Source organism: Cupressus sempervirens, chromosome 2, assembly GCF_028749045.1.
Source record: "Cupressus sempervirens isolate cs-2001-9-10 chromosome 2, ASM2874904v1, whole genome shotgun sequence".
In the NCBI taxonomy this organism is placed as follows: Eukaryota; Viridiplantae; Streptophyta; class Pinopsida; order Cupressales; family Cupressaceae; genus Cupressus; species Cupressus sempervirens.
In genome coordinates, this window is record NC_143119.1 from 196,668,924 (window position 1) to 196,741,012 (window position 72,089).

The window sequence follows — 72,089 nt, forward strand, 5'->3', positions numbered from 1 at the left end:
TTTACCCCGAGATCCTTGCTAATGAGAGGATAAGAAGTCAAGCTAAATGTAGTCCTTGAAATGATGAATCAATATGTATAGGGTACAACTATGGAATAACCTAGGGATAGAGAGAATGTAAGTTATCTTAGGATAAAAGAGCAACACAATTTGAGGAACTTAAGTAGCAACATCATATGCTCAATAAAAAGCCTCAATTTCCATGGGCAGTTGTATTCACTTGAATAATTCCATGGGTGCACCTCATTTGAGTTTGAAGCAAGTGATTAAAACATATGCACAAGAACATGACATCCATTTTTTCCCTAAAGTGGGATGCACACATAATGATCTTCAAGTTTATGGCATTGTAAATGTCAATATCTATCTAGATTATGTAAAACAAAATGTTCTTTCACAATTTGGAGATAGATGGGTGATTACATCATTGGAGCACCTAGTTGAGATGCATCATAATTGAATTGGAGGAAATCATTGATAAACCAAACATATAATGAAGAGGAAACTTCAAAACTTGAATTCTAAATTGCTGAAATGAAAGCTATTGAGGATAAAACACCAATGCCAAAGTTACAACACAGTGTGATGTTGATTTTAGATATGGTAGAGGTAGATATTTAGAAATTTGATCAAAATTTAAGTCATGAGAGAGAGAGTCTATAGCAATATACCCAAAGGGGAAGGAGCGACTTTTGAAAGAGACAGTATGGTAGAAACAATAGCTAGACAACATAGAGGATATTATGGGAGAACTGGATAGAATCCATGAAATTTTTGTGGTACGTACTATGACCTTGGAATCACTTGCAAGTGTCTTTGAGAATTTATAGTCCAAATATCAAGAGGACTTTGCAGTTGTGAAATTTGTCATGTATCGCATTTGCATTTTCTTTTCCATTGCTTATAAGAGTGTTTCAAGGTTAGGAACCACTTCAACATCCTTTGTATGTTTAGAGGCAGTGTCTTTACAGCAAAGGCTTCTACAAGGGAATGAGCTCATGTTTATGGCATTTATACAGAAGCAGAACTTGTTTCTTCAATTCCTAACACTCAACTCTTCAATGAAGTTATTCTTCTAGTAGTGAGAATAGCTGGTACAAATTCCTAGGAGCCAAGGGACCTCGAACCTATGCTACATTTTTAGAAGACATGGGAGAAGTTACTAATGGATTCAGTACTTCATAACATTCTAGATCATATAGTGATGTCCAAATTAACAACAATAGTAGATACTTGGGATCCTCATAGGGAGACTATGCCAATACATGCATGGTTACATCCTTGGCTTCCATTGTTGGGCTAGCATATGGAGGCCTTATATCCAACAATTTGTTATAAGTTGGGTAATGCACTTCATGCCTAGCATGCAAGTGATGCATCTGCATATACAATTTTATCACCTTGGAAAATTGTATTTGATCCTGCTAGCTAGGAATGGTTGATTGTTCATTTTATTATACCTAATGTGATGACAGTTTTATAGGAATTTGTAATCAACCCAACTAATCAACAACTAAACCAATTTAACTAGATTATGGCTTATTTCTTTCTAAAAACATCTGCTATGATATCAATAAGAATAAGAATAGACTAACCCTTGAGAGAAAGAATGTTATCTAGCTCAAAAAAAATGACATTATGAAATTACATGGATGGTTCTTTTCCAAAATTTGAAGGGTATCTTTGTCTTTTGTTGCATATAAATATATTAAACATTAGAAGGTGTGATCATGAAACAAAAGTAGTGAAGATGAATCGACTCTTTTGGCTACAATATGTTAGTTGCTACACATGGTCTCTTTCTTTTCAAAACCTTGTGCATCTTGGTGATAAAATGATCTTGCTAAAAGCCTCTCCAAAGTAGTGAGTTCAATTGCATCTATGATAAACATAATGAGTACCTCAAGGTTATCGTTACAAAATTCATTCATGAAACTTCAATCATCCCTTCCATTTTGGACAATTTAAGGAACTATTCCTCACTGCCAAGGGTATGTATATTGACTAAACTATCATACAATCAATCCAAAAGAAAAATAATCACATAATTCATATTTTTAATAATTAGTTTAGATGATATTATGAAAAGGAAATAACTTATAAATATATTTTTCTATGATTAATTTTAGAGTCTTTTTACTTTAGAAGGATTAGTTTTTTTCTGTTACTAACTAATGCAAAAGACTATATCAATGCAAGAAAAAAGATGTATTACATTACAATTGACAAAAAGTTGTAGCAATGCAATTTATGATGTTGATTGTCTGCTAAATACTATAGTACTAAAAGCTTAAAAAATTGGTTCCACTCAAAATAAAAATCAAAAAGAAAAAAAGCATGACATTTACCTCACTCCAAAATTTAGATCTTTGCAACAATAATCTAAAACCTTATTTACCACTAATCTTGAGACTTCCATTCAATCTTCTACAAAGCACGACTAGAGAGTGACAATAATATTAATGCAAAGATAAATGCCCCAATACTTATTTTATGAGATTGTGAACAAATTAAAACCCTCCCTAGCAGTAAAGCTTCATCCTAATGTGAAAAATATGTTCATTTTCTTAAATCTAGTAATTGTATGGCACTAATAACTATAAAGGCTATACTTTTTACTTGCAACCAGCTTGAAATGTTGAATAGGAAGTTTTAAATGATTTTTTTAGGGTTTTTAGAATATTGCTTTTCATTATGTTGAAACATTTTAAGATTAACTACACACCATAGTATTTTTGGTATATATAGCTATTCCAAAGAAAATATAAAATAATAGCTCACATTTGTAAATAATCAAAAAAATAAGCTTGAACTAATAATACATTAGAATTAATTGGATCTGGATATTACAATGGAAGTCTCTCCTAATAGAACAATAGATGACTCTTATAAAAATCAATCAATAAAAACCAAAAAAAACTAAGAGAAGAACCCTTTTCTAAGAGATCAATTAAAAAGAATACAATATGCTCAAATTGAGAGGAAGTATGTAAATGTAGCTAATTTGAAAATATCAATGGTCATAAATATTTCCATATTTGGGACTTTTTTCTTCCATTTCCTATACATCTATTGTCTGTACAGAGAAATGAAACAAAGGCATGAAAATGCTTTAAATACATGCATATCATCAACAATGTCAAGCAAGAAATTCATGATGGAAAAACATTTCTTCCATTCACATGTAAATGGAAATCTTACTATGAAACCAAAATGGAAAAAATAATAACTAGTGTAATATGAGATAATATATACCAAAGTCATATTTGATTAGTGTAAAATGTAATTTAGTGTAGTCCAACACCTATATAAGAGAAGGCTAGACTATAGAATCAAAAAAATCATTAATATTGTTGCAAATCTGATCTAGATTAAAAGATCTTATGCTCTCTCACCATGAATTCTCGTAGCAAGATGAATATCCTTTTACATGGTGGTGACCCTATTTACATGGATGTTGGCACACAAGTTTGTATCCTCAAAGAGCCTGACAAGATATGTTTTTGTTGCCTTTTGTAAAGCTAGCATAACATGACCCTAGAAACACAAATTAGTCTGCAAGAAAACAATCCAAAATGTATCAGAAAAATAAGGCACAAAAAAATTAATGCACAGTCTACTTCATAAGAGTCACTACAACTTCCTCACTTCAAGAGCACACACAAAAATGTTGAGATTCACAAATCCACCAAAATATAACCAATTACAATAGTAAAAATGCACCCCAAATATTAATAACAATTAATTTCTCTTGAAAAGGATAAAAACCCTTCAATGCAAAATCAAAAGTAAGTTTTCTATCCTAGTTTTACCAAAAAACTATGTGAAACATGAAAATGAAAAATAAACACCCTTTGAATTATCACAAGAAGAAAATTATAATTAACATTTAACAATTAGAAAATTTTATCAGCACCAAGAAGAAATTAGCAACTTACCATATCAAAGTTGAGAATGAATGAATAAAGTTTAATTATTAGAAATTTCTAATAAGAGTATGTCATGGGTGGTTATAGTAGGTGTCGATGTTTTGAAACTTATTTTCTTTGTATTTGTTTTGAACTTTTTCTTTAATATCTTCATTAAAAAATAACATTATTAAATGATGTTATGTATAAATCATTTAGTAATGTAATTTACAAAATGCAAAAAATGATGAATGTCAAAAGCCTTTTTGTAACACCTTATTACTCTTGATATGATGACTTAAATTTCAAACTAGATATGTGTGTCATTAAGCAAATGGAGATATGCTTTCATTGGTGATGTGACTAGGTAATTGGGGTGGTCATTTGACATGGGAATATAGTATGGGTTTGTTGCATTTTCAAAGGTGGTTGAAGACTCTTTATGGTTAGTTGGAGTATTGCTCAAGTTAGTCTTGATGAGTCACAAGATTACTTATAACTTAATGGAGTTTTGAGTGGGCTTACACTTGATGTTATGAAGTTCTAGGTCCTATTTTAGGGGTTATTTTTCTGTATTCAACCCAGGGTTCTTCAAGGATGTACTTAGTGAGCTTTATTCACTTCTTTTCCTCAATTATGATTAATGGATGTGGAGACTTAATGATTTTGGTGATCCTTTGTCTTATTTCTTGATATTTTGTAACTCAAGTTTTTTAATGGAAGACGAATAAATTGCAAGTCTCATGTTCTATTTTCTAGTCAATTGAATTCTTCTCATTTATTTTTTTTGTCTATGCTAAGTATTTCATGAAGTTGTATGTAATCATTTTCCTTGCAACTTTTATCTCATATTTTTATGCCCTCTTTGTAAGTGGTGTGTTAATATGTAGCTTGTTAACCATGTTATTTAAGTGTATAAGAACCAATTTTGTGAAGATTTATGTTTTTCTTTCTAGTGATTATAACTTGTAACTAGCCAATGAAATATTTATGCATGGGTGAATTTCTAGTGGGTTTGTTATTCATTGTCTCCATACTTGAGCTAAGTATTGGTGAAGTATTTATTTTCTGCTTAAGTTGGTAATCACTTTAGTTAGTGCAATTTAAAGCTTTAAGTTTTAGTGTTTTAGTTTTAGTCCTAGTTATAGTCCTTTTATTCTCAGTTTCTTTATTCATTTTCTTGGGAAATCAGTAGTTCAGCATGTTAAGAAACTAGGAGTCAACCTTATCTAGAGATTCACTCCAAACCTTAAGTTGTCCACAACTTAGAAGTGATTCCATGTTACCTTGAAATATTAAGTTTTGTTCAACTTTATAAGGGTTGAATTTCAAGCGATAACAATAATCATGAGATAAAAAATAATATTTCAAAAATTCCCATCAAAATCAATAACACTATATTTTTGAAAGAAAAGTATTACTTTGTTAAAGTGTGTATAATCCTCATGTACAAAGAATTAGTAAACTACTTGAGCATTGTTTTAGATTCATAAAAGGAAACTATTTCATTTTTGACAATGTATATATAATCTATATGTCACATAGGTATTGGTTCAAACATGGTTTTGGTGATAAGAGTTTTTGTCTCAATGCTTGATACATTGATTCCATCTCTTTCTTTGTATAGAAGTTGGATGCCTTTTGATATTGCATATCCATGATCTTTGCTTATTCTTGGGACATTATCAGGCTTTCAATATTCCCAATTTAATTCTTTGAATTTTTCATCAATCAAAGAATTGAGATACTCTAATGCTTCCTCAGTAGATCTAGGATTATCTTTCAAATAACATGTCACACACGATGTTGCTTCTCCACAATTTTCCTCAACCTTCAATAAAACCATTATAGTTTTGTCAAATTTCAAATTAATCACTTTTAAATAAAATTAATTAATTATATGAATGAATAAATGCAATATTTTGAAAATTTTGTTGAATTATCTAAATTTATATGCATACATTGAAAGTATTTGTATCATTTATTAGTTTGAGGGCCAAGCATAAAAGATCACTAAACTTTGATGGATAATCAATTTCTTTTATAATATCATCATAGATGGGCACATCTAATGATAGTATAGGTTGCAAGATTACAACATGAGATCTAGAGCTTACTTTTCCCTTCTCTAAATATTCCTATAAAAATGGTATATACCCTATTGCAAGCCAAGTTGCCTCTTGCATGAAAGAATCTATACAAGCTTCCCACTATACAAAATCAATATTCCAAGTCAACATTAGTAATTTAAAGTAAATAAATTACTAGAAAACTCTATAAAAAAATGTTGCATACAGTAAACAACCACAAAGCCTAATTAATCATGCAACCTAAATATTAATCAAACCATTAAAGTAACTGAAACAAAGTGCATGGAATAGAAAACAAAAAAAAAACTCTCTCAATTGGACTTCAATCATGCACATTTTTTTTTCTTAGGTTGATGGTCTTTTTCTTACATTAAATGACAAAGTAAATCTAGAAATGAAAGAAAAATTTTGACAATAATGAAAACATATTTGAAAATTTGTGGTTTGATAACTAAGAGCAATGGGGAAAATGTTAAAAGTTTTGGAACTCAAAATTAATGGATGAGATCGAAACTCAACCAATTGTCAAGATTGCATGAGGGAACTCAATTTTGGTAAATGGAAAGGCTATAATCATTGGAAGAGTTTCAATTTGGAAAGTCTCATATTGCAATTGTAAATTGTCATATTTATGAGATTTTATGACAAGATTCAATGTATAAAGAGAAATGAAATTTGGAAGGGAGGCTAAACTACTAAGAAAATGGAAAGGGAAGGTGTGGGCTAGAATATAGGAGGTGTAGGTTAATTTAGTAGGTGAAAGAAAATTAGTAGAAGGAGATATTTGGACATTTAAATTTTCAATAATTCTCTCATTTCAAAAAGTGAACAATTAAAATTAATTTTGACATAAATTCAAAGTTGGGTAGAAAATTTATATTTATTTATCATGACATCTGACACATGACTTAGTATAGAGGATAAATTGTTGGTTATTTCCCCTAAAAAGGATGACTAATCAATTAAAAAGATTAAAAGGATCAATGATGAAATTAATATGATTAGACATAGTCAAAAGGTTAAATTGATTAGAATATGATGCAAATTAGCTTAATATTAGTAATATAAGGTTATGACTTAAGAAAATATAAAAAGGTAAACAACAAAATTAAAATACCAAGTAATGGGAAAACCCTCTCCAATCCAATTATATTGTTAATTACATTGAGAATGAGATTTTAATGACTTGAAATAAATTTTCTATTTTATAGATTATTATTATCAATAATAAGTAGAAAATATATGAAATAATTTATTTAAAACACATTTGTGGCATACAATGAAATAAGAGGTTATGTATGAATGTCTATGTGTGTGTGTGTGTGGGGTGTAACACATCTGAGAAAGTGTATTTTATGCATAGATTATATTATAGTTCATTTCTTTTTTAAATAAAATAATTTTATTTTAAATTATTTCACTTTTACTTATTATGGTCGATATGGTAATGAATTATATATGAGATAATTAGTAATGAATGTTCAAATAATACTAAAAAATTTGGATAAATTAATATATTAGTTTAATTAAATACTTTATCCACACTCTCTACACTAATATAATATTAAATATGCATATGGAGAATTAGTTAGTTTCACAAATATACAGCTTTATGTGCATAGTCAAGTGTGTCTCTTCCTTGAGTTTTTTTAGCCTCTCAAACCATGCTCCTTACACCTTCATCAAAGGTGTTGAATGCCACTTTCATATATTCTAGAAGTTCTTCCATGGATGCTAAATCCCACCTTCATTAACCATAAGATAATCTATTATCACAATATGAATATATGGAAAGTGCATAACAAATATGGAAAGATAAAGCAACATATGTCTACTTACTAGTTTTTCTAGTCGTTAATCACTTATTATGTCAACTTAATGTTATTATCAATCTATTAGCTATCACATGGAATCCATGTGTTGTACACAAATAATATTTAAATATTTAGCACATGCATATGTTTCATATCTTCTTGTAAGTTGTGCATACCTCTTGATGGCTTGTGTGAAGAGTTTAAGTTCATCCAAAGTTCCATAAGTGTCATAAATATCATCCAAGCAAGTGAGAAATGTACACATCTTTGCAAACCCAATTCTAAAAGTAGAATAATTTGGATTAGTACACATCGCAGCTGCTATAAAATAAAATTCCACATGGCATTGTCAAACAAACTCTAGTTTAGCTAGACCATACTCTATCTACCATCTATAACATTCACACATTACTAAATAAATATGATTGTCTAGTAATCAAACAATAAAAAAATATTATAAATTTAACTAAATAAGAAAACTAAAATAGTATCTTTCATAGCATGAAATTTTTACCTTGAGAGAATTTGAAGTTCATGTTGTTGAATTGATTGGATCATATTGAAGTCCATCTTTTCTAGTTCCAAAATAATTGAGTTAAAAATACTACAACAATTCCAAATTATAATGTTAGAATATCTTAGAAAATTTTAAGAAAATTAAGAAATAAAAACTTATTTTCTACTAAAATACAAAATTATATTGTGTATTGAAAAAAGAAAATCTTAAGGTTTTGAATTAGAATATCACAAGGTGGAAGCCTCTTCATAGAAATTTCTCTTATGGACTATGATCAAGGCCAAACATTTTTCTTGCATCTCAAGCTAGGGCACCTGTGCCCTAGCTCTACTCTTGTGTCTTCTGAGCAATGCGAAAATGGGAGATTAGTGTTTCAGGGGTTACAGATTGGGTGGTTCTCCCTCACAGGTTTTGGATTGGGCCATGATCTGAAGGTGGAGACCTTTTCTACACGCGAAGAATGCTTTGTGCTTTCCTACTAACTTTCTTTGTTCATGGGAAGTGGACGCTATAGGTGGGTATTTGATATCCAGCAGCCCTAGTTTGTTCTTTGCTATGGTGGATAGGGAGTGGAGGTGGTTGTTTGAAATTGGAAGGTATTGGATAAAGGATGGGGAGGGTATCCCTTTCCCATTTGGTGGTTCTTATCAATGGCTGATGCTAAGGGGGAGACAACAATGAAGAGCCCTCGCATGGATTTTTGGGTGGCTTTAGGCCCTAAATTTTCAAACCAAGGGATGAAGACTTTTGACAATAACCTATTCATTCCAAACTCTAAGACTGTTGATTTGGGGCTATCTAATGGCTCAAGGATTGCAAAGACCAATGGATGTCTTGAGAGGTGCGAGGAGAGGCCAAAACTGGTTGTCCCAACTGAAATGATTGCAGATGATGTTGAATATTATTCGCATCATTCCCTATATTGTAAGTTTTTAGGAATGACGGTTTCCTTGCAATTATTGCAGATTTGGGCTTAGAGGACTTGGGAACTAGAAGGGGAAATGGAGATAATGTTGATGGCAAACAGTTATTTCATGGTTACTTTAAACTGTATTGCTGATCGCAATAGGGTGTTTGAGGGAGGTACTTATTTCAACAATAAGGTTGGGTTGTTTATTAAGCCATGGCATGCTAGCTTCAACCCTACATAGGAGCTACCCAATCGTGTCATAGTATGGATTATCTTATCGAGGTTCTTAGTAGAATGTTGTCAAGAGGATGTGTTACATCTTTTGGCCTCTATGCTTGGAAATCCTATAGGGACTTCATCACAAACCTTGGGAAAAAAGGTAATTAATTTTGCTCACATTTATGTTGAAATTGATCTTAGTAGACCTTTACCAGATGCAATAGAGATGTGTGCAGGTTCTTATTCTTGGGTGCAGTAATTAGATTATGAAACTCTTCCTTTTCATTGTTTCCTTTGTTAAGAATATGGTCATTTTTAGTGAAGATGCCCAAGGAATCAACCTCAGGAATCCCATCCATCACAGCCTGTAAGCAAGCCTCCTGAGATAGATAAAGGGAAGAGCATAGCTCCTGATGAGGCAGGCGCTTCTGATGGTTTTGTTCTAATCAGGGCTTGGAATAGGAATAGGGGTCAAAAGAGGTCTTTCAAAGAAAGGCAGGAGGATACCTTTAACAGGTTTGAGGTTTTGGATGAGCTTAGCCAATAGGAGGTGAACTCGAGTTTGATTAATTTGGATCATGGCCTTGTGGACTTAGCTCAAGAAGATCGTATTATTTATTCTACTATGGATCCCCTAGGGGAGGAGTGTTGACAATTGGATGCTGATTAGCAAAAGGGAACTTCTGAGGTGCAAGAAACCTTGACCATTGTTACCACAGTAAGTATGGATTCTCCAGCTATTGGGCAGCACATTGGTTCAAGTTTGACAATGAAGAATAAGCCTCCTCCCAAACTGGGTATTCTATAGAAAGATATCAAGAAGGGTGGGGGCAGAGAAATTTGTTAAATCTGGCAAAAAAAAATATGTGGAAAAGATTAAATTAGCTAGTGAAAATTTGGTGGATTCAGGGGCAGTTAAGCCTTTGGATTCAATTTGTTCATGCCCTTGAAATGACTGTTCTATCATAGAATGTGCGAGGCTTGAATAGCGGCCCCAAACACAAAGTTTTTCATGAGTTAGTCAGAACACAAGGTCCTAATGTTCTCTTTTTGTAGGAAACTAAGTTATCTATGGAGAGTATGCAAGGTTTGAAGCCTAGGTTGTGGAGAAGTGGGGAATGCCAATGCATTAGGGCCCATGGTGCTTCCAAGGGTTTGGCTTGTTTATGGAATCCTAGAAAAATCTAACCTCTTTGGTGTATTTCCTCTAAATCCTCTCTGTCCATGATTGCTACTTGCCTAGAGACAGGGGGTGTCATATTATTTTCCAATATTTATGCGCCTACTAATCTCTAGGGTAAACATACTTTGTGGTCCCACATCAAGCTGATTCATAGCATGCTACCCTTTCATCCTTGGATTTTGGCTGGAGATTTCAATGCTATTTGTGAGCTGGCTCAGAAGCAAGGTGGTACTAGTAGATTGGAGCCTTTTGCATTACTGCTTCATGACAATATTAATACCTTGAACCTTGTGGACATTAAACCGAACAATGGCCAGTTCACCTAGAACAATTGTTGGACTGGAGAGTTTTGTATTGCAAAAAGGTTAGATCGGTTACTAGTTTCTTGTTACTGAATTGGAGGGATGTGGTCATCTTGATCTAAGATCTTGGATTGGGGAGGATTGGACCATTGGCCTATCAAACTTTTTATAGAATCAACTCAAGTGCTTCAAAAGCCTTCCTTTAGGTTCCAACTTATGTGGCTTTGGGACTCATCTTTGCATGATTTGGTCTCTGATTAGTGGAAGAAAGGTAGACCAACCTATGGCACTTCAATGTATATTTTTGCTAAGCTTCTTCAATATGTTAGATTTGAGGTCAAGCAATGGAATTGTTTACACTATGGGAATATATTTCATGAAAAAGTAGGGGCTCAAGCAGATTTGGATGATATCACAAGAAGGATAAGAGAGGAGGGGGTAATAGATGAATTCCTTCAGGACAAGGCTTGGGCTATGAAATTGATTAAAGAATGGGAACTATGAGAGGAAATGTACTAGAAATAGAAGGTGCAAATTGAGTGGCTTTAGGAAGGGGACAAAAATACAACTTTTTTCTTCAATTTTGTGAAAGCTAGGAGACATGGTAACTCTATCTCAAGATTGGTGAATGATAGGGGAGAGCTTCTTTCTTCCTTTCTAGAAATGTTTAGGGAGGAAGTCTAGTAATTTGAATCTTTCTTTAGAGAGGACTTGCAAGGGGGGGTCTCTTGAGGAAGCCCAAGTTCTTTCATGTATCCCCTCTCTTTTGATCGAAGATACGAATCAATAGCTCATGAAGGATATCTTGCTTGAGGAGCTTGAAGGGGTTATTTTTAATATGAAGAAAGGGAAGGCACCAGGTCTGGATGGCTTCCCTATTAAGTTTTTTCAAGAGTTCATAGATATCATCAATTTTGATCTCCTAGCTGTGGTTCATGAGTCTCAATACAATAAGCAGATGTTAAGGGCTCTAAATGCTACTTTTCTTTCTCTTATCCCCAAGAAGGAGGGGGCTGATAGGTTGACCCAATTCTGGCCCATCTCTTTATCCAATGTTATCTACAAAATTATTTCCAAACTTATTATAGATAGGTTAAAGAAGGGGCTTGCTGATTTAATCTCCGAGGAGCAAAGTGGTTTTGTTGCTGGTAGGCAAATTTTTGATGGGACTGTTATTGCAACTAAGGTCATCCATTTTATGGCCAAATCAAAAGAAAAAGCGATGTTTATCAAATTAGATATGGAAAAGGCATATGACAGAGTAAGATGGTCCTTCCAATGGTGGTTTCTTAGTGTTTTTGGCTTTGTGAAAGATTGGATTCAATGGGTTTGGAGTTGCATTACTTCAGTCTCTTTCTTGGTGCTTATTAATGGGAGCCATTCTAAGCTTTTTGGGGCTTCAAGGGGGCTTTTTTAGGGAGACCCTTTCTCCCCTTATTTGTTTATTCTTTTGGTAGAAGGCTTGGGGAGATGGGTTAAACAGAATGTGGAGTCTGGTTTTATTCAAGGTTGGAGGTGGGGTAGAGCTTTACCCCTGCAGACTCATGTGCAATTTGTAGATGATACAACTTTGATGGGGATGGCTACAATGAGGAAGGCATCTAATCTTTGTAGGGTCTTGGATGTGTACCTAGCTACCTTAGGAAAGTAGATTAATAAGGGAAAATATTCCATCTACTTCTTTAATACTCCAGGCTCTATTCAACATAGGATTGCTCACACTTTGAGGTTTCAAATTGGGAATCTCCCATTGACATATCTTGGCATTCCCATCTCACTAAGTAGGCTTCCCAAGGAGTTTTGGTAGGTTATTTTGGACAAATTTTGGGTGAAAGTTAATCATTGGACTCATCACTAGTTATCCTTTGTTGGTCATGTCCAGTTGATTAAGTCAGTTGTGCAGGCTCTACCCATTTATAGATGCATGCTCCAGGTTGCTCCTATGGGATTTCTTAAGGATCTAGATTCTATGGTGAACCAATTTTATGGGCGGGCTGCTTGGAGGCTTCCAAATGGATTTTGGTTAGATGGGAAGTGGTGTGCAGTTTGAAATATTATGGGGGACTAGGTTTAAGGTAGTCAGCTTTGATAAGAGAGGCGTTGGCTGCTAAAATTTACTGGCGATGGTGTAACATTTGAGCAGGATAAGAGCTAGGCAATGGTTCTTTCTTAGAAGTATCTCCCAGGGATTCCTCATCTTGATATTTCTAGGTATCCACTTGGGGGGAAGGGTTCTATGATTTGGGATACTTTAAAGAAAAGGGCTAAGCTTATTAAGGATGGATTATTCTGGATTTGCAAGTGTGGGGCGGAGGCCCAATTTTGGTTAGACTCTTGGGATGGATATCCCCCAATCATTTCTTAGTTTCCTAACCTAGTATTTCTTTGTCAATAGTTTTTGGAGGTTGTTTGGTCATGGGTGATTGATTTTAAGTCCTTTTTCCCTTATGGTCAAATGGAAATGGCTAAATGGAAGCCCCTAGATGAATGGTCGATCGCTAATTTATAGGAGGGGTGTGCTATGCTACAAAATATCCTCTCTAGTAGAGGATGTTGTTCTCTTCGGGAGGATGATGTGCTTGCCTAGTCTCCCAATTCTAATGGGACATACATGGTTGCCTCTAGATATAGCAAATTGGTGTCTCATAAGATGGTTCTACCTAAAGTGCAGTGGTGGAAGAAGGTCTAGAAAAAGCTATCTTGGCCAAAATGTAACTGTTTTATCTAGATGTTGGTTTGGAATAAGTGTTTGACTTGGGATAATATTTAGAAGAGAGGATTCCATGGCCCTTTTAGCTATGTTATGTGTGGGGCTAATGAGGAGGCCTCTTCTCATTTGTTTTTTTGTTGCTCTTTCGCTCTGCAACTTTGGCATTTCTGGTGGGGAGTTTGGGCAACTCCTTGTGTCTATGCTTCCTCCTTGATTGAGTTTTGGTAGGGGATGGGACAACCCCCTTCTATGGCTCCTTTTCTATAGGAGGTGTGGTTTGTGGGGCCTATCTTCTTATTATGGCAGATTTGGCTAGAGTGCAATCAAAGAATTTTTTCATGGAGAGTAGAGGCTAGTGCAACAAATTTGGCAAAAGTTATTGGGCATGATTCAAGAGAAAGTGGAGGCTGTGTAAAGTGGAATTCTCTTTGGGGAAACCAGATACAGAGTTGCTGGAGAGATTGGGGACTTTGGTGTCTTCTTTGGTCTTAACCAAGGTTAAGAGATGATGTCGTAAGAAGCAAAAAATTGATAGGGTTGGTAAATGGCAACTACCCCCCCCCCCCCAAGGGGGTCTTGAAGATCAATACTGATGGTTCTTCAAGGGGTAATTTGGGTCCAACTAGTATCGGATGGATTGGTAGAGATGCTATGGGATTAGTGATTTTTATCTTTTTGATCTATGATGGGATTCAAACCATTAACCTGGTGGAAGGGTTGGCTATTCTCGTTGCTCTTGAGAAAGCTCATGCTTTAGGGTGGAGAAAAATAGTTTGTGAATTTGACTCCAGGTTTTAATCAACCTGCTTAATGAATAGAAAGTCACTGATGTTAATTGGAAATTGACTAGGATTGTGCAAAAAAAATTCAAATTAGTTCTTTGATGGAAATGGTGATTTTTGCCCATATTCCAAGGGATTGGAATAGGGCAGTTGACTGTTTGGTGAAATGGGCTTCCAAGAATGCTGATGGATGGAGAATTTAGGAATGGGAGTTGGTTCCTCAAGAGCTTTTTTTTGACTTAAGTAGCATTCATGATGAGGATAGGGTGGAGAATGATGATAGATGATTGTGTTGGTTGTATTACCTCTATTTGGGGCTATCTTTTTTGTTTTTTCTCGAGACCTTAGGTCCTTGATCTCTTTGTATTAGTGCTTTATGATATTTAATAAAGTTTTTACCCCTTTATCTCAATTAGAATATCACAAGTATGCTACAAGATATTAGATTTACATGTTCATTTTCTTGGCATCTCCATATATGTCAATATAAGTACTTGCTTCCAATCTAGGCACATTGGTATGCTAACCATACTCTAAATTGAATTTTATCTATGACACCATACAAATTAGAATTTCCATTGCTAAATAGATTGATCTGATTAATATGAAGAAATATATTCAAGTTTATCAATTATATCTCTTTCATAATATTTGTATTATTATTGTTTGGTAGAGTTTGTTTTAAATATGTAGTAGAAAAGAACTCGTGATCATCCAAAATTTTCTCCTTAGGAAATGCAATGAGTGAAGCTCGATATAAATTTAAAATGCTCCTTAACTCCTCATTTGATTGAATATTTGAGCATACAAATTTCCCATCATTATCTCTGAACTACGACAATGTATCTAATATGACATTAAGTTAGAAACAACTCCATCTTTTGTTAATATAAATTGTAATATAGTTAATTTTGCATCTAGTACTTTGAGATTTCAAGTACAATAATTAATAAAATTGGAAGCAAAATTATACTTTATAAATAAGTATAAAAATCTTTCAATTTGAAATGCTAAAAAAAAATTTAAAATTTGCAATTTTACATTTATAATTTAATTATAAGAGTGTCTACTCTATTTTTAAAGTATATTCTACTAAACATTAAAACCAAATTTGATCATTTAAAAATAAATTATTCATTTATTCTATGAATTGGTATGAACATTCTATTAATAAGAAGTATAAGTACACCTATTGCACGAGAAAAATATTGGTAGATACATGATCATAATCTTTTATAATTAAGTCCAAAATAATTCATAAATCATAAAAGGTCATTAAGTCACAAAATCAAAAACAACATAAACAATTGTTTTATGATTCAATAAATTTATGAATATCGCCTGAAGAGACACCATATCTGTGGAGACAAAGAATTTGAAAACCCAAGGTTGTGGTGCTAAGATCTATGCAAGGACTTTCTCTACCACATCGAATACCATTCATATCATTCCAATACCTACTATTCAAACCACATGTTACAACTATTAGGGATGGAGTAAAAGAACAAGTCTTAATGTGGCTACTTTTTAGCAACAATTTGCAATGCTTTTGACCTTTTGATAATTAAACATTGTTGTTTATTTTCTAACATACATCATAAATGGTATTTTAAATGAAATTGTTAGCAATAATTCTTGTAAAAATTTAGAGAAAAAATAATACAAAAAACAAAAGAAAACAATTTTTGGAGCCACGTGTCATTTTTATTATTCATTTCTAGCCTCCACACCTCTCCTTTTGTTGGATGGAGGATTTTATAACATGTACAAGTGTAGCTATCAAATATGGGAGCATGAGCCACAAGTAAAACCTCTTTGACTAAGATCTAACGACAAAGCGATATTCCCTTTGCCAAGTTTTCATCAAGCACGATCCCAACCTCATCTCTTATGATGTTGACACATTGCACTAAAAAACACTTGATCCCTAATAACTTCACCAAATGTCTTTGAACTTATTGACAACCCCCCTTTCTTAGCCAACCTTAAACATCACACATTAAGGAAGAAATCCAACTTGAAAAAATAAGTCAACTTTGACTATTTAACACTTTTAACATAGGAATCAAGCCTTAGTGTGTGATGTTTAAGCAATCCACCCTTTCCTCAAACCTTATTTTAATTTTTTAAAGAATAGCTTTACCATCAAAATAAAAGAATTCATTTTATCTTCTTTCCCAAAATCAAAATTTTGTAAAAGTATATGTTATACTTGAGTATATTTCTGGATTCGATTGTGTGTTTTAGCATCAACATTTTGAACCATACTCAATGGTCCATCATTAGGAAGAGAGTGCAAGAATAGAAAAGAAGAAAGAAGTGATGCTAAAAACACAGAATCAAATCCAGAAATATACTCAATTTACTAATAGATTATAGAAATTTGACAATGTTAATATTTTATATTCTTAATTTACACTCAAACACTTTTATATTATAAAGAAATACATCCTGTAATATAACAGATTAAAGAATATATTGAACGATGTGATTAAAAAACAAATGATTCCAATTGTGTGTGTGTGTATAGTAGAAACTTAGTACCTGTACACATAGTCAAGAGCTTCTTTTATCTCAGTTTGGAAATGGCGTTAGAAATCTCTGAAGATGAAGTGTTTTGAGGAAGAGCATTGAACATGCCCTTTATCTCCTCAATCAGCCTGATAATACCATAAGAGAAAAACAAAGCAACAAGACTGGTAAGTCCCAAAAGATAAGGAGTACAATAACTTAATAACATTGTCCCAAAAGATAAGGAGTAAAAGTTAGGCACAAATTCAGTCATGCCACGTAATGAATAATATTGTCGTTATGCTCTTTAACAAATATGACTATTCTCTGTCAGAAATAAGACGTAATGGATATGTTACATGAATAATATAATGTTACTATCTAACGTCTAAAAGATTCGGGACATCTGAAAGGTGCAAGGATAGAGCTGATAATTATACTACATATTAAATAATTCATTTGTTTTGTATAATATTGTAGTTTTATTATATAATATGTGTAATTATTAAAATATTATGAAAGTTTAATTAAGATCTATGTTAATATTATGATATATATTATATAGTATACATTAAAAATTAAATTGTATATGTTATTTATTATGGTATCTTAATTTTAAACTTCCGAATTTAATAGACATTTCCATTGTGCAATCTAATAAATGGGAAAGGTGACATCGTGATACATTTTGACAACACTATTAAAACATGGTCTAAGATACAATTCTTGATATACTATCTAATTTTGTTTATTTTTTAGTTTTATAATTATTAGCATTTTTGGATACTAATTCTAGTTCAATTCTAAATTATCATTTAATTATAATTATATTTTAAAGAAAGAAATATTTTTTTTAAAATGTTTATTGTAGATGAGCTTAAATTCTAAAGAAGAAAAATCACATTTGTGTGAATACAAATTTAAAGAAGGAAAATTAATTTAAATACAAATTGAAGTGACGATATGTACCTAATTTGTGTGAAAATAAATATATGAATTAAAAAATTAATTAAAAATACTTTAAAAAAGAAATTCAAGTGAAAAACAAAAACTTTGCATCTTTGGATCTCAATACAATTGGATATCTCTCGAATGTCAACTTGGCTACTTCTTGTTTTAGTGTTGAATGGTAGATCCTTATTGCTAGTATCTAATGAATTATTAATTTTGGATGTGCCCTAAGTCCTTCCTCCATTTATATTATTTATTTTTCATTGTCCACTTTTATCAAATAGTTAACTTTTTAAATGACTAAAATTAAGTGAACTTTTTCAATTGAAATAATCCACTTTTCATAAAATCTATTAATTGTAATGAGAAACAACTACAAATCTAAACATAAGATTCTTATAAAACATAAAATGTTTGAAGTTAAACATATTGAATATGTATAAGTATCTACAAATATGGACTTATTCTAATTTTGATCATCTTCATTTTATGGGAATAAATAGGATAAACTTTAGTAACAAAATTGAAATATTGTCTTTATAGGTCCTAGAATCATAAAAAGATGTCTCTTCTATAGATACGCTTATTACAATGGATAAAAGCTTCTAAGATCATCTCCTTTATTAAACTTTCATGTTTATTCTCTTGCTAGAAAAATCTATGAATCCATTCTAATAAAAAAATGTATTGATTTAAAGTGAGGAGGGTAACCTGGTAGGTAGGTTTCTTTCAAAATGATAGAATCTACTTCAAGAAAACCGTAAATACATTGCTAAAATTTATTTACAGAATAAATTATAACATATATAAATAATTCTCATGAGGGAAAAATATATCATATTTAATATAGAAAAGAACGACTCTTGTTAAAAATCTTTTTTCATGCTAGTGGTTTTATCTTTGATCTTAGCAAGATTTAGATTCCCTTGAAATTTTGGAAAATAAATGTGTAGGGTTTGTGTGGGAAAAAGCACAAAGATTCATGAAGTTGCAATAATAAATACCTAACACTAAAAAATACACTACAAAGAGAGAGTAAAGAGCACTCTTAAGACCACACATAACCATTTTCTTTTCAACTGATCTTGTCTTACCATCTTCTTCATTCAAGACCTTGAATGCCTGTGTGCCCCATGTACATGTCATAGTTGCTTAGAAGAAGACCATTCTCTTCGTTATCACTTTTTTCTTCCATTTTACAAACCAATAGAATTCTATAATTGTCTCAAACAAATGAGCAAGTTCTCAATGTAGAACACTGCAATTCAACATAATGAAGGTGGTCAAATTTTGCTAAACAAATGAGAACACAAAGCTGATATGTAGAATAAGATCTATGAGGCTGACATAATGTTATCCCTTAGCTTGTATTTTTTGTGCCTATTTTAATATTCTTTTAAAAAGTTGAAATCTGTTAGTGTAAATAATTAATTATTATTACACTTTACTTAAGTTTACTTAGGTTAAATGCATTATTTTATTATTTATCATATAGGCACCTAGGAGTATGCGTAGTCATATGAGTTATCTTGTTGACAACACAGGAGTTTGCATATTCATCTGAGTTGTCATGTAGACAACATAGTTGTTTGCACTCTAATTGAGCACATGGTGTCTACAAGATCTCTTTATGAGATACACCTATGTAAGCTTATCCTCTCATCATCACACTAAATCATGTGCTCAATGGAGAATAATCTACTATTGGTGGACATGTGCTTAGTTGTGAGTCTTATCACTTCGCTAACTCCTAGTCATTCTAGATGCCTTTATATATAGACACTTCTAGTGTGTATGTACATATGATATGCTCATTATTGTTATTCTAATCATCCATTATTGGTCCATATTGTCTTAGTGTTTGAGCTTCTTGATCTTGGTGTCATTTTTCCTTAAGGAAAATTCTTACATGGTATCAGAGTTGAGGGAGCTTCTTTTTACATAGCCATTGAAGACCATTTTTGCTTCACCTCTTGGAGGACCACGATTTAGATCCAAAGTATCTATAGCTATTGGGAGCATCTAGAGCCAAAGAAAACCTCACCATTGCATCTAGAGCATCAAATTGGTGAATTTTGGCTATAAATTTGCCTACCTTAGGGTATAGTCAAATTTGAAGCAATTTGTTTTTGCAAACTAGAACTTGAATTCTCAATTTACGAAATTGGAAAACTAGGTGGTCAAATCCTAGTGCCCATGGACAGAATATTCCACATAACTAGCTTACTATTCCATCAATGATGGTCTTTACAATTCCACAATGGACTTCACACTTCACAACTAGGTGAAATAACTAGCGGCAGCTTCTTAGCCGATTCAAATCTAGTGGCCCCTTATTTTTAAACAAGCACAACAGACACCACATGGTGAATGTGGGACTAAAGTCTCACACCCATCATCAGCTTCCTCCACACTGGTGACCATGACCTCCTGCCAGTGATCATGACATCCCACCAACAAATCAACTCTAGCGAGCTCCCCACTAGTGTCGTCCTTTTTTCACTAACACCACTTCAAACCCATTGCCAACCTTTGTTAGTTACTGCAATTGAGAAGTCAACACCATGCAATCCGCCACAACTGCACCACATCATCCACCACTTGGCCATACACAAACACCACGTTAGTGCCCCCTCCCAATTCATCGTCCATGTAATCACCACATCAACAAAATGTGAAGGTTGTATGACATGCATGTCAGCATCCATATAGTAAGGATATGCCACATCACTGACTGTATTGCCATGTAAGTCTGGATTATCTTTTTCATTGACGTCACCATTTCACTATCTTCAATTTGACGGCTATTTGACCATCACAAGAAAACCCAATTGCACTGTTGTGATGGCCATTTGGATGTCAAATTCAACCTAGAAATTTCCTCTATAGACCCCTCACCATATGTAGTTTTGATTTGATAGTCCAACTTCAAGAGGCCATATCTCAGTCATTCAAACTCGAAATTAGGTGTATTTCTTTTTGATTTAGGCTTAAAAAAATTGAATTTTTCAATGGTGTTATTGTTTTCTAGCTTTGATGCTTGGATTTGTTAGAAAATTTAGTTTTTGGCAATTGTACCTATCCAATCCTACATTTTGAAACTTCAAATGCTCTGTATAGGCTCATCTAGACAAATTTTTAGGCTCTATATTTTTTTGAAAGTGCTTAATTTTTTGTCTACTTTCCAAATTTGTAATCAAATTATAGGCTTGTGTGGATAGAAATACCACTTTTAGAAATAGGTCCTTTTTTGCATTATATTGCTTTGATCAAACTTCAAAATTGTTGTACATCTGAGCTACATTGCTAAGTACCAAATTTGAACTCCAAGAGGAGGTTGTATACAACAAAATCAGAAGTCCACTTTTGTCCAGTTTGACAACTGGCCTATTGTAAATGCACTACATATAAAGTTCCTAAAGCATTCATTTGCGAAGGGATTCTTTGATTGAGTGAAAAGTGGGGGTCTGTCTTGTGTTCTTGTGTCTCCTTCATATTGCACTCTTTCTTTTGCATTATGGGTTTTTTTCTAAGTTAACACCACATAATTATGCTACTTGGAAAGAAAAGATAAAGGAACCATTAGTTGAAAAAGGTTTATTTTGTTATGTAATTGTTGTAGCAAAGAAACCTGATGATGATGCTAATGGGTCTCGTAAAGAAGACTAGGCATCAAAACATGAAATAGCCCTAGGCACTTTGTTAAAGAATATCTCAAATCTTGTCAAATATCACATGATGAACTTCAACAATCCAATAGAAGTCTGAAATAAAAGTGAAGCATTGTATGGGATAGTAGATAAAGATATGGCCTACACCATTGAGGAAAATCTTCTCAGATTGGATCCTAGGAATTTCGACACCATCAAAGATTATATTACCCAAGTAGACATGTATATGGCACAACTTTAGGATTGTGGTGAACCCATCAAGGATGGAAAGTGGATCAAACATGTGATGACTCATCTTCCTCTGAAATATCCCACTTTTGTTTCCAGTTATAATACTCACAAGTTAACGATAGGTAGTGCCTTCAGTAAGCCTTCATTCAAGTCACTTTTAGGAATATTGGTCTTGGAACATGAAAAGTTAGTTAGTATGGGAATTCTCTAGTCTTCCAAGAAAAAAGCCTTGGTAGCTAATCAAGGTACTCTATGTGGTAAAAATTCCAACAAGAAGCAAAAGTAGTAGAAGGATAAGCTACAAGATTTCTGAGGTACAATTCTTAAGCAATAGTATGACCATTTAGAAAGCCTTGAATCTATTATAAATTCAAGAGGAAGGATTTTTGACAAATATGGTCTCTTATGGAAGCAAAAAATAGAAAAAAGCTTCGCATGCAACTAGTAAGACAATGGCTACAAAGAGCATGTGAACAAACTAACTACAATAAGGGTATAGTCTATGTAGATTTCAAGTTTACAGGAGAAGATTCCATCAAAATCCATTTGTATGGTGAGATAAAGGAGAAACCTAAAAGTGTTTCATTGTAAATTTGAAGGTTGGATCAGAAATTTGCAACCTAATATATGCAAAAAAAATAAAAAAAAGGTAAAAATATTGAATACAAATTCCATATACAATAAGGCCCAAGTCACATTTCCCTTCCTTAATCTTCTTCAAAGCCTCTATCAAAAATTTCAACAAGAAATATATGAAATGAAACCTATAGAAAAATCATTAAGAAATGGAAAAAAGACATAGGAAATGAATGTTATGGGCTCAAGAAGAAGGAAAATATCCCAATAAATAATTTCATGACAAGAAAACAAAAAATATCCTAGGTTTCTACTATTTTCTTTCAAAGATGATGGATAAATCACCCAGCATATCAATAGAGAGAACAAAAATAATTAAATTTTTTTCTCGTCAAGAACTTTTGTGTGAAAATAATGAAAACCAAGCTCTTACAATTGCTCAAGTCTTAAGATCTATCCAAATTTCACCTTTCCAAGCTTTCAATTCAGCTAGGATTTTAACCCTCTCAACTATGTTTTTCCAAAAGCTTCAAATAGATCTGTGTCACCGTTTGTGATACCAAAACCTATTTTGGTCAAATCTCATTTCTCTATCAAAACTCAATTTTTTTCAAAAACTAAAAATACCCTTTTATAGATCTCAGATTCAATATCATCATTATATAAATTTTTGAGTATTTTGATTAGTTATAATATGTTATAATCTCAAAGTATTATAAGTCGATATTTCAACATTTCAGAAGATGCTCCCTCAAAAAAGGAAAAAAAATACTAAATCATATCAAAAAAATTTTAAAATTATATTTATCTCTAGAGGAGAGAATCCTCTTCATGAATATGTAATTTTTTTTCAAGAAGGTATAGATTTCATAGGAAAGCTTTGACAGGAGGAAAAACTTGTTGGATTCTAATAAGGTCAAACTTGAGTACTTATAACAAAGAAAATATACATCAAAAATAATTATTTCTTTTTTTGTACACTAGCTATACATGTCATCTATAAGATATTTTCAAATCAGGACAAAAAAAGATGATTTTCATATACTTGTTTGACAGGAACTACACCCTATATTTTTTACAGTTAAAAAAGGGATTTCAAAATAAAATTAAATAAATAAATTTTTACTCAAAAAAATTATAAAAATTATAGGCATAAAATTCATCCAATTCTACACATTTCATCAGTTTACATCATCTTCATATTTTAAACACAAATACCATTTTTTTTGTGACTAATGTTGAATTGTCACATTCTAATATCACGTTTCTTTATAAAAGGTGACACGGGTTTGTGCTTTTACCCATTGAAAAATGCATGTATTTAGGGTTTTCATCTTCGATATATCCTATTAAGTCCCTTTAAAAAAAAACTTTGAGGTCTTCCTTTATTTTTTAATAGGATATTATTACTCATTTTTTCCTATGCATGCCATGGGTGGTTACAGTAGGTGTTGATAGTTTGACACTTATGTGCTTTGTATTTGTTTTGAACTTATTTTTGCATATCTTCATTAAAAAATAACATTATTAAATGATGTTATGTTTAAATCATTTAAAAATGTAATTTAAAAATGCAAAAAAAGATGAATGTCAAAAGCCTTATTGTTACACCTTATTACTCTTGATATGATGACTTCAAAGTCAAACTAGAGACATAAGCAAATGGAGACAAGCTTTCATTGGTGATTTGACCAAGTAGTTAGGGTGGTGATTTGACATGGGAATATATTATGTGTTAGTTGATTTTTCAAAGGTGGTTGAAGACTCTTTATGGTTAATTGGATTATTGCTTGAGTTATTCTTGATGAGTCACAAGATTACTTATAACTTAGTGGAGTTTCGAGTGGGCTTACACTTGATGTTATGAAGTTCTAGGTCCTATTTTAGGGGCTATTTCTTTGCATTCAACCCAAGGTTCTTAAAGGATGTACTTAGTGAGTTTTATTCACTTCTTTTTCTCAATTATGACTACTGGATTTGGAGACTTGGTGATTTTGGTGATCCTCTGTCTTATTTCTTGATATTTTGTAACTCAAGTTCTTTTTTTATGGAAGACAAATAAATTACAAGCTTCATGTTCTATTTTCTAGTCAAACCAATTCTTCTCATTTTTTTTGTCTATGCTAAGTATTTCATGAAGTTGTATGCGAATCATTTTCCTTGCAACTTTTATCTCATACTTTAACACCCTCTTTGTAAGTGGTTTGTTAATATGTGGGTTGTTAACCATGTTATTTAAGTGCACAAAAACCAATTTTATGAATATTTATATTTTTCTTCCTAGTGATTATAACTTGTAACTAGTTAATGAAATATTTATGAATGGGTGAATTTTTAGTGAGTAGGTTATTCATTGTCTCCATACTTGGGCTAAGTATTGTTGAAAGTATTTATTTTCTACTTAAGTCAGTAATCACTTTAGTTAGTGCAATTTAAAGCTTTAAGTTTTCATGTTTTAGTTTTAGTCCCAGTTACAGTCCTTTTATTCTCAATTTCTTTATTCCTTTTCTTGAGAAATCAATAGTTTAGTGTGTTAAGAAACTAGTAGTCAACCATATCTAGAGATTCACTCCAAACCTTAAGTTGCCCACAACTTAGGAGCACTTCCATGTTACCTTGAAATATCAAGTTTTTTTCAACCTTATAAGGGTGTAAATTTCAAGTGATAATAGTAATCATGGGATAAAAAATAATATTTAAAAAATTTCCATCAAAATCACACACACTATATTTTTGAAAGAAAAGTATTACCTTGTTAAAGTGTGTATAATCCTAATGTAAAAAGAATTAGTAAACTACTTGAGCATTGTTTTAGATTCATAAAAGGAAACTAATTCATTATTGAAAATGTATATATAATCTATTTAAAATGTCACATAGGTATTGGTTCAAACATGGTTTTGGTGATAAGAGTTTTTGTCTCAATGCTTGAGACACTGATTCCATCTCTTTCTTTGTAGAGAAGTTGGATGCCTTTTGATATTGCATATCCATGATCTTTGCTTTTTCTTGGGACATTATCAGGCTTTAAATATTCCCAATTTAATTCTTTGATTTTTTCATCAATCAAAGAATTGAGATACTCTAATGCTTCCTCCTCGGTAGATCTAAGATTATCTTTCAAATAGCATGTCACACACGATGCTGCTTCTCCACAATCTGCCTCAACCTTCAATAAGACCATTATATTTTTGTCAAATTTCAAATTAAGAACTTTTAAATAAAATTAATAAATTATATGAATGAATAAATACAATATTTTGAAAATTTTTTTGAATTTTCTAAATTTATATGCATACCTTAAAAGTATTTGTATCATTTCTTAGTCTGAGGGCCAAGCATAAAAGATCATTGAACTTTGACGGATAATCAATTTCTTTTATAATATCATCATAGATGGGCACATCTAATGATAGTATAGGTTGCAAGGTTACAACACGAGATCCAGAACTTACTTTTCCATTCTCTAAATATTCCTCTAAAGATGGTATATACCCTGTTGCAAGCCAAGTTGCCTCTTGCATGAAAGAATCTATACAAGCTTCCCACTATACAAAAGCAATATTCCAAGTCAACATTAGTAATTTGAAGTAAATAAATTACTAGAAAATTCTATATATAAAAAATTCAACTAGGAAAAGGGAAATAAAAAATGTTGCATATAATAAATCACCATAGAGCCTAATTAATCATGCAACCTAAATATTAATCAAACCATTAAAGCAATTGAGACAAAGTGCATGGAATAGAAAATAAATAAAATAAAAAAATCTCTCAATTAGACTTTAATGCACATTATTTCTTCTCAGATTGGTGGTTTGTTTCTTACATTTTGACAAAGTAAATCTACAAATGAAAGAAAATTTGAAGAATAATGAAACCATATTTGAAATTTTGTGGTTTGATAAATAAGAGCAATGGGGAAATTTTTTTGAAAATGTGGAACTCAAAATTAATGGATGAGGTTGAACTCAATCAATGGCCAAGATTGCATGAGAACTCAATTTTGGTAAATGACAAGGCTATAATAATTGGAAGAGTTTCAATTTGGATAGTCTCATATTACAATTGGAAATTGTCATTTTTATGAGATTTTATGACAAGATTCAATGCATAAAGAGAAACATGATTATCAAGGGAGGCTAAACTACTAAGAAAATGGAAAGGGAAGGTGCGGGATACAATATAGAAGGTGTAGGTTAAATTAGTAGGTGGAGGAAAATTAGTAGGAGGGAATATTTTGACCTTTAAATTTTCAATAATTCTCTCATTTGAAAAAGTGAACAATTAAAATTAATTTTTAAATAATTTCAAAGCGGGGTAGATAAATTATATTTATTTATCATGACATATGACATATGACTTAGTATAGAGGATAAATTATTGGTTATTTACCCTAAAAAGTATGATGAATTAATTCAAAAGATTAAAAGGATCAATGATGAAATTAATATGATTAGAATATGATGCAAATTAGGAATGAATATTAGTAATATAAGGTTATGACTTAAGAAAATATAAAAGGGTAAACAACAAAAATAAAATACCAAGTAATGGGAAAACCCTCTGCAACCCAATATATATTGTTAATTGGGAATGAGATTTTAATGACTTGAAATAAATTTTTTATTTTATAGATTATTATTATCAAAAATAAATAGAAAATATATGAAATAATTTATTTAAAATACATTCATGGCGTACAACAAAATAAGAGGTCGTGTGTGTGTGTGTGTGTGCAACACATCTGAGAAAGTGTATTTTATATATATATATATATATATATATATATATATAATAACTCATTTCCTTTTGAAATAAAATATATATTTTTTTAAATTATTTCACTATTACTTATTATGGCTGATATTGTAATGAATTATATATGAGATAATTAGTAATGAATATTCAAATAATATGAAAAAAATTGGTGAAATTAATATATCAGTTAAACTAAATACTTTATCCACACTCTCTACATTGATGTAATATTAAATACACACATGGAGAATGATTTATTTTCACAAACATACAGCTTTACGTGCATAGTCAAGTGTGTCTCTTCCTTGAGTTTTTTGAGCCTCTTGAGCCATGCTCCTTATGCCCTCATCAAAGGTGTTGAATGCCACTTTCATATATTCTGGAAGCCCTTCCATGGATGCTAAATCCCACCTTCATTAACCATTAGATAATCTATTATCATAATATGTATATATGGAAAGTGAATAGTAAAATGGAAAGATAAAGCAATGCATGTCTACTTACTATTTTTTTTTGTCATTAATCACATATTATGTCTACTTAATGTTATTATCAATCTATTAGTTGTCACATGGAAACCATGTTTCCTATAAATTTATAACTAAATATTCAGTATGCACATGTTTCATATCTTCTTATAAGTTGTACATACCTCTTGATGGCTTGTGTGAAGAGTTTAAGTTCATCCAAAGTTCCATAAGTGTCATAAATATCATCCAAGCAAGTGAGAAATGTACACATCTTTGCAAACCCAATTCTAAAAGTAGAATAATTTGGATCAATACACACTGTAGCTGCTATAAAATAAAATTCCACATGGCGTTGTCGAGCAAACTCCAGTTTAGCTAGACCGGACTCTACCCACCATCTATAACATTCACACATTACTAAATAAATATGATTGTCTAGTAATCAAACAATAAATAACATTATCAATAACTAAATAAGAAAACTAAAATAGTATCTTTCATAGCATGAAATTTTTACCTTGAGAGAATTTGAAGTTCGTGTTGTTGAATAGATTGGATCATATTGAAGTCCATCTTTGCTAGTTCCAAAATAATTGAGTTAAAAATACTACAAAAATTCCAAATTATAGTGTTAGAATATCTTAAACAAATTTAAGAAAATTAAGAAATACAAACTTATTTTCTACTAAAATACAAAATTATATTGTGTCTTTAAAAATAAATAAAAAATCTTAAGGTTTTGGATTAGAATATCATGAGTATGCTACAAGATATTAGATTTACCTGTTCATTGTCTTGGCATCTCCATATATGTCAATATAAGTCCTTGCTTCCAATCTAGGCACATTGGTATGCCAACCATACTCTAAATTGAATTTAATCTATGACACCATACAAATTAGATTTCCCATTAATAAATAGATTAGTATAATTAATATGAAGAAATATATTCAAGTTTATCAATTATACCTCTTTCATAATATTCATATTGTTATTGGTTAGTAGAGCTTGTTTTAAATATGTAGTAGAGAACAACTTGGCATCATCCAAAATTTGCTCCTTAGGAAATGCAATGAGTGAAGCTCGATATAAATTTAAAATGCTCCTTAACTCTTCCTCATTTGATTGAATATTTGAGCATACAAATCTCCCATCATTATCTTTGAACTGTGACAACATATCTGATATGACATCAAGTTAGACACAACTCCATCCTTTGTTAATATAAATTTTAATATAGTTAATATTGATATTGGATACTTTGAGATTTCAATTCTATAATAATTGATAAAATTGGAAGGAAAATTATACTTTATAAATAATTATAAAAATATTTCAATTTGAAAATACAAAAAAAATCACAATTTTACATATATAATTTATTTTTTTAATAGGTAATCAGCCAAAGCCTAGATTATTTATTATTCATTTTATTATTATTGTTAGATTAATTATTATGAGGTGTTAATCTTGGGTAGATTTGAACCCAAGACCTCTTCGATGAGAGGCTCGCAATTTATCAATGCGTTGTAGGCTCTTGCCTTATTTTACATTTATAATTTAATTATAAGAGTGCCTACTCTATTTTAAAAGTATATTTTGCTAAACATTGAATCCAAATTTGATCATTTAAAAATAAATTATTCATTTATTCTACGAATCGATGTGAACATTCTAATAATAGGAAACTTATAAGTACACCTATTGGATGAGAAAAATATTGTTAGATACATTATCATAGCCTTTTATAATTAAGTCCAAAATAATTCATAAATCATAAAAGGCCATTAAGTCACAAGATAAAAAATAACTTAAACAATTGTTTTATGATTCAACAAATTTGTGAATATCACCTGAAGAGACACCATTTCTGTGGAGACGAAGAATTCGAAAACCCAAGGCTGTGGTGTTAAGATCTGTGCAAGGACTTTCTCTACCACACCCAATACCATTGATATCATTCCAATACCTACTATTCAAACCACATGTTACAAATATTAGGAATGGAGTAAAAGAAGAAGTCTTAATGTAGCTACCTTTTAGCAACAATTTGCAATACTCTTGACCTTTTGATAATTAAACTTTGATGTTTATTTTTTAGCATACATCTTAAATGGTGCTTTTAATGAAATTGTTAACAATAATTCTTGTAAAGAATTAGAGGAAAAATTAGAGATAAAACAAAAGAGCATAGTTTTTAGAGCCAATTATTCATTTCTAGCCTCCATACCTCCCCTTTTCTTGGATGGAGGATTTTATAACACGTAGAAGTGTACCTATCAAATATTGGAACACGAGCCACAAGCAAAACCTCTTCGACTAAGAGCTAATGACAAAGGGGTGTTCCCTTTGCCAAGTCTGCATCAAGCACAATTCCAACCTCATCTCTTACGATGTTGACATATTGCACTCAAAAAGACTTGATCCCTTGTAATTTCACCGAACGTTTTTGAACCCATCGACAACCCCTCTTTTCTAGCCAGTGTTAAACATCACATACTAAGGAGGAAATTAAGCTTGAAAAAATTAGTCAACTTTGACTATTTAACACTTTTAGTGTGTGATGTTTAAGCGGTCTGCCTTTCCTCAGATCTTATTTTAATTTTTTATAGCTTCACCATCAAAATAAAAGAATTCATTTTATCTTCTTTCCCAAAATTAAAATTTTGTAGAAGTATATGTTATATTTGAGTATATTTCTGGATTCGGATGTGTGTTTTTATCATCAACATGTCAAATCACACTCAGTGGTTCATCATTAAGAGGAGAGAGTGCAAGAATAGAAAAAGAAAAAAGAAGTGATGCTAAAACCACACAATCGAATCTAGAAATAGATTCATATTTACTAATAGATGTGGAAATTTGATAATGTTAATATTTTATATTCTTAAATTAAAGGAAAATTTGCACTCAAAACAGTTCTATAAAGAAATACACCCTGTAATATAACAGATTAAAGAATATACTGAACGATGTGATTAGAAACCAAATTATTCCAATTGTGTATATATAGTAGAAACTTAATACCTGTACACATAGTCGAGAGCTTCTTTTATCTCAGTTTGGAAATGGCGGTCAATTCCAAGGCGTTCAACATCATCCACCATAGAAAGACGTTTATAGAGATCATCTGAAGATGAAGTGTTTTGAGGAAGAGCATTGAACATGCCCTTTATCTCCTCAATCAGCCCTTCAGCTCGTTCAACATACGAGGGAGCCTGATAATACCATAAAACAAAAACAAAGCAACAAGACTGGTAAGCCCCAAAAGATAAGGAGTGCAATAACATAATAAATAAACAAGATGAAAGTAGTCTTACATGATATGTTTTTGAGAGGGATTGAAGGAAGTCATCATCCCACACGTTGGGGTGATGATTTCTAGTGCGACGTGTGATGCCTTCATGGTCAGTACCAACATAAGCCATTTTGATGATTCTATTTGAAGCTTTAGGAGCTCTAAGGCGTAATGGGTATGTTTTGGTGAAAGGATTTTGATGAATAGAAATAGAACAAGGCCTATGAAATGATATAAGCTTCTGTTCAACCACAGTGGAATATGAAGGCAAAGGAGTAGAACAAGGCAGAGACATGATTTTGGGCCTCTTGAATTATTGTTATTGTTAAAAGCAAGGATAATGTTTCTCTATGTTGTGGTGAAGAATGTCATCCACTCCAATTTATAGCCCTTCCATGGGAAAAAATAAAACCGCGTAAACTGTAGCAATGGGGGGCTGTTGTTTCACGTGGGAAATTTCCTGGTTGTATACTCAAGAGTCAAGACAAATACATCTTTATAATCAAGAGGAAAAACAGGGGGTTCATATTTGTAGGTGTGTTAAATACAGTGGCAGCCAGGTTTTTTTAATTTGTCTGAAATGAAATAGCAACTCCAACTGTGCCACATATGCTCATTTGCATGTATGATGTTGTCAAATGTAACTTTGGAAAAATTAGGCACAAATTCAATCATGCTCGTTTACAAATATGACTATTCTCTGTCAGAAATAAGACGTAATGGATATGTTACATGAATAATATAATGTGATGAAATTTAACTTGGGAAATTAGGTCACGTTATGCTCGTTTACAAATATGACTATTCTTGAGAGTTGAAAATAAGATATCTGAAATTAGGTAAGGGTTCCTTCAAAGTCTGAAAATAAACTACCAATCCCACCCTAGTTTAAGCCGCATTTAACGTGCAGACATGCAATTTCAATGGTTCTGACTGTTTAGATTTTTGCATGTGAAAGATTCCGGTTGTATGGTTGGGATAAGAGAATACAATTGCAATAAATAATGACTCTGTGTCTCTGTGTGCCACGTAACGTATTTCTGCTGGTCCAATAGCAGCTACTATTTGGGTATTCAGAGATGTTAGAAAACAGCAGGTTGAGCTACTTCTTCGAGGAAAAATAGTTGTCCAAGACCGCAAACTTGATCATCAACCCGGAGAAGAAAAGAGTAAATCTTTTCAATTGGGAGTACACATAGTGCCCTTGAAAATACCACCGTAATATTTTTTTTGATCTTTCATTTTACAAAAATAAATACCACTTTTGTTTATTGGAAGAAAGCAAGGTGAGAAAATTAATATAGTTGATGTAATGTGTGGAAGATATTGTGGAGAGATTCTCTTGTACATTTTAGCAATTTCAAAAATTGTTAATTTCAACTTATCACGTAATGTCATTTATAAAATGTTTTTTTTCTTTTTTCATATTGAGATTAACATGTATGTCTATTCAACAATGATAGATACCTATTGATACATGACATTTTTCCACCAATGTGCCCAATTATTATTCTTGATAGTGGACCCCACTCCTCTTTGTCCCTTCTTGCTATAAGTGTAACCCAAATTTAATTTGGTATAGTGGATAATATAATTGTCTTAACATCCACCATAAATCTTGAAATAAAATTGATTTAAGGTCATTATCTGATTCTCTCTTTTAATTAAAATATACTAATATTTTGGGAATAAGTATTCACTCGATAGTTTCTAAAAAGTGTTTATTCAAAGTATTTATGCAATTTAAACTTTATGAGGTCATGCTCTTTATAAAATGTCTTTCTTCTTGTTTAGGGTGAAAATAAAATTTATGATTGTTCAACAATAATAGAAAGTCTTTATTCAAAGTTGATTAAGTCCCTTTTAGTTACAATACACTAGAATCTTTTTTGGGAATAAGTGTAACACCTACCCCTACTTGACTTTTCTATTGAATTGCCATATTCTCTTAGGTCAGTTTTTTTATCGTGTTTTATGATTATCAATACTTAGTTACCAAATTTGATTATATGTCATTTCATACTCAATTGATTTATTTGATGAGCTACTTGAGTTACTCAATTATTTCATATGATCATGATTATTTTGATGATGATATATGTATGTTCATATAATGATTTCAATTATTTCATGATGTTAGTTAGAGGAATGATTTATATGCAGTTCTATGATTACTTACCCCATACTTGCATGTGTATGATGTACGCGTATATTTTCTTTATGTTTGACATTTCTAATGTGGTTAAGGAAGGGAGTCATAATCACCTGCTAGTCGGAATCTACATAATGTACCACTTCCTACCATTGTCTATTTAGTTTAGAATATATGTGTATGTATATGCGTAGATTTAATACAGATTGCAGGTACTAGGTATCGACTTCATTGAATTGTTAGGATGAGTGTACCCTATCATAGTATCTCAATGCTATAAGTGGGGAGATAACTCTTGAGTCCAAATCCTAACCTAAGCCAACTGTCCTAAAAAATAGGACAAGTATCTGAGTTAATTTCACCTTTCTGAATTCGTCAAGTGACATGAATTCATAATTTTGACCTTGGAGTTTGTTTTGATATTCTATACTTTATGATGGGTTTTTGTATTTGGTTTTGGAAGGTTCTATTATGATTTTTTGTTATAATTAAATCAAGTTAAAAGATAATTTAATGATTTAATTTAATGAAAATATTACAAAGAAAATTTAGTATTTAATTATATTTAATTAATTAAGAAATTAATTAAATAAAAGAATTAAATTTAAAAGATTATATTAAAGTTCTATTTTTGACATATTTATATTTATTTAATTTAATGATAATTATTTAGGAATTTATTTTAATAATAAACTCTAAATAATGTTATTAATTAAGTTAATAAATACATCTCGCGAATTTATTTAAATAAAAGACTAAAATTTAAAGATAAAGTTATGGTTATAATTGTAGCGCAGTTATATTTATTTAATTTAATGATAATTATTTAGGAGTTTTATTTTAATAATAAACTCTAAATAATGTTATTAATTAAATTAATAAATATATTATTGAAAATGCTTCAAAAATTAATTAAAGAGATAAAGCTAATTATTTAAATAAAGATATTTGTAATTAAATATCTAAAAGTGTGCATGAAAATGTAAAAGATAATAAAATATTAAAAAATAATTGATCGGCGAGTTCCCTCATGGGATTGCACAATAGAGCCCCAAATTTAGGGGAGAACTTTTTATCAGAGATCTCGAGCTCATTTTATAGGGACTGAGGGATTTTGGAGAAGCAATTTTCAAGGAAGGAAGTGTCTAGAGGAAAAGGATTTTCTCATGTTCTTCATGTGATTGTGTGTTTGTAGGTTAGCATCAGATTCAAATATAATCTAGTGTTTAATTTCACAATAGTTTCAATTTTCCAATCTTATGCACTAGTACATTTGCACCCATTTTTCTACCAAATTTTTTGACAAAAGCAATAAATCCTCTTTATTTTTTGTTTTCATTCCCGCATTGGTCACAAATTATTTTTTTCCCACTTTTGGTCAAAATTTTGACCAACATCAATTTGCCCAACCCAGGTTGGTCGATAACAAAAGTCTGACTAACCAAATTTGGATAGAGTCGATGCAAAAGGTAGAATATTTTTGTGTGCATTTTCTGATGCCCCATCGAAATCCTTATTCCTTTCTACTCAAGGAACTCTTGAAATATAGTAGAATATTTTTGCACACCTTTTTTGATGCCCCCTAAATTATAAAAAATATGAAGCAAATGAATGGTGAGTATTGAGAAATGGAGGGATAGAGAGAGCTTCTACATGCTTTTTGCAATGGATTGCCTAGCCAAATGGAACAAAACAATACAAAACGTTCACCAAATTCAGCAAAGAAGAAGAAAAATGGAAGGTTTTTATAACATTCAGGCGCATATGTCAATGGCGGGTGCACCAGCTCTGTTGAAGCATCTACATCTACACTACATTTCCCCTGTCCTCACTGGTGGAGTAATTGGAACACGCTTTCAAATAAGGCGTCCTTATCCCTGTAAGAGGGTGTGCATTTCCAGGATTCTCACTAGAGGAGGCAAAAGTGGAGGTGTAGGCGGAGACAAAGGAGGCAATAGTGGAGGCGGCGGCGGGGGCAGTGCGAGTGGAGTAAATCCAGTGCGTAAAGAGCCTGAAAGTGGCACACGTCATAATTCTAGATGTTCGAGTAAAATTACTTATTCAAAGATGATCAAGTGAAGAGGACAGTAGCTCTGGTTATCAAACTTTAGAGAAGGAGAGATAAGTTAACCAAAACTTTGCAGCTAGTTTAGTTCCACTCCTGCCTTAGGGGAGTGATCATGTGGGTCCCATAGGCTACTATAGCCTCGTGGACATCATTAAAATCTATCATATCATATCATATCATATCAATCATTATTCCTTTCTACTCCTCCCTTGGGGAACACTTGAAATGGCTCCTACATCGAATCAATCTTTAGATGAATTAAAATAGGCATAACCACTCTCCATGAAGTCCATCATCGTCAGAAATCAAATAAAGAATGTCTTCTGTTAAGGTTCCTAAATTGGATGCATTTGTAGAAACATAGAAAAAAAGCACATGTGCATTGATCTATAGACTTTGAGTGGCTTTGTGGATGTTACAAGGGAGCAATTATATTTGGAACAAGTAGCTAGGGTTTGAAGAAACCTATGGCATTTTCAATGCCCACTAGGATGGCCTTAGAAATCCAATCTTTGCTACCAAATTGAAACCACTTCACCAGTCATTCCAAGGTATTGTCACATTCAATTCAAAATTTAACTTTAGATTACATAAATTTAATGTCATTTGCCAGAAAAGCTCTATTTTGTTTTAATGGTGAATCAATACCATTTTCTCCCTCACTAGAAGCTTTGCACCAAATAATCTATCACCCAATAAGTGGTCTTTGTGTCTCCACGAAACTCTGCGGACTTCCTTGGCACTTTATTAATACAGTTGGAAGGTTTGAAATTTAAAATAAATTATTTATTTCTTGCCATAAAACATCTTCACATTGCATTATTTGTAACCTCCACTCAATGCACATCTCAAATTTTGAAAAGCTAATAAGGCATTCACCAAATTTTAGTACAATATCTCAAAAGTCAAATTCTATGGATTGTTCCATTTATGTGTACTTGTATGAGAAATACTCAATGACTTCTTAGGTATGGATGCTTGTTACAATGTGAAGCCATAATTCTCCAATAATGGTTATACTTTTTGCAGGTCATACCTCTTGGAATGGACTTCAACAATGTTGTTGTACAAGGTGATAGCACAGAGGAAGATTTGGAGGATGATCCTACTCCATTATCTGAGTCCCCTTTGTGGGCTAAGGTAAGAGAGGGAAAAACTTTGTTCCTTGCCTCTATATGAGGTTTGGTATACTTTATAAATTGGTTGCATAAACATGTGCACTCTAATCAGAAACACAAGCATTTTTAGGTCTAATGCATTGTCATGAACTTACCACAAATGATATGGACCTGACACCCATCTTTTAACTTTTAGACCCTGTGATTCTTGAAAAATACTTCAAAGCCAATAATATTGGCTCTTACCTAACCTGGTCCTTAAAAAAAATATCACAACTTTAGTGAAGGCTTTTGGGGAGTGCAACAAACTGAGGAAATTAGCGAATTTGGTATGCCTTTTTTCTGAAATTTTGTCTCCTTTCTATGATATGATGCACTGCTTCTATAGCTAATGATTTTTAGTTTCTATTATGAATTGACAAATTTTGATCATGGGTAATCAAGATGATATTGATCTAATGCCTGCAGTAAGTGCAAATTTGCTTACTACTATTCTAAAGCTAATTGACAAGTATGATCTGTACATAGAAGTGGCATAGCCAAAGCATCACAAACAACTAGATGTCAGTGACATCTACAGAATTGCTGCAAAAACAAAGTTTGATGAAACTTTCTATCTATATATTGGATAAAAACTCTAAACTGCACTGCATTCTCCATGATAAATGAAATGCATGTACCTTTAGAATTATTATGTTACAATGTGCAAGGTGTTTTCATTAATCCATCTTTAGTGGAACCCTTTGGCTTGACTCTCATTGAGGTAGGTTAGCAAAAAAATTATTTTCAATAGTGTTTTTATCTCATAATAAAAATAATAGGTTTTACTGATGTTTAAGAAGAAAATGTACAATTCATGTGAGGAATTTTGAGAGAGAGTGTATGTGTATTATTTCAAAAATAAGGAATGATGAAACAAGTCTCAACACGTGACCAATGCCATCTAAATCATCAAAAAGAAGTTCACATAGTAAAGAATTAATTTTGTGTAGGCAGGTGCACATGGATTAGCTATGGTAGCCACAAAGAAGGGAGGACCAATTGATATTCATCAGGTATAGTCTATATCTAAGAATTTTAGCTCCAAAATTTGTAATAGAGTTTTCATATAATATATTAGTGTTTGATGATTTCAATCACTTCATGTGTAGACATTACAAAACAGGTTATTGATAGATCCCCATGATGACAAGTCTATTACATCTACTCTCTATAGACTAGTAGCTGATAAGAATCTTTGATCTGAGTCTAGACAAAATGGCTTGAGGAACATTCACCTCTATTCTTGGCCTCAACATTGCAAAGTATATTTGTTAAGAATTTCACATTGCAGGATGAGACACCCATAGTGGTAGAGTGATCCTGTTGAAAATGCAAAATTAGAATGGGAGACTAATTCATTTAAGGATGTACAAGATACATCTCTTAGACTTTCTCTGGACCTAGATTATCACTCTAGTTCATTCAATAGTTTAGATAGACTTGTGGAAGATGACAATTCTCATAATGAAGATATTCTTTAGCATATTAGGAAAGTTGTAGAGAGATCTAAGGGAAGATCATCCAACGCACAAGAAAGGCATGATGAGAATGGATGGGAAAAACAAAATCTTAAACATGGTAATAGCTTAAACTCACCAGTAAAATTGCTTCTGAGAAGAAGAAAGCATCTATATGTGATTGCAGTGGATTGTTATGATTCCAATGAAGAATCTTGTGCTTAGAAACTAGTGAATATGATGTAGGACATTATCAATGCAATTTTCTCTATACACACCTCTACATCCTTTGGATTTTTTTTGTCGACTTCATTAACAATTACATAAGCTCTTTCTTTTCTCCGGTATGGTTTAATCAACCTGTCTTCTTTTGATGCCCTAATTTGTAGTAGTGGAAGTGAGCTCTTCTATGTCTCTAGTGATAATGTAGATTCACCCATATTTCCAAATCCAGACTATGATTCTCATATAGAATACCACTGGGAGAATGCAGTAGCACTGAGAAAACATATGTTAAAATTGAGCAGACCAAAGGATTCTCCATTCTTTGAACAAGATGTGTCAACATCTAATTCTAATTTTTTGGCCAAGAACATATCCACTGTGAGTTCCAAATCTATGGTTACCATGACTAAGTTTTTGCAAGGTTATGCTATTTATAGTGTTTAATGTATTCTTGCTTTTCAGAATAATTTTCTAGTATTGTTCCAACTAACAATTTTTGTGTTGATTACCTAACACAAAAATTGAATCTGTCTGATGAAATAGTAGGCACAACTTGTTTTGTTAGAAAGTACTCCAAATTCCCAAGGAAAAACTTGACTATTAAGAGAGTATCTTAGTCTATGACTGACATTAGCTGATTTCTAAGCTTTTTCCTTCAAATTTTTGTAGGCTCCCAGAGCAGACGATTTGTTGAAGCAACTAAGAATAAGAGGTGCATGGTGCCATGTCATTTACTATCAAAATTGTTCTCAATTGTAGATATTGCCTTTGCATGCTTCCAAGTCTAAAGCTTTGAGGTAATCAGGATCAAAAGATTTGCATGCATTTCTTGTCCAATTCAAATAGATTTAATATTCTCAACAAGTATTGATGATATATAAACCTATTATGAATATCGCTTAACATTTCTAGATCTGGTGATGGCAAGTACTTATATGTCAGATGGGGTTTGGATATAGCTAACATGTGTGTGTTAATGGGAGAAAGAGGTGACACAAATTATGAAGAGCTGATTCCAAGTATGCACAAGATGATAATACTAATTAATGTTGTTAAGAGTGGAAGTGAAAGGATGGGGAGGAGTCCTAGCAATTATGGAAGAGAGGATGGTGTTCCTCCAGAAAGCCCAAATATAATGATAGTTACTATAAGTGAAGACTGTGAAGGCTTTAAGAGTGAAGAGTTGCTAGCTTCTATAAAAATATTTGTTTGACACAAGAAAGAAGAAACTGATGGAAAATGTTTTTCATGCCTTGGTAACTTAGAAGGAAAAATTTGCAACTTTATATCAGTCAAAGTAGTACAATAAACCTACTAAATTTGTAACAGCAGAAGATAAATAGTTTGGTGCAAAAATTAGGGGAAAGAGTCCATACATGGCATGGGTGAATTTTGATGAATTAGCTAGATCAAGGGGTGGGGGACTTTTTCCAGCTAATTGTAACACCCCTATTTTAGGGTTACTTCATTGTGAAGCCATAAAGTTGTGTATGAACCCTTAGGAGTGGTTTTTACTTACTTCAAAAATAAGTCATTTTTTGTTTTTGAGAAATGGTAATATTAGGAATTCCTCTCTTTCGAGAAAACATGTCATCTTGGTCTATTTTTTATTGAAGATCTTTGAGGCAAGGTTAAGTTTGAATACTCTTTTTGAACTTAAAAAGCATACACAGTATAACTCAAAAAGAGTGATCTATTTCTATGGGCTGTGGAAAATTAATTCCTTCTAAGGTTAGTCTTATTTAATTTTCATATCACCTTGTTACCCATTCATTTTTTATTTTATTTGTAATATAGCATGGTTCAATTATATTAGTTGCTTTAGCATAATTTTTATTTGTTTTGATGGTTCAATTATATTAGGTTCATTTGCATAATGTTGTATTTTTAGTTGGAAGTGTGTAGTCCATGCTTGGGTCTATTCGACTACACAATATCTTTTTATTAGAGGACAATTTCATTGGTTGGGAAAATGTGGGTTGATCTAGACCCCTTCTAAAAAAAAGATAATGGTGCAGTGATAAAAAAATAAGTTCCAATGTCTAATGATAAGGTTTACCGTCTCTCCATTTGTGAAATAATTCTTCATTTTTTATTGTTACAAGATTAATCTAAGTTAATGTTGTATGTATAAAGAGTGGGTAATTTCCAATAAGGAATTTCTATGCCAATGATTTGTAGCTTTCAATCTCTTAGACTTTTCCTTGCGCGTTCCTGCTAGATAGTCATTACGTTTAGTAGTCACGCTAACTACTTAAACTTTACATTTACATAAATGAATAGGGGAGTAGTGGAATAGTGATCCCATTGAAGTTGAAGCTGAAGCAAATGAAACTGGAGGTGCACCCAATATTTCAAACACTTTCACTATAAATGGACAACTAGGAGACCTCTATTCATGCTCAACATCAAGTACCCATTTTCTTTTTGTTAGAAAAGTCTTTGGATTCAATTGGGTATAGCTTAATAGATCAAAAATAGTTAATGGTTCATATTAAATTATGAAATAGTTAATGGTTCATAATACATTTCATAGTTAATATATTTAAGCCCCAATTCCGTACTTCTCTCCTAATCACTATCCCTAAGGAGGATGGGGAATTACCTATGTTAGGGTAGATGGAAAGCTATTTACAACTAGACTTCTTCACGGCTTCATGAACCTATCCTTATTCCCTTTTAGGATTCAGCTATCTTCCAAGGAATTATTCTACCTCTCCCTAAAAATACCAATCTACCCTCTTAAATAGAAATAGTGAGTGATTAAGGATTAGTCATTCTACACCAAGTCTAAGAGGGATGTCTACCACAACTTTCTCACTTTGCAGCTTGTACCTACTTTTAACATTTGCTTCATCTTCCTAAAAACACACACCATCTTGTTTAGCTGGGAGGAGGTTGTAAGTGGGTTCCTTGGCAATCTAGCATAAAAACCCTTTGGTCCATTCTAGGATTCAAGATGGGATTCAAATAGTTGCACAAATTTACATGATCATCATAATAAGCTATTGAGCTATCCACAATAATAATAATCACATAGTTGAAGCATTAAGAAAGTTATGTATGTTGATATATACAAATTATATTTAATAATCTTGATAAATCATCAACATAAATGCATTGATTAGTTTGTGAAGTTTTGTAGTATAGTCTCTTGTTGAATGTTGTCAATGTCCAGATGTTTCTCTGTGTTGGTGTTGGGGAGTACTAATAGTCTGATCCTTTTAACACTGGTATATACTTATGGTTCATTGTAGATACAATATTGATCTATATTTCTTCTTTCATGCTCTTATTCAATGCTATTATTATGTATATCCTTTCTGCTATTCATGAAATGCAATTGTATGTTCCAAATTGTTGAATATAACTGTTGTTTGTATATGTTTTCCCCCCCTCCTTTTCCATCATAGCCCTTCTTTGTTTATACTTTATTATTCCTTTGACTAGTGGTGTCCCTTGAGAGGAGACATGCTCCTTATAATTTTATTATCTATTTCTATTCACACCCCTTCATTTAGGTTAACAACTATATTATTGTCTATTTTTCTTTAATCACTATTTGCCCTAATTGTTGATTGGTATGGTTTTGATTATTAGTATTGTCTTAGATCTTGATTGTTGTTTGATAACTCTTACTTGTTTGATAGTTTATTTTTATAATGGTACTATTCATTTTCATTCTACTAGAAATTATATAACTAATCATTATTTTTTAACTTGCATATGTCTGCCCATTTTCATTCCACAACAATTAGGATTGCTCACAGAGTTCTGTTGTAAGACTCTACATATGGACCAGTTTCCCAGAAAATCATATCATCTTATTTATTTTGTGATAGTTTTAGGGAAGTACTAGGATAGGGACATGTCAATTCTTATCATTCTAGTTATAGAATTGGATGAAATTGGGGAATGAAATGCCTGGACAAGCACATATTTGGGGATTTCCTTGTTCTAGACTAGAATCTCAAAGTTCATTCATTCTTACTAAATTCTACATACCAGAACTAAATGGATGATCACATCTATAATGTGTGTTAATTTATTCATGAAAAATTTATGTTTTGGTTGACTCTTAGTGCAAGCAATTCACCACATTGAGAATTGGAGTACTTTCCAATTCTTAAGATCTCCTACATGCAAAAATATCTAAATACAACTAGTTCTATTATATCAAATTGTTGTGACAATGTAAATGCTCTGGTTTTAACCAATCTAAAGATTGTGCCTTTATTTTCAATGATGGCTAGTATAATGATCCCAATCCTCATCTTTCAACAGATAAAGCTTCTTAAAAGTAAATTTGAAAATTAAGGGTTTACTTAACTAGTATCATAAAGTGGCAATTTAATTGTATAAGTTACTTTATGTCAATGTAGAAATATTAGAGTGATTTTGACTGAATCTATAGTTCTATCACTTTGACTCATTGAATCATTGGTAGAACATGGTAAAGGTAACTAAGGTAGATTTCACCTCAACTTCTGCTATAACTTGCATGTGCTTAAGGCATTTCTGATTCAAAATTATATTAAAGGAATGTTATGTGATAAAATGCAGTAAAGCATATGGTAGTCTAGAACTGCCATTGATAAGCACACTTGTGTTGCATAGAAGAAGAGTAATGAAGCAATCATCTCAAGTTCTCAAATACTGTAAAACTTACTAGAATCTATTTATAAATGCTATGTTAGAATGACTAAGCAAGGAGAAAGCTTTCTTGTTTGATGACGAGATTTCAAAAATACTCTTATCAATGGAAGATAGGATCTGAGGTATTTGTGATGTATACTTTTGGCATGTTCTACTTTTCTGTTGCTCAGATAAGGTTGTTATAATGTGTTTGCTGAGAAATATCACATAGATTAGGATGTGTCAATAGGATCTAAAATCTGCCTTTATTGTATGTAAAGTTGTTAAATTTGAAAGTTTAGTTGCCATGGAAGTACCAATCGATAAAGATACAATATATGAAAATATTTAGATATTGTATAGCTACTAGTTATAGTTATGCTAGCTATTCTCACTCATTAAATCAAGGTGTGGAGGTTAAGTAATGTACTATGGATATTAATTAAAATTAGTTTCAAGAGATCAATTGAAAGATGCTATGTTGCAAACCTAGTATTATCTTTAAAAAGGATTGAATTAATGCCTTGTAGCAATATCTCTAGTGGAACCTGGCATATTGAGAAATTTTGGGCCTGATTAACCATAGAATAACATTCAACTTCTTTTTAAATGCAAGCGAAGGTTCTAGGATCTTTTGTAGCATAGATGAAAGTTACCCTTGATGTCCTTGTTGGAATATTCAAATATGGAAAGAATACTGATGTGAAGGGGGGGCGGGTGAATCAGAAGTATTACACTTTATCCAATAAAACTTTTATCTCAAAGTAAATTGCATGCATGTAAATACATCATGAAAATATGAAACTAAGACATGCATCAAAAACACATAACACTGGAATTTGGTAACCCAAAAACCCTCCAGAAATAAGAAGGTAAAACTGAGGTTGGGATGATACCCACAAAAATTCACTACAGTAATATTGTTCAACCACTTCTGATGGTCTACCCTGTCAAAGGCTTTACACTGTGTCAACAGTGACCTGGTTAAATGATTTACAAACACTTAACATGAAGTGTCACCTTGTTAAAGGATTTAATCACCTTTTGATAAGGATCTACAAATAGCTATTAAGCCAACCTATCTACATAGGATTTCCCTTCTAATACAATGGTAAGAGAGTATTAGGTATTATAAACCTGATAGTTTGCAATCCTTGATTGCTAAATGCAGGCACTTGTTCTGGTTCTCTCTCTGATTTTGATCCTCTGAGATCCAATTTTTGTTTGTCTCCTTTGATTTGTTCTAATCAACTGAATATTGAATTTCTACTCTTACTCTCTATGTCTTCTTTCATTGAATTCCATTATGTTTTTCCCTTAACACTATTCTCCTTCTCTCATCATCATTATAGTGAATCTTTTGTCTTCCTTAAAAAGACTTCAAAGACTTAGGGTTAGTTATGGATCTACGATCCTCATTGAATCTCAATTTCCCGCTCAATACTTCCCTTTTTGCTGATTGGTTGCATGCCTTTCCAATTTTCCAATTGGCTGCATGCAGATTGCATAGGAAATGTAAAAGATTCATTCTTATCTCTAGATCTTTTGAGATTTACCTTATTTCAGCTACAAAAATGGTTTACATCATAGTTTGTACAATTACAAACTTTTATGCTGATATCCTGAGTTACTCGGCTCCTGAAGCATTACTAATGCTCGGCACATGTTGTTTCCTAGATAGCTCGGCACATAAACAAAACTATATCACTTGGCACCTTCTGTTACTCAACACTTGAATAACTCAGCACTTGATATCACTCAGCACTTGATATCACTCGACACTTGAATAACTCAGCACTTGATATCACTCGGCACTTGATATCACTCAGCACTTGATATTACTCGGCACCTACTCTTTGCTTGGCATGTATAGTAAAAAATGGTTAAGTGTATTGACACTCAGCTATCAAAATTATTCTTTAAACCAACAATCTCCCCCTTTGACATGAGTGGCAAAAACACTTAACTAAGATCCTGTGATCTTGGCATTATTTCATGCATCCTCTTATTTGCTTCAAAAATTTTAGAAACAAATAACAATATACCTTATGACTCCCTGTGAGTTGATTATGCCTTGTACACTCAGTGAATTCTATCCTGTTTCTGCATTCTGACTAATATGTTATATCAATATTTATCAAAAATTCTCTATCTCCCCCTTTCATCATACTTGCCATTTCATTATGTACTTAACTCCCCGATACTTAATCTCTACTTAACACTCACTTCATATTTATTCTCCCCCTTTTTGACACTTATGTCAAGGGTCTTATAAGGAAATGCCATACTTGGCCAAAAATGTACTATTTACTTCAAGGAGTACCTTCAGAGCTACATCCCAATTTGCTAGTGCAACATCCAATGACTTATGTTGGATGGCAATCTCTGCTGCTAGGTGTACAAGTCCATCAGTTGTAGAAAGATTGGGGTCTTTATTAAGGACTATCTTTGCATTCATCTGCTCCTTGTGAAGTATTTCCAAATGAGGAGTAATAAAGGATTGAATTTGCATCAATTTAGCTTTTTTGGTTGCTTCCTCTACTGCTAAGATAGCTAGCTCTCTTTGTGTGTGAAGCGATTGGGCAAAATGCTTCTCACTCTAAGCTAGATTTGTAGGGAGTTGCATGCTAGAAATCTTCAAATTTTTCTCGAAGCTCAGTATCTTCTGGCTAGTGTCCTATGTGAATGCGGAAAAGTCACACAACTTGTTGTACAGGGAAAATATGTTTCCAAGTACAATTTTGATTGTTTCAATTTTCTTAGCCAGCTCTACTTGTGATAGTGCTATATCACCGAATATTTTCTTGTTTACCTTGCCTTGGAATTTTCTTTCTAACCATTCCAGTAGTTTGGTGTTTGTTTCCTGGTCTTCACTAGTGACCTGGTCAACTATATCAGATAGTTGCTCTAGAATTGGCCTTGACTCATCTAGAGACTGTAAGTAGAAAGCTTCTATGAATATGTCTTTGATTTCATTCAAGGTAAGCTTGTGCTTGTGTTCTCTTCTTAGTGCTTCTTGTCTCCTTCTTCTGTCCAATGCACTTTGAATTTCATTGATCTTCTCTTTAGTGAGAGTGCTGGATTCATAATATGGAATATTTATTTCTTCATCAAGCTCAGGAATTCCATAGTGAGGTTTCCTAAGTACCTTTGATGAGCTCGAGCCTAGTGTCCTGATTTGTAATTGTAACCTATCGGTGCTTGGCTACTAAAGAGTCTATGTTGGAGTACCAGATTTGGGTAATGCAACCAATGTTTGTATTGCAGACTCCTCCTTGCTTGTCTCATCTTTTTCTTCAGCTTGTATATCCTTTTGATGACCACTAGGTGGGGTTGAACTTGCTGTATATCCTTTTGATGACCACTAGGTGGGGTTGAACTACACTTGGTGGAGGTGGTGGAGGAAGGAATAGAATACCAGTAGGTTGTATGATCAAAGGTGGTTCTTGTATTTTCACCTTGACTGCCTTTGTTTTGACTACTGGATTTTGCAATTCATCAACATTGACCAATACAGGATTTGAACATAATTTTGCTACTAGTGTTGATTGGTCAAGGATTTCTAAATCCTCTGCAGTTAATGGATTGATGTTTGGACTTGAAGTGTCTGTAACATCCTTGATTTTGATAATCTCTACAGGTGTGATGGTAGCATGAGGAGGACTAGGAGGGGATACCTGTGTGTCTTGCACACTTTGATCTTGTTGCACAACTGTATCTTTCTCACTACTACATCTGAGGCCATTTTTCAACCATCATTGGTCAAAATTTTGACCCACATTTCGACCAAACTTCAACCAACGTCGACCAATGCATTGGTCAGAATTTTTTCGGTCGAAAGTTTGACCAACATTCTGGTTGGTCAAAAATTTGACCAATATGTTGGTCGAAAAACTTCAATAGCCACAGTGCAAGTTTTGCCTAGAATTGGTCAAAATTTCAACCATTGAAGATTTCCATTTCGACCAATAAAAGTAGAAATTTTGACCAATGATGGTAGAAAGTATTGGCCATGAAAGCTAGAAATTTTGACCAATGAACGTAGAAATTTTGACCAATATAGGTAGAAATTTTGACCAATAAAGGTCGAAAAGTTTGACCAACAAAGGTGGAAATGTTGACCAAGAAAGGTAGAAATTTTGACCAATGATGGTCAAAAAGTTTGACCAATGAAGGTAGATAATGTTGACCAAGAAAGGTAGAAATTTTGACCAATGATGGTCAAAAAGTTTGACCATTGAAGGTAGGAAATATTGACCAAGAAGGTAGAACTTTCAACCTATGAAGGTCGACAATTTTGACTACTGAAGGTAGAAATTTTGACCAACGAAGGTAGAAATTTCTACCAATGCTTGGGTGTAAATTTTTTTCAGGCATTCTATAAAATAGTTCACATGCTTTGCCTATGATATGACATTTTGCATGCATCCTGCAGTGTCTCATCCAGCTGATGATGGATTATGGAGAGTGATCTGAAAAAATGACGCTAAAAAACATCACAATCAAATCCAAAATGAACTTACATTACAAATGGATTGTGGAAATCTGATATTGTTGATTTTGCATGCACGTCTACCAGGACAATCACAATATGTTTAAGTTGTGATTGTCCTGGTAGACATGCATGCAAAATCAACAATATCATATTTCCACAGTCCATTTGTAATGCAAGTTCATTTTGGATTTGATTGTGATGTTTTTTAGCGTCATCGTTTCAGATCACTCTCCGTAATCCATCATCAGCCAGATGAGACACTGCAAGATGCATGCAAAATGTCATATCATACAGAAGGCATGTGAACTATTTTATAGAATGCCTAAAAAATATCAACAATAACTAATCAAACTGTCGTAATCACTGACAGTAACTAATATGCTTCTTCATTAATATGTTCGATACAATAACCAAACTTGGCAACTATGCATAGTAACTTATGCGCTAAAAGGAAATCATTTAGGAGATACAAAATTTGAACAACCATATGTTAAGATACTACAATAAAACATCACTTGCCTGAGTCTGACAGTTGAGATTAAGTTCGTCATCCTCCCTACAGTATGTTCTGATGGCCTGCACATCCACAAAAGTTCTAGCATGCATGCAAAATCAACAATATCATATTTCCACAGTCCATTTGTAATGCAAGTTCATTTTGGATTTGATTGTGATGTTTTTTAGCGTCATCATTTTAGATCACTCTCCGTAATCCATCATTAGCCAGATGAGACACTGCAAGATGCATGCAAAATGTCATATCATACAGAAGGCATGTGAACTATTTTATAGAATGCCTAAAAAATATCAACAATAACTAATCAAACTGTCGTAATCACTGACAGTAACTAATATGCTTCTTCATTAATATGTCCGATACAATAACCAAACTTGGAAACTATGCATAGTAACTTATGCGCTAAAAGGAAATCATTTAGGAGATACAAAATTTGAACAACCATATGTTAAGATACTACAATAAAACGTCACTTGCCTGAGTCTGACAGTTGAGATTAAGTTCGTCATCCTCCCTACAGTATGTTCTGATGGCCTGCACATCCACAAAAGTTCTAGCATCTCAAATTTGTAGAATAAGAATTGTTTCATAGAAAATGGACATGATTGACAATAAATCATCATATAAAAAGACTCTCGTGTGAAGCATGAATAGCAAAGGAAATGAATATGGGTGATAGGGAAGAGAATTCAATAATAGAGGCTTTTAACTTTAGTTATTTATAGTCATGATATGGGTAATGCACAACTGCCTCTTGGATTCATGTTCCATCCCACATATGAAGAGCTCATAGCACATTATCTCATTAGAAAAGTGTTAGATAGAAATTTCACAGGAAGGGCCATTACTGAAGTGGACCTCAACAAGTGCGAGCGTCAGGGAGGGTTCAATTCCCTCCTTTATTATTTATTGTGCATATAATCCCACACACCCATTTGATCTCGAATGATATGTAATGAATGCTGAGTGTTTGTGATGAGTGCTAAGTAAGGCTTATCTATTTGGCACAAAATAAAACTTTAAGTCTTGTACCAAGGAAGCAACTGAGCCAATCTCTTTGTCAATAAGGGTGCAGTTTTGCTAGTGTATCCTTCACAATTGTTGTACCTACAAATTTTGAGGAATGATCCTTGATCTTCCTCTTACAATAAGACATACATTTGACATCTACCATAAGAGTGGGGACCAATGTGAAAATCTAAGTCTAAGTTGATGATAATTTCTTATAAATGTTGTTCTATCCAATTTTTGTTAGAGGATATCAAACAATCAACCCTTATTCAAGATTAGATGTGTTTCTTGTTATAATGGAATTTCAAGGCCTTCACCTACTTTGATGCTTTTGATGTATGATTTTGAATAAATATATTAAATAGAACATTAAAATATACTGCCTTAAATGTATGTTTTCCATGGGTGTTTAAATAGTGAAATAATATTCACTTTATATGTTGTATGAGAGGAATTTTTGTTTTTTGTTATTTCAAAGCCTTTCATATGAAATGGTGGTTCCTTGATTGTTTTGCTCACTATCAAGATATTTTCCAAATGGTAAAATTAAACTACCATCTTTGGAACTTATCAATGAACAATTCTTGGAAAGTAAAATGCATAGTAAATATCACTATAAATCCACAATTTACAAAGGTGTTGAAGCTTCCATTGTGTACCCACGAAGCAAGTTAAACAGACTTTTAGTAATAGAGATCAAATACTGCATAACTACCTTTTGTTGTTCAGTCATCTTGATGTAGCACTTCATTTCTGTGATATTTAGTGCTAAGGCTTTTGGTGCCTCTTCTACATCTCCTACTTGTAGTTGCTTCTAGTCTTTTTGATCTTAATAATTTTAGCTATCTAGCTTGTCTTTTTGCTAGTTTTCTGATGGCATGTTTTTCTTGCAAACTTTGGGTTACAATTTCAATTACCTTGAGCTTCTTTATTACTTATAATTTCTACAAACTACAATGTTGGATGTTACTATTTACTAGTTAAGTCTGCCTCGCAGTAATAATAGTATCATGACAAAGTTGATTAAAAGGTGCAGTATGATGATGTGTGGCACAATATGTTCATGTCTATTCATGTATGTTCATATCTTGACATCTCTGTTTCTCAAGCTTCTCTAAGATTCTCATATTACTCCAAAAATCAATGCAGCGGGCCTTCTTAAAATGATGCTTGCCCTCATGAATAATCATAAAGTGATTGTGTGCTTTAGTTAAACCGAACAGTGGACAGACATCCGTTTCTGAAAATTACCCATGCATGGGTAAACTCCAAATTGACAAAGAACAATACAACTTTGAGAAGCAACATTGATTAAAGCTCACACTAATGGTTCCTTAAATTACAATATGATGAGGTCCAGGCAAAGAACTAAACAATGTTATGGATCTTTAGTAGACAATTGTGAAACATGAATGATGTTTTCTCTTCCTAAGTATTTCTACGACAACACCTTAACCAAATCATAATGATTGTAGCTATCAGATCTCAATGACTGATCTATATCACCAATTCTGATGGATCTAATTGGTAGGAGTTACTTTGTGATGGCCTAAAAAGAAGATTCAAATCAAAGGAGAATCTTCTCGTGATTTTCATAAAAATAAGCTGATTTATGTTGGATTGCAATTATAGAAGGAAGAAAAAGAGAAACTAGATAGATAGAAATAGAAGAGTTGACAATGTAATCCCTGTATATGACCTCAACCAATACTACCATAGATTTCCTCAAATAGTCAGGCCTATCTATACTGACATGCATATTCCCACCTTTGCTTCTATCCTCTTCCCAACTTCCCAGCAAATCACTATGTCAGCAAGGATTATTTCTCACCACTATAGCTCTTAGAAACATAATAATGCCTAGCCAAAACCTGACTGAAATATTATGGTTTTAAAAAGTTACTAGACATAAATCACTCTTTTCCAAAATTGAATGAGGTGTACATTGCTCCAAACTATAGAGAAAATTTGTTTTCCAGTTATATAAACTTTAATTATTAAAAGATTGGATCCTTGCAGGGTTGAGTGTGGATTTATTGACTCCATAATTGTGTCCACCAGCTAAGGGGCTTGAGCCAGTCTGCCATACATTCTTATGATTTGGTTCAGACATCAACCTAGTGTTAAAAGGTGAGCTTCCAATAGAAGTTTTTCTAGTATTATTAATTAAGGACAACTGAGAGTTCCTATCCCATGTAGTTGATGGACCATACTTTCCTCCTTGCTGAATACCCTACACAACACTTAGATGATTTGATGGTGAAGATTCAACAAGAAAATTATGTTTTGGTAAATATCAAGATAATGGCATTCCCTTGTCAAACTCAAAGACATCATCTACTAGAGATGAAAATCTTGACTGCAAGCACCCTTTTCCCTGAAGATCAGAATCTGTAAATGCATCAAGATTAGACACAGATTCTGACATTAAATTTGAAATTTTTTTTATCTCTTTCTCTAGAGATGATTTCCCATTGTCTAAAAGGCTTATTTAGATATAAATAGGGGGGAAAGACTTCTTTTGAAGGCATGGAAGACTGGATAATCATAAGATAACCATAGTAAATTCTAGCCTAAGATATAAGATAGTTCTGATATGCATAAAGGGAGCATAGGAATTAAGGAAGGATTAATGGAAGAAGGGAGGGGAAGATAGTAAGGAAGTACCTTCATTTGGTCAATAATGATGAAGAGTTTGACCTTATTTGAAGGGTGGTAATTTTGAAAGGCTGTGACCAATGCAAGGGGCACATGTGGTGAAGAGAAGTGACTCTTACATTGTAAGATATAAAGAAGAGGTTTTGTTTGAGGAGGGTATCCAAGGGAGGTAAAGTTGGGGAATAACATATTAATTTAAAGTGGTGATTCAATTTTTATGACAGGTGTTGAAACTTCCACGAATAATATATAAAAGAAGAAATTTTTTTATGATCATTTACCATTCATCACTTCCAAAGACATTAAATCAACACACAATCATCACTCCTCAATTTATGAATTACAACATTCATTTAGTCATCATTCACTAACAATCAATTTTTCAAATCAAAGGAAATCATTCTATCATTCATCAAACATTAGTTGGGAATCAAACAGACTTGCAATCAATTCTTCAATTAATTCAATCAGTCTATATTAATCATTCAATCGTCCTGAGTGACTAAAGAAATATAAAAGACAAGAAGACCATATGATTTATTTAATTGGATTTTCTTATTTAGTCTTTAGCTATAAACTCGTGTTTTGTTGAAATCTTAACTAGTGCTATGTTTATGCCTATTCTTGGCCTGATTTTGTGGATAAAATTTTAACTAAGGTATTGGAGAAAGAAGAGCTGATCAAATTTTAGAACTGTGAGAAACTTCCCCGAAGGGCTTAAAGGAGGTAGTTATATCTTTGAATGTATTTAAAAGTATTTTTTGACAAATGAATTTCTATGGGAAGATCTTTGCTAAGTAATACACTAATTTTGTTTTGCAGCTCCATGATCTGCAGATATAAAACATGTTTACGAGTATGGCTTAGCAAGTCTTTGGTTGAAAAAAAAAGAGTTGTTCCTTGTGTTAGGCCTTATTTTCTGTAATATATGACCTCTTCTATGCCAAAAATTGGCATTCATTCTTGAAGTATGAGGAAAATCTTCTTTTTCCCTTAAAATGTAGATAGAGGATATGACTTCTAAAATTTAGGAAGTGTGAGATACTCATCCTGTAATCATATGAGCAACATGAGTCGTGTATTTTTAGATACCTCTTGATGCTTCTTGGAAGCTCATTCCACATAATTTCCATGAGCTAGAGGGTTCTCTGAAGTCCAATTGAATATGAGAATCATTCTTAAAAGATATTGTGTTCTCTTTCAACTTTGGAGCTTTAAGTGGTAGCTCAGAAATTGTCAAAAATTACTAATTCAGTTCCATGGACTAAGAAGGTGTTGAGTTCTAGATTGGGAAAGAAGACTAGGCATAAGGTCTACATGGAATAACTGATCAAATGGAAGGGAAAGATAGATATTGAAGCTACATGGATACCAATGACTGATTTCAAGAAGAAGGAAATAGATCTCAACTTGATTTCTCCCACAGTCGCATGAGGACTTCTTTTGTTGGGGAGAATGGTGTAGTAGCACTCTAGGACATGTCAAGGTCCTATTCAAATTTTTTTGTGTTTGGATCTTTGATGGGCCATGGTATCTAATAATAGATAAATTAAATCTCAAAGTGATATCCAAGTGCATCTTGGCATGTTTTCTAAGTCAAAATTCAAAAGTTGTGGAAAAAGATGTAAAGTTGCATTCCCTAGGTAAAAAGTTGTCAATGGGTCCAATTGTCTCTAGGAGTATAGTATATGATCCAAGGCCTAGAATGGCTTGGAATAGAGTCTAGACTCATGTGAGATTGGGGAACCATTTGGTAAGGTTCTACACACCTAGGCTGAAAGGAACCAAACATTTCCAAAAGTTGTCAAGAAATTGAAAAGTTGTCAAGTTGCAAGTTTGACAACTTTATCTGAAACTTTTGTAACTTGATTCAATATTTTACCAATTAGTCACCCACTCCCAGAATTCAGTTTGGGGAAGGTTTAGGAAGGCTATTTAAACCCATCCAAACTAGTTTGTATGGTTGGATGTTGTGTTTTTCAACTAGAAGCAATTGAATGCCGACCAATTTTGACTGTACATCTATGCAATGGTGAACATCCACAATTATATTGATTGAAATTTGAGTTATTTTACATTTAGTAGTTAGAGTATGTGGTCTTGATATTTTGTACATAATTGTGTGTATTCTTGATTAGTTTTGTTGGGTTAATACTTATTATTTTGTACTCTGCTGGTCACTGGACAAACCCAAGCAATTTCAAAAGAATGGAGTCTAGATTCATTTCTTGTGGTTAAAAATGCATGGAATTATGGGAAATGAAAGTAGACTCTATATAAATTATGTCATTTTTTATTGGAATGGAGGAGTTGCAGTTTGCTATTGTTACCAGCCATCCCTAGGTGTGAGAATATATTTTGTATTTCCAAACACCAACTTTAGCTGTAGGCTCCATTCATTGCTTATCTTTTGGACAATTGAAGATAAAATAGGGCTACACCACAAGGACATTGATGTAGTACATATCATATGCCAGATTATATAGAGCAGCAAAATTCTATCCTCCATTACAATGACATGCCACAAATCTTATTTATCTTAAGTGTGTCTCTATGGACTATTGATCAAACCTTCAGTGTGCTCATCTATTGATCAACTCTAGAAATAATTAACACATGCTCAAATATTTGATAATTTTAATTAATATGTTTATAAGCTATACAACTATCAAGAAGACAAATTATAATTAAAATTCTTAAATTTGATCAAAACACTGAGTTAAACATGTTGCAATGATCTCGTGGGAATACATAGGCATTCCAGTGCTATAAGTATAGATTAACATAACTCTAAAGCATGTTCTACTAAATGTGGTTTAATATTGGTTCACTTGAATTATCAAGTTATCTGATCACCTAAGAAATAGTAGTGCCCCATATGCATGTAATGCTGAAACATATAAATATTCCTTCACAACTATCCACCTTAATGGATTTAGAAGATATGAAGAATTATTTTTTTAAACTCACCTTTATGCATTGCTCAACTTATGGTTCCAGAGGAAACAAAAGTGTTCTTGTTTTAGGAAAAAATTTACCAACAGCCTATTGTTTAAGAAGGGATACTTTCTTCTTGACCTTAACACTTTTTGACATTATTTAATTTGGTATATCTTTGTCGTAAATTTTTGTATAGAATAGTGCACTAAAATAAGCATAAAATTATGGAGCTGAAATTAGAACTTTCTTAAAGGAAGGCAAGGTTTTGTCTGGACTCTAAAATTTAACTTTTGACCAACAGACTGAGAGGACTTACCCATAATTTTGGCACTATGCTTCATCATCTGTTCAAGATTATATTTGTGTCTTCAATCTGTGAGCAAAGAGCAAGTTTGATCATTAATTTTAACTCTTTCATGGGGCTCTAATGTTTTCTATTTTACAGCTGACCAACTATTGAAGAATTCATCTACCTCTAATTTTGCTTTGCAAAAGAGACCACTTCTATACTTACCATCAACCTGTTACAAGTCAAATCATCCCAATCGTCACCCTTTAAAACATGTTGATGCCCCTTATCATCTGTCTTGTATAGCCTTAGAGTAAATATCAGTTATGCTTATTACACTGTCCAGATTCTCATTAAGACTTATAAATGGAATTTGAGTGCCTTCTTGCCTCTTTGATCTATTACTCATTGACTACATTACACAATGCAAAAGATATCCTTCTCTAGTGACATTTTTTGGATTATTGGTAGACCATTTCTCACCAAAGTGAACATTGTCCAATATCTCATATGCAACAACATTGTGAATAAAAAATATTTTCATAAGTTTACCCAGCCACATCATAGCCTAATTCAGCATTCCAAGGCTACAAAAATGATTAAGCAGTGTACTATAGGACACCGTATCTGGGACAAAACCCATTTTAAAAAGTTTTTCTAAAAAAGTAACAACTAGACCAAGGGAATCCTTGCAGAGCCCATCCAAAATTGTATTGAAAGTGAATGTGTCTGGAGAAAATCCTGTGGAAACAATGCTCTCAAGGAGATTAAAAGCTAGCTAAGTCATTTTTGTAATGCAAAGACCATTTATCAAAGTATTGTAGGTAATAACATCAGGAGCACAACCACTACATGATATCATGTTCATGATATCCAAAGCTCACTTCATATTAGTTGCCTTACAATGAGCATTAATTAAAATATTGTAGGTAAAAATATTAGGGGACAAGCCATTGCTTGGCATGAGGGTACAAAGCTGATTTGTTGTACTTATCATTTCTTGTTTACAAAATCCATTAATGAGAGTATTAAAAATAATGACATTAGGTGCAAGTGCAATTTTTAATCATTTCCTTTTCTAGCCCAAAAGCTGAGAATAAGTTTCCTTCCTTGCAATGTCCATCAATCAATGAGCTATAAGTGAAATTGTTAGGAAAAATGTGTCGATTTACCATTTCCATAAGGAATCTATGTGCTTGCTTTATGTAGCTTATCTTGCAAAGCCCGTTCATAAAAGGAGTGTAAGCAGTAACATCAGTTGGAATTTCTTTCTTGTCCATTTGTGCCCACAGTTTAAAAGTTTGTTCTACATTACCATTCTTGAGATGTTCATCAATCAATACACTATGTACAGTTTTGTCACAAGTCAAACCTTCTCCAAACATTTCCCTCAAAAGAAAATGTGCCTCCTGTATATTACCTTCCTTGCATAACCCCATTGTAAGAGTAGTATAAGTAATCACATGAGACAAAAGACCACTCTTTACCCTATTATCAAATAGTTTGAATGAAACACTTGTGCAAGAAACCCTACAGTGTCCAGCAATAATGATATTATACATAAAGTTTTTTGGAGCTAAACCATTTAGAATTAGTTGGTTTAAGAGTCTGACTGCTTCTTCTAGCCTGCCAGCTCTACAATGACCTGAAATGAGCTATAAGTGCACATATCAGGAGGTATGTTCCTTTCAAGTATGTAATGTAATATTTGATTGCCTCACTTTTCTCTGCCAAACTTGAAATAACAAGCAATGAGTGTGTTGATCCCTAGAGCAACCTGGCTAGGTGGTTGACAGAGAAATGTGCTTGGACATTGCAGGAGTGTATTGAACTTCAAGAAATTAATTTGGATTGTGTTAGGGGAACGTATAAGGAGTATGCAATATCCTTGGTAAGAATTGATCAAACCATTTGAAGGGGTATTAAAAGCCTAATTCAAGACTGGTTTGTGTAGACCTAGAAACCCATGGAAACCATCACCTTTGGCTTTGATATATATGTTTCCTGCCTTGTAGGATAGAAAGGTCTTCTAATGAGCCTATTCAATGTAATTTCTTTCTATTGTGAGATTTTTAGGATTTTAATTAAATTGACATTTCACATTATTTTTTGGCATGCTATAATGTTGTACATTATACCTGGCAGAATGAAAACTTCTCTATTGTTTTCTTCATGTAAATAAAGCCAAGACAATTTGTGTATTGTTCATCAGTATAGATTTTATCTTGTGAAACATCTACATAACATCATGAATTTGATTTTTCTTTCTTGTAATGTCTTCCAAAGGCTACCAATAATAGAAACCATTAACCTTTTTTTGTCAATTGGCCCTTTGAGCATTTACAGGGTTGAAGACTCTATTATTGATGAAGTTCAATATTCTAATCACTTGTTCACCTTTGCTAATCCCTAAGAACCCTAACGTTGGCATGATACCCTCAAACTATCTAGCATAGTTGGCTCAATTGCATACTAATAGATTTGTAGGTTATTCTAGTAGTTGATTTTATTATTTTGAAGCAAACTTTTTCTAAGCTTCATCTAAATTGATCTAGTAAGATGCATACATGTGTATAGAATGAATGTTGTAAGTATGGATAAGTTTGTAATTATACATGGGGATAGTAGATGCAAATTAGATAGGGATACTCAACTTTGTTATAATAGATATCCTTTTTGAGAATTTTGGAATTTGAATTGTCTAGAGTTTAGAAATGATAGGGGTAATACCTTGGATTTCATCTAAGGGTTATTATTGGAGGGCCTTTTTGTGTCCATTGATTAGATCTTGATAGTTTTGTGTTCTATTTTTTGACTCATCAAATTTATTTGCCTTTCTTTTGGATTACTGGTATTTATGAATATCTTAGGAGGTTGTTATAAGCACTAGTTTGAAAACTCAAGTTAGGGAACAAAGAAAATGAGAAATGTCTAGTCCAAAAAAAGGCAAACATTGTATAGGGTGCATATCAATATATTCAAAACAAGGCAAGAAATGTCAATCTATAAAACAAAACTTCAACTCGCATTTGTAACACTGGGAAGGAGACTCTTCAACATTTCCAGCTGTTATTTGATCCTTTCATGCTGCCTTCTTTCTGAAATCTCTTTCAATGGATCAACTTTGAAGCATTCACGAGCTCTCCTCTGCTACAATCAACCACCAAAGAACCCAAGATGTCAAACCCTACTGGTGTTGATTCTATTAAACCCTTTTCTCACGTACTCCTGGCCACAAATCACAATGGTAGAAAATGGTTTAGTGCACGAGTCTTTTGGGTCGCATAACAATAAGATTAGGGCGGCAAACATAACTTTTTTCAATTTTTGCTTAGTGTGAGCCCGTGTTGGTCAAAATTTTGACCAACACAAGCTCATCTTTAACAAAAGTCATCACAATTCGACCAAATTGACCCCAAATTATCAGATGGTCAAAATTTTTGGTCAAAAATTCAAGTCAAATGTACTAGTGTCTCTTCCTCTTTCTCCTTTGTATGTGCCTTTTCAGCTTCCTTTTCTTCTTCAACCTTCTTCTCTGCTTGTTTCTTTTCTTTTTCTTTGATTCCTGATGCCTTCTTCTCCTTTATCTTGACACTTGCCTCTGCCTTATATTATTCATTATACACATCTTCTATTTTCTTGTAAACTATCTTCCACAATCTTGTGGATTTTGTAACTACCTCCTCAACTTAAATTTGTAAAATGCTAAAAGCTCTATGTTTGGGAGTGAATCTATTGTTATGCCTCTTGACTACATTTGTTACTTGATCCTTACTCAAATCAGGCAAAAATCTAGCTAATTTTGATTCCCTTATCTCCCTTTCCATTTGTAAACAAAAATGCCATTTATCCTCTACAATTTTCTACAAGTCTTTAGGCATTGATTCATCTAATTCTAGAGGTGTGTGCTTATACTTAGCCATCATAGCATACACTGATTCCTCTAATTTATTTTGTTCTTCTTTGGTGAGCTTAGAAAAAGTTAGGTTCTTTAAACCTTTCAAATCATCATTCTTGATCTTTGAACATAATTTATCAATAGTAGTCTAAGGTTTGTGCCTTACCACTTTAAATTGGTTGTTTTCCTCTGACTCAGTCTTCTCCTCATCTGTTTGAGGCTGGGCAACAAATTTTCTTTTCTTCTTTGGCTCAGCAGCAATCTTCTTTGAAGTTTTCTTCTTATCTCTTGCCTCCTCTTGGGCTTTTTGTGTTGCAGCCCTTGTAGTAGGTCTCTTTGGTGCTGGAGCAGCTACTTTATTTCCCTTGGGTTGAGGAGCAGGAGGAGTTGTGGCCTTTCTTTTTGTGACCTTGGTTTCAACTTGTGCTTCCTCGGCTTCTTCTTCCTCAGCACTTTCCTCTTTATCTTCTCCTAACCCTTGAGTCAGACCTTGTGGTTCATCTCCCTCATCTTCAATGTCTTCTTCTTTCTCTTATGTTGTTCCTTCTTCTAAAACACCAAATTTTCGTTTGATTCACCTTACCAATTTTTCTTTCTTCTTTACTGTTGAGGTAGTTTTTTAATCTATTATTACCCTTGATTTTACAAAATCATAGGTTTTAAAGGCTTTTGCATTCTTATCAACTTCTTCTGCAAGGAGGGTTGTTATTGCGGCAGAGGCTTGATTAATGTTGAGTTCATAGCCTAGTGGCCTAAGCCATCTTACTCTAGGTATGACTGCTTGTATATAGGTATAATCAATATCTACAAGAAAACAAATGTCTTTTTCATATTTGTCAGTCAATGAAACTGGAATCCTCATTCTTTGTTTCATGGACTGTTTGAAGTCCTCAAAGTAACTAGTCATTTGGGCATCAAAGTTATCACCCATCTGTTCAATATATCCATTGATTTGTTCAACAATTGTTTTTTCTAGACTCCATCTCACCTTACCCATAGAAGGGAATTCTTTCATTAGATAGAAAAACATGCACACCAAAACTGATCCAAATTTGCACTGAGCTCCCTTGCTCTTCCTTATAGCTCCCAGATTCTCATTAATCTGTTGAAACATGAGCTCTACTAGATCATAGGTATGATCATTTTTAATTAATTTGTATGCAACATCAACTATTATACAAGGCACATTGTTTAACTTTCTTAACTAATAGAATTTGTGTGAGATGATTCTCACAGCAAAATCTAGTAGGGGTTCTATGATTGTATCAATAGTCATTCCCCTATTATTCCATTTAGCACTTGTGTTTCTCTCTATTACTTCCCTTTTGTCACTATGCAGGGTCTTTGGCCGATCCAGGGTTGGAATACCAGTAACCCTATGAATAGTTCTCTTGGTGAATTTCACTAGTCCTGTTTCTAACCAAAAGGCTCCATCATGTATTCTGCTCAAAACTATGCGTACCCATTCAACTTTAAAAACAATCAAAAATTCTAGGGTTTTGGTCAATCCTTTTCTCTCGACTATTGAGAACTCATCTTTCATTATCTTGTTCTCACATAGCTTGTCATATGCATTGTGAATTTCTAAATCTCCTATGGCTCCAATTTTGTAGTTATAGCATCTATGAACATCTTGGACCATAACAACTTTATCAAGAATAACTGATAATGCACCTGTGGGATCATTCTTATATGCAACTTTTGGAATGGGCTTGAATTCTAGTTGCTTAACTTCATTACTAACCAACTATATCTCATGACTCTCTTTTCTCTTAGTGGTTCCAAACCCAAATGCCATTGTTTGCCAAACTAGGGTTTACAGTTTAAACAAGTTTATAAACACTACATAGCCTAGCACTTAAGTAAAATACCTCAAATTGATGAGACTCATGCTGAATCACTGTGGAAATCTTTACAAATGGCTTCTAAGCTGGCCTTGATATTTTGCACTCTTCTCATCTTTGCTTCATGTTTGAATAGTAAGAAATGATCAAAAATCGAACTATGTACTCTTCAAAATAGAGCAATTAATGTTTCGTGTGCTGACAACTGTCTACTCAACACCTAAAGGATTTTGACATGACTCGGCACTCATTGTGTTTCACTTCACTTGGCTCCCATTGATATTTCACAGCTCGGCATCATCTATCAACTCGATCACTGTTAGCAACTCGGCACTTGAAGACAACTTCGACAATTTTTGCAAGATTCTTGATTTTGACTTAGCAGCTTTGTTTATGTTGATTTCTTCTTTTGAGTTCTTCTATGTCTTGGGATTGATGTATGATGTTACTTAGTTTATCAATCCCACATACACCCATTCTTACTTAATTAGATGAAGTGTGATCACTTGACCCATTAGGTGAAGTGATCTCTGCATTTGATGTGTTGCACTCATCTTTCTTCTTCCATGTCTTATTCATCTCACTTCTGATGTGTTCAACATCTATCTTTGCCTTTCCATTGTTTTACTCAGAACTTGGTGCCTTTGACCTTGTTGGGCAATTCCTGCTGACATGACCACTTTTTAAGCTACTGAAACATGTGGTTTGACTCAACCATCTTTTATAGTTCCCCCTAAAATGTGTTCTTATACAATTCTGGGGTATATGTCCATATTCTTTACAATAGTGACAACTATACCTGGTGTTGTAATCCAAAAATTCATGGTTTGATGTATTTATTGGTTGATTTGATGTCCACATAGGCTTTGATCTACATTCAAAAGCTCTATGTCCATATTTCTTGCAATTATGACAATGATCCTCAAATCTTGATGTCTTAATGGTCTTGGTTCTACATTCATATGCTTGATGACCTTGCTTCTTGCACTTATGACAATAGTTTGCATTCTTAGTCTTATCATGCTAATGGGCATTCTTGCTTCTACATACATTAGATGTATGTCCTTTCTTTCTGCAAAAATGATGTGTAAGTTTGACATTCTTACCTTTATCACTTCTTTGTTCAGCACTCTTTGATGATTCTCCAACTTCAGTGCTATTGTATCCAAGTCCTGATGTATCATGGGTTGATCTTGGGGATTTCAGTAATTGCTCAAAATACTTGATGGATTCATTGGGTTTGTTGAAGCTTTCTAAAATTTCCTTTTCTCTTCTTAATTCATTCTGCAATTGTTCATTTTGCATCCTTAATGTAGAGATCTCAATGTCTTTCACATTAAGTTCATGATGAAGGTTCATCATTTGGGCAAGTGTATCTATCTACATGTTTGAGATCCTTGTTAATTCAATACATTTTTCTTCAAGTCTGTTTGCAAGATTCCTTTTGTCATTTTCCATCATGACTTTATCTTCAACTGCTCTTTTCTTTTGTTCAGTGATTTCACATAACATTATGGCCTGTGATTCATGTTCCATCTTGAGAGATCTTATCTCATCTGTTTGAACTTTGTTTTTCTCCATCAATTTTGCAATTGCTACATCAAATTCTTTAGTATCTCCATTGGAAAATATATTTGTGGTATCAATCTCCTTGTAGTTTATCTCATTTTTGGCTATGGCTAAATCCTTCTTTCTTTTCAATGAGTTTCTCAACTTATCTCTAGATTCCTCCAATTTATGCAGAGCAAGTTGCACATCTATCACCTGATTTTAATTGATCTTTCCAAGTTTGAAAACTTCTATCTTTAGATCTTTTCCTCCAATCTGTTAGGATTTTTCTTGTGAGAACCTAATCCGCTCTGATACCAATTGTTGGAATATTCAAATATGGAAAGAATACTAATGAGAGGAGGGGTGAATTAGAAGTATTACACTTTATCCAATAAAATTTTTATTTGAAAGTAAATTGCATGCATGTAAATACATCATGAAAATATGAAACTAAGACATGCATCAACAATAGATAACACTGGAATTTGGTAACCCAGAAACCCTCCAAAAATAAGAAGGTAAAATTGGGGTGGGGATGATACCCACAAAAATTCACTGCAGTAATATTGTTCAACCACTTCTGATGGTCTACCATGTTAAAGGCTTTACACTATGTCAATAGTGACCTGGTTAAAGGATTTACAAAAAGTTAACATGAAGCGTCACCCTGTTAAAGGATTTAATCACCTTTTGATAAGGATCTACAAATAGCTGTTAAGCCAACCTATCTACATAGGATTTCCTTTCTAATACAATGGTAAGAGAGTATTAGGTATTATAAACCTGATAGTTTGCAATCCTTGATTGTTGAATGTAGGCACTTTTTCTGTCTCTCTCTCTCTGATTTTGATCCTCTGAGATCTGATTTTTGTTTGTCTCCTTTGCTTTGTTCTAATCAACTAAATATTGAATTGCTGCTCTTACTCTCTATGTCTTCTTTCACTAAATTCCATTATGTTTTTCCCTTAACACTATTCTCTATCTCTCATCATCATTACAGTGAATCTTTTGTCTTCCTTAAAAAGACTTTGAAGACTTAGGGTTAGATATGGATCTACGATCCTCATTGAATCTCAATTTCCTGCTCAATACTTCCCTTTTTGCTGATTGGTTGCATGCCTTTCCAATTTTCCAATTGGTTGCATGCAGATTGCATAGGAAATGTAAAAGATTCATTCTTATCTATAGATCTTTCAAGATTTACCTTATGTCAGCTACAAAAATGGTTTACATCATAGTTTGTGCAATTACAAACTCTTATGTTGATATCTTGAGTTACTTGGCTCCTGAAGCATTACTGATGCTCGGCACATGATGTTTCCTAGATAGCTCAGCACCTAAACAAAACTATATCACTCAGCGCCTTCTATTACTCGGCACTTGAATAACTCAGCAGTTGATATCACTTAGCACTTGATATCACTCAGCACTTGAATAACTCGGCACTTGATATCACTCGGCACTTGATATTACTCGGCAACTACTCTTTGCTCCGCATGTATAGTAAAAAATGGTTAAGTGTATTGACACTCAGCTGTCAAAATTATTCTTTAAACCAATAGCCCTTTGTTCATTCACATACTTTTGATTCCTTTTTTGGTACCACTGAGTCTTCTTCTATTGTATGTATTCAATTGTACCTTTTGTCTCTAGCTAGTTTGTTCTTTTATTGAGTCTTTACACTTGTTGGATTTTATCTTATAGTGATATTCCTTAAGCATCCTCTAAAATTCAAAATCTCTCATTTGATGACTTGAAATGAAGACATCCTACCTCATTTTTGAGCTTTCAAGATCTTCCATCTCACCATTCAAATGCTCCTTTAACGTGTTTCCCTTTCCACCCTTTCACCTTTGCTTTCATTGCATGCTAGTTAGAAAACAATAATCACATATCCTTTCCTCTTCCTCATGTCAATTTTAGAATTCATGAGCTTCCATCCTATTCATTTTGTCTTTATCAAAGGAAAAGGTTTTTGCTCCAATTTTTAGTCACAATTTTCAAGAGCCATCTTGTGGGACAAATCTTTTCTTGTTTCCATTTTCAATTCCCATCTTCCACTAGCTCTTTTCATGCTGAGCTTGGTAAAGTTACTCCCATAAAAATATTTAAGCACACTTGATTCAAAGTAGCATTGGGATGGTTGACCTAAAAAGCTCGAATGCTTCAATCCAAGGATCATCATCTAGATGCAATGAACATTAAGTGGGCCACTGATTCTCATAAGAGATGGGTTCATGTGAACTAGTGAAACATGGGTCAATGAGTTTGAATCAAAATTATACAATTGAATCCTGATAGAAATATCATAGATTATCATATTATGTTTGTCCTATTATATTGTTCCTTTAAAGAGTCTTCAAACACAGTCAAATAAAAAATGTAATTTTTTTAGTCACATAATTAAAGACAATGTAAATTGACCTCTCAGAGTAGCATTGGGATGGTTGGCTTGAAAATGTTTGATGCTTCACTCCAAGGATCATCATCTAGATGAAATGAATCTTACATGGGCCAATGATTCTCACAAGAGATGATTTAATGTGAACTACTCACAAAAAATGGGTCAATAAGCCTGATTCAAAACTATACAGTTGAATCTTGATAGAAATATCATAGAGTATAATATTATGCCTATCAATGTTGTATCATTCCTTTAAAGAGTCTTCAAACACTATCAAATAAAAAATATAATTTTTTTAAGTTATTAAAAGACAATGTAAATTGACCTCTCTAGTTGCTTTACAAATGGGTTTTATTTAAGATTTGGTTAAGTTTCAATAAGTCCATTTAACTTTTCTTTTCGTCTACTCAATTATTTTTATGGCTTACAAAATGTAAAATCAATGTTACTAGGTTGGAGCTAAATCTCTCCTTTCAGTTTCTTCTAATAGGTCCTTTATCCTCTTATTCTGGTTATTTCATACACATCTTATTAGACAATCATACAGTGGGATCTCCATGCTAAGAAAGAATTCCTTAAGGCTTGGACCTAATTTAGTAAGCTCCATTTCATGTTCCACTAGCTTTTAAGCATTTCACTAGGTGAGATCCTTTGTGGTATGACCATTGATGGTGTATCTTTCAAAGAGGATTGAAGTACACACCCTTGATACTAAATCATTCAATTATTAAGAACATCATTTTTCCACAATCCATTTGATTTATTTTTAATGCTTTTGGTTTACAATTGTGTCTTAAGTTTTTGAATCAACATTTTGGATCACACTCTATGATCTTACTGTGTTATCCTACTAATGGATCACAAAATGTGATCTAAAACATTGATTCAAAAACTTGACACAATTGTAAACCAAAAGAATTAAAAATAAATCATTCAATTTATTTATTTTAATCAAATGTATCTTGTTCTACTTTTGGGTAGTTCAAGAATACCTTATTTTACTAATGATATATGTGTGCTTTTAGAGAATGCCCATTAGGCTTCCAAGAATCTATATCTAGTTTGTGTTTTGCTACTCCTTGATGTTCAAATTTGCTAGAATTAAAAAAAGTGCAACAAATGTTTGCTACCAAGTATGGTAGGGAATTTGTCATGGCTACATTTGAACTCAAGCTTGATTGTGGTGTTAATCGCCAAGTCAGTAAATTTCAAATATTATTTAAGTTGTGTTACCTTTTTAATCTTTTCATGAATTTCTGCAACATGTATACTTATTAGTATTCTTCTATAATTTCCCCAAAATGCATTCTTTGATGAACCTCAATCAATTTAAATTTGATGGTAATTAGAATTGTATCAATTGTGCTCAAGGAGATTAAAAGGTATGTAGGGTACAAAGTGTAGGTATTTTTCTAAATGTTTTCCCCTCCTTATCTAAGCTTTTAGTTGCTTCTTGATTCTCTAGCTTATTTGTAGAGATCACTGGTGACTGAATATGTTGCATATTCTATCCCTTGCTCCATACCATACTAAGGAATGAAATTTCGTTAAACCTAAATAAATCATTGGGTTACAAAAGAAATGTCTTTAATCCAATAGTTGGTCCTTTCTAACAAATGTAGTCCATCTCAGTTTATATGTCTTTGCTTATTTTGACATATAAATCACCAACCATGCTACTTTGAGTATTTTTCATCTCTCATTCCCCAAACTCTAGGTACTAGTCCTAGTAATCACCATGGCCATTCCACCTACCTTTGTTCCTCAATTTCATTCTATTTATTTTGAAGATCAGTTTCTTAGAGGCCTCTTCTAGCACATTTAACAAAGCTTATTAGGATGTTGTATAGAATGAGATAGATAATGCAGACCCATGTCTCAAAAAACTAGAATAAACCCATTACAAGTGGGGAAAGTGGAACCATCAGTGAGCTTATTTAACCAATTGATTGAAACTTTTCCTTAATATTTGTTATCTACCTATTTTTGGTACAACTACAGCTATTATAGTATCTACTGCTTAAATCAATGTTTTTGGTAATAAACAGTGCTCTTTATTCTAACAATAAATACAATGTTACAATTTTTGTCTCTTGTAGTAGTTGCAAGTATCTATTTCAAGTATTTTTCTTTAATTTAAACTGCTTTTATTTCTTGAATTGTTTCTGTAACTAAATATTTCCATTACATAAAGAGATATTTTCCAGGTTTCCTATAAAAAAAAGTCAAGATTTATCTGTAATGGAAATTATACATTTTACATCTTTTGAGAGCTCTATCAGGTACAATTAGTATCAATTTGTATATCCCTAGACATAGAATTGTATGGGCTCACCTTCTATCACTCAGTGTTTTGAGTCTCTTGATTCATAATCTCCTCAGTTATTGAATTTTCCTAAAGCTGGGGACCCAAATTGACTATCAGCTTAACTCCTACTTGACCAACAACTCAGCATGTTTTTTGAGCATATCCTAGCACAACTGGACACAATATGACTATTTAGGTTCTCAATATGCTTCTTTAAATGCTGGTCTAAGTTTCCTTAGCTTTGCTAAGTCAAACTGGCACCAAAGAAATTTAGAATACAAAGAAAAAATTAATTAATTTAGATGTAATTTGATCAACATTATGTTGCTTGGTAAGTCATTTCCATAATCAATCCCTTAACAAACTAAATATCTTAAGAAGCCTAACCTTCCCTAAGCCTTCATCTTTGCCAACAATTGTAGATGGCTTTCCCCTTCTTCCTGACACCTCGACCTACACATCAGGTTCAAGAAGATTAACATGAATAAACAATATGGAAATATACTGATTGCTATAACTGAAGGTTTGAAATTATGGCTAAAAGTTATCCCATTCAAACTTCAGACATACTGGCACAATTTCGCAATCAAAAGCACCATCATTCTAGGTAGAAATTCCACACTCAAAGCTCTTGATTGCATAGGTATCCTAATGCTAGTATCAAGCAATTAGTTGACATGATCCTATGTCTAGAACATAAAAGGTCACTACATATAAAAATGTTGCCCAAAAATTCTCCCATAAGAAACTATTAGTCTATTTGCATAAAAATTCAAATTGTGCATAAGATGAAGAGTAGTTCATGAGATCCATGTGCAGCAATGTATAACTATTTAAGTATAAAGTACCAATAAAATTACAATTTCATGGAAAACACTATTGCAATAAGGATCACATATTTAGGATAACAACAATGAATATGTTGAGCTATAAACTTCACCCAAACTATAGGGAGAAACATAAATGTAGAAAACCACACAAACTTGTATTGAACACAAAATAGTTTCCCTGGTTATTGAAATAATTGAATCTAGAGTATTCTCAAATACGTCAGTCATGGTATTAAATTTACAAAAAATATAAATAAAAATTAATGGAATTTCTATAAATATATACAAAGAGAAGCGATCTGCATGACTGATCAATTATGTATTTTAAATAGGAGAGACTATACTGAAAGGGATTTTATTCCATTTTGATTTAAGCAATAGATATTCATATATGAAGAATCAATATGACTATTTTCTTCCCACTTCTCTAATTCGAGAAAGAACTGCAGGTGATTGAACATAAGTGTAACTTAGCTTTGACGGCTTCCATTTTACATAGCATTGGATCAAATTTCAAATAAATTTGCCACATATTAGATGTTTTATTCATTTACACCTGGAATCTTTGAATAAAGTTGGAAAGTATATGCAGAAATAATAACCCATTTGGTTTAAAAATGAAGACAAGGAAAGTGGGATATGTCTACCAAATTTGCATTTTCTTAATGATAGTCACACAATAGATAGTAGCCATCATATGTGCACCTTACAATAGTAAGATAGCCACCTTTTTTATTTTTTTCCTTGTTGATCATAGTTTGGATTGAAACTGATTCCTGTGATATGGATTGAATTAACATTTTCATTATGAGTTACTATTAGAAATTGGTTTCTAAGATATTATGCCTACTTGTGAATCAAAAGGTTTTACTAATGGTTGCTTTTTCTACTTTTCCTTATCAAAAAACTGGAAGATGAGGTTCAATTATGCTATCTGAATAATGTTCTTAAAGGAAACAAACAAGGGCTTAAAGTTGTTTCTAGTTTTCTCATTAATCGAATGAGTTTTTTCTGTATGCACTTATTGCATTTTCTCACTATTGCCCTCATAAGATATTTTTCCTATTAAGATTTATCAAATTAAGATTATGAAGTGACCTGGATTGATGGAGAAGTTCTGGAGATTAAAGGTCAACAAGTTAAAGTTCAGACAATTGATGGAAAGTTGGTAAGTAAATAGTTTTATTTTGAATGACAATCTCTTTAGATTTTTTTTTTTAAATTTATTGTGACTAGTTACAATCAATTTAACAAAATTCTACCAATGGCAATAGGAATGTAGGAAAACCAATGGCTTTGTAATAGACACCTCTATTTTTCTTTTTAAAAATAAGTTAGCTTCCATCTCCTCAAGCAGTTAATCACTACGACAATTTGAGATGCATCTACAAATGTGTTTAAGGGATTGTTAAGAATAACTGGTCTTATCATGTGCATATCAATTGCCAAAGATCACCAAACCTTCAAAAAAAAATTGGTAAACTAATTCCCTTCATAACCACTATTTTGTGGTATTGACATCTTCAAATATGTCAAGGTGTTGCACTTTGCTTTGCCTTTTATCTATGCCAAATTCATAGAAGGATGCAAAATATTAGATAATATTGTATGTTTATATGTCATTTGGGGATCTAGACATGGTTCTTTCTCATGAAATCTCCATTGATTTATATATAGAACCTATGCAAATCAACAACCAAACTCACTAATATAGATTAATTTTATTCCTCTGATTGTTCAGAAAAGCATAAGTGACAAATATAAAAAGGCATCTAAAAAACACATAGAAAATGTGGACGATGTACAAGATACACTTGAGCCATGAAATGACTAAGAGAAATGTGTCTTCAAGTGATCAAAATGGTTAACAAGAGTGAAAAATTCTAGGATTTTACATAAATTCTGTATGACTTCCCTCCAATTGTAGTTGACACTAAGATTAAAATGGCATTAAATGTTAAACGTACCATACGAAGCTATCCAATCAACAGGGGTATGTAATGATTAAGATTTGAGTTATGACACCACAGATCTATTTTGCTAGGAGGGATTATTTACTATTACAAACCTGTTACCAAAGAACCTACTCTAATGATCACTTCAAATCAACTCACTAAATCTTAATGGCTATCCTTATGCAATTAGAATTTGTAGCTTATCTGTTGTTCCATAAATCACATTATTATTCCACGGGCACATGATAGTTATCCTTAATGCCTTTGAGTTTCCTTACCAAAAGAGTAAAAAAGTATAACAAGGTTTGTACCAAGCAGCATTATTTCATTTCTCATTCTACACTATAGATTTTCCATTGCCAATGCATTTTCACACCTCCAACATAGATGGTTCATTAAGCAGATTTAAATATCACTTGTATTTAGATACCCTAACATATGTATAGGTTATTATGCATATTGACCATGTGCACAAGTGATGCCTACCAATGTTGTAGGTAGTTTTTGCACTTTGTACCTCAAGTACGCATGTTCATATACTTGGAAGCTTAAACTCCAACTTTCTTCCATGTCCATAGTGCTGACAACCTTATGTCAAGGCCAATGATGTTTCCATAGCATGTGTGCTCTACAGCATCTAGTGTGCAAATGTATGCTCTTAACTAAGAAATATAGTTCTGAAACATGCCATCAAAAATAATTCAAATATTTCCTTATTCAACATGCTTTCACTTATTTTTTGCTTCGGCTTCTACATCAGCACTCACATAGGGGATAAGAGCCCACAACAAAGATGAAGACTGCCAGTCTATCGTGCAAGTTAATAAATAATGAAGTAGACAATGAAGAAGTGCCCTCTCCACAACCCTTACAACCACAATGTCAACCTTGTAGAGATTAGAAACCTTATATTAATTGGTGGCTTTGACCCCAAAAATGTTGGTTGCATCAGCATCACTCACATAGTTGATGGTGCCCTATGCATAAATGTCCATTTGTTTCATGTTGTATCAAGCAATTGTTTCTTATCCAAGCCATTTAATTTGCAACCTTTTAAATCTCTACAAAGGTAAAGTTGGAGTAGGATAATTTTTCTTCTCAAAGGCATCCTCTAATTATAAAGCGTCCATCCCATTATCTGTTGATATAGATATGTCTTGTTTGTTGAACAAATAATAGAATGGATGCTTTACAATTAGAGGAAACCTTTGAAAAGAAAAAAATTTCTACTCCAACTTTATCTTTGCAGAGATTTAAAAGGTTGCAAATTAAATGGCTTGGATAAGAAGTAATTGCTTGATACAGCATTAAAAAAAAATTGACCAAACATTGGTGGAAATTTTGACCAATGCTCATTGGTTTTCTACCAAGCATTGGTCGAAATTTTCACCAACTAAAAAAAAATTTGACAAACCATTGGTGAAAATTTCCAAATGCTAAAAAAAATTGACCAAACATTGGTGGAAATTTTGACCAATGCCTATTAGTTTTCTACCAAGCATTGGTTGAAATTTCCACCAATCAAAAAAAAAATTGATGAATGGATTAGTCAAAATTTTGACCAATCAAAAATAAATTGATCAATGGATTGGTCAAAATTTTGACCAACATTGACAAATTAGGACCACCAAAAATTAAAAAAATTTGACAAATGTTTTGGTCAAAATTTCGATGAGAAAAACTTTGATGAACATCTTGGTTGAAATTTTGACCAACCTGGGTGGAAATTTCGACCAAAATTGGTTGAAAATAGAGTTCAAATTTAGTAGTGATGTTTGCTTCATGTCTAGATAGGTCCATTCTTGGATAATTGTTGATTTCTTTGATTTCTTTAATGAAACCTTGTTGCATGAATCTAAGTTTATTTTCATTTCAAAGTTATCTATGTTTGAGGATTGGAAATTTCGGAAAAACCTCATGCTTGTAAATCTTAATTAGTTGGATTTTTTATTTAAAAATCAAAATTTAGAATGTAAATTCAATTGGTTTATTTGGATTTCCCTATCATATTATTGTTCATAGTTTTTTTTTTTTTTTTTATTATTATTATTATTATATATATATATATATATATATATATATATATATATATATATATATATATGTATGTATATATATATATATATATATATATGTATGTATATATATATATATATGTATGTATATATCTATGTATGTATGTATGTATATATATATATATATATGTATGTATGTATGTATGTATGTATATATATATATGTATGTATGTATATATGTATATATATATATATATATGTATGTATATATATATACATACATACATACATACATATATATATATATACATACATACATATATATATATGTGCATGTATGTATGCATGTATGTGTGTGTGTGTGTGTGTGTGTGTGTGTGTGTGTGTGTGTGTGTGTATATATATATATATATATATATATATATATATATATATATATGCATGTATGTATATATATGTATGTGTGTGTGTGTGTGTATATATATATGTATATATATATACTAGTGGGGGGGCTATTTTTTTTTATTTTAACAAAATTTATATTAAAAAAATTGTAATTGGGGGTAGGGCCACCAAACCCCCACCCCCCACCCCCACCCATTGCCTTACCTACCATGTGGGCAGACAACAATCTATTGTGCCTATTGCGGTCACTGTAGAGCTGCTTGAGGGAGCCATCATGAATGACAGGCCAGCAAGCCTTAAAACACACTTGGTTTTTTTCAATTTTTTAATTTTTTGTTTAAAATATTAATTTAATTGAATTTATTAAA

At 32.6% G+C, this 72,089-nt stretch overlaps 1 protein-coding gene and 3 pseudogenes across 1 annotated transcript; 1 reads left to right on the forward strand and 3 right to left on the reverse strand.

The window, feature by feature from the left end:
* Positions 1–5,445: 5,445 nt before the first annotated feature.
* Positions 5,446–20,549, reverse strand: LOC149571754 (alpha pinene synthase, chloroplastic-like; annotated as a pseudogene).
* A 4,679-nt stretch (positions 20,550–25,228) lies between these two features.
* LOC149571755 (alpha pinene synthase, chloroplastic-like) lies at positions 25,229–31,260 on the reverse strand. The gene is made up of 10 exons (XM_089809816.1): positions 30,927–31,260; positions 30,634–30,824; positions 29,460–29,575; positions 28,576–28,787; positions 28,390–28,487; positions 28,124–28,213; positions 27,789–28,004; positions 27,409–27,547; positions 25,675–25,923; positions 25,229–25,544 (listed from the first exon to the last, which is right to left on the reverse strand). Exons 1-10 carry the CDS (start codon positions 31,197–31,199, stop codon positions 25,248–25,250), a joined length of 1,881 nt encoding a protein of 626 aa, XP_089665942.1. The 5' UTR covers positions 31,200–31,260; the 3' UTR covers positions 25,229–25,247.
* A 3,566-nt stretch (positions 31,261–34,826) lies between these two features.
* On the forward strand, positions 34,827–39,179 carry LOC149571756 (putative sucrose-phosphate synthase 2; annotated as a pseudogene).
* Positions 39,180–54,800: 15,621 nt separating this feature from the next.
* LOC149571757 (uncharacterized) overlaps positions 54,801–72,089 on the reverse strand; it is a 71,751-nt pseudogene continuing 54,462 nt past the window's right edge.

Coding starts and splice junctions, on each gene's coding strand:
- LOC149571755 (XM_089809816.1), bottom strand. CDS start 31,199: ATGTCTCTGCCTTGTTCTACTCCTTTGCCTTCATATTCCACTGTGGTT. Junction 25,924..27,408: donor TTGACTATGCACGTAAAGCT/GTATGTTTGTGA, acceptor GCTTTTGTATAG/TGGGAAGCTTGTATAGATTC. Junction 25,545..25,674: donor ATGATACAAATACTTTTAAG/GTATGCATATAA, acceptor GTCTTATTGAAG/GTTGAGGCAGATTGTGGAGA.